Source organism: Diceros bicornis, chromosome 3, assembly GCF_020826845.1.
Source record: "Diceros bicornis minor isolate mBicDic1 chromosome 3, mDicBic1.mat.cur, whole genome shotgun sequence".
NCBI classification, from domain to species: Eukaryota; Metazoa; Chordata; class Mammalia; order Perissodactyla; family Rhinocerotidae; genus Diceros; species Diceros bicornis.
In genome coordinates this window covers 45,583,795-45,655,883 of record NC_080742.1, presented here as the reverse complement: position 1 = coordinate 45,655,883, position 72,089 = coordinate 45,583,795, and the positions used below count along the sequence as shown (strand labels likewise).

The 72,089-nt window shown below is 35.7% G+C and overlaps 1 protein-coding gene across 2 annotated transcripts; it reads left to right on the top strand.

Annotated features, from left to right (window-relative positions):
• The first annotated feature begins 19,181 nt into the window (after positions 1–19,181).
• TMEM196 (transmembrane protein 196) lies at positions 19,182–70,417 on the top strand. 2 transcript variants are annotated; one of them, XM_058568838.1, is made up of 4 exons: positions 19,182–19,328; positions 61,666–61,722; positions 66,167–66,421; positions 70,358–70,417. In XM_058568838.1, the coding sequence occupies exons 1-4, from the start codon at positions 19,182–19,184 to the stop codon at positions 70,415–70,417; spliced, it is 519 nt and encodes a 172-aa protein (XP_058424821.1). The 2 variants fall into 2 exon arrangements, with proteins under 2 accessions (XP_058424821.1, XP_058424818.1); XM_058568835.1 differs by having other exon boundaries at positions 19,182–19,346.
• The last annotated feature ends 1,672 nt before the right edge of the window (positions 70,418–72,089 follow it).

Below are 72,089 nucleotides of genomic sequence, written 5' to 3'. Positions count from 1 at the left end.
AGCTCAGGGCCAGTCTTCCTCAGCAAAAGGAGGGGGATTGGCATGGATGTTAGCTCAGGGCTAATCTTCCTCACCAAAAAAAAAAAAAAATGGGCAAAAGACCTGAACAGATATTTCTCCAAAGAAAGTTACAGATGGTCAACAGGCACATGAAAAGATGTTTAACATCATTAACGATCAGGGAAATGCAAATCAAAACTACAATGAGATATCACCTCACGCCCATCAGAATGGCTATAATTAACAAGACAGGAAACAACAAGTGTTGGAGAGGATGTGGAGAGAAGGGAACTCTCATACACTGCTGGTGGGAGTGCCAACTGGTGCAGCCACTATGGAAAACACTATGGAGATTCCTCAAAAAGTTAAGAATAGAACTACTATACAATATAGCTGTTCCACTGCTGGGTATTTATCCAAAGAACATGAAAACAAGAATGTGTAAAGATACATGCACTCCTATGTTCATTGCAGCATTATTCACAAAAGCCAAGACTTGGAAGCAACCTAGGTGCCCATCAGGGGATGAATGGATAAAGAAGATATGGTATATATACACAATGGAATACTACTCAGCCATAAGAAACGATGAAATCCAGCCATTCGTGACAACACGGATGGACCTTAGGAGTATTATGCTAAGCAAAATAAGTCAGAGGGAGAAAGTCAAATACCATAAGATCTCACTCATAAGTAGAAGATAAAAACAACAACAAACAATCACATAGAGACAGAGATTGGATTGGTGGCTACCAGAGGGGAAGGGGGGAGCGAAGGGGGTGAAAGGAATGATTAGGCACATGTGTGTGGGGATGGATTGTAATTAGTCTTTGAGTGGTGAACACGGTATAATTCATACAGAAATCAAAATATAATGATGTACGCCTGAAATTTACATAATGTTATAAACCAATGTTACTGCAATAAAAATAAATAAATAAATTGTGGTATATTTACAATTTATGGAAAACCAAACAATAATAGAGTAATGACATAAAACTATATACAACATTATGGATGAATTTCACAAACATAAGGTTAAGTTACAGAAGCCAAATATAAAAGACAGTATACCTAATGATTCCACTGATATAAAGTACAGAAACAGGCAAAAATGTATTGTTAGAAGTCAGGATTCTGGTTCCTCTTGGAGCGTGGTGGGGTGGATAGATACTAGAAGTGGGCGTGGGGGAGCTTCTGAGGCTCTTGGTGTGGGTGCTGGTTACATGGGTGTGTTCAGTTTGTAACACCCCACCAATCTGTACACTTATGTGCACTTTTCTGTTTGTATATTATACTTCAAGAAAAAGATTAAAAATATAGAGGGGCACTATGATGTCACTGCATTTATGGAAGCTTGTCAGTAATAAGCTATAAGAGCCTGAGCTACTTACCTTCTGAAATTGAGTTTCCCCACTTACAACATATCACAGGGTTACTGTGAGAATTACATAAAATCAGAGTATGTGAAAGCATCACAAAAAACTCAACCAGTGTTAACTACGCTTACTTATGTAATGGGTTTCAGATTGCTGTATTGTCAGTATCACTCACGTAGAGAAATGAGTGGCATTTAAAATTATTTTCTATATTCTTTATCCAGAGAATGATTATCTCAAGCTCAGTCATCAAGGGGGTCCTATATTTATGAGTTTTTGTAACATAGCATGACTCTCAAGTGGATATAAATTGAAACAAGACAAAATAAAATTTGCTTCCTCATGGTGTCAAAGGATGCCAATGCTATTTTGGGGAGTATGTCATGGTGAGAGGATTATTGTCAATTTCAACATGACTGTGTTAAAACTTCACCTGGAAAAAAAAATTTTTTTTTTTTGATGGCTCAGGAGCCTCCAGCAGTAGACCAAATGGTGGGAGGCCTAGGAAGTGGTACAAAGAATCTATGAAATTCTATGCCTGTAAGAAAAAAAGAAAGAGAAAAAAAGATGATGGGTTAAAAATGCATCTGGTTTTGCTTTGTCAGTGAGAATGAACATAATGGCTCACAAACATGGGAAAGGTATAAATTCTAAAATAAGAGGATAAATAATTACAGTGAAGTGTAAGAAGGTATACCTACGAGTAGTAGGATATCATTTTTAAGTAGAACAATTTAGGTTAAACATCAAAAAGAAAACACTTTCTGAGGGTAGAAACTACTCAACTATAGAATACTCATTCAAGAGAGGAAACGCGGAGCCGACCTGCTGGCACAGTGGTTAAGTTTGCACGCTCTGCTTTGGTGGCCTGAGGTTTGCAGGTTCGGATCCCAGGCGCAGACTTATGCACTGCTCATCAAGCCATGCTGTGGCAGGCATCCCACATATAAAGTAGAGGAAGATGGGCACGGAAATTAGCCCAGAGCCAATCCTCCTCAGCAAAAAGAAAAGGATTAGCTAACAGATGTTAGCTCAGAGCTAATCTTCCTCACCAAAAAAAGAAAAAAAAAAAGAGAGAGGAAATGTGAGTTCCATTTCTCAAGATAGTGCAAGCAAAAACAGATTAAGCAGTCAGAGGGTAGTTACAGGGAATAATACTTCGCTGATGAGATGTTGGTTTGGTTTAGCATCCAAAATACTGAAATTGGTCTCATTTAAATATATATTGAGAAATATTTAATTTCAGATAATTTTTTTTGTCTTTAGCTTGTCTTATTATCAATTGTTTGTCTCTGAGTGAGCAGATTAGAAAGAGGAAAGATCTGTTTTATGGAATATGTTAAGGTGTCTCTGTAGTGTCATTAAAACTAATAATATTTTTCAAGTTTTGACCAAAAAAACCCCAGGTTTTTCTGTTCTATTCTCAGCTCATAAAACAATGCCTGGCATCTTGCAGGTAGGCAGTAAATACTTTTTGGGTAAATGATGAAAATGTTAAATTTAGAGGAAAATACACATGCCTAAATTATGCTCAGTATTTAAATGTAAAATGGAGAAATTATTATGCCATGCCAAATCCAAATTCACCATATTGAATCCCAGATTCTGTTAGGGTATTTAAGTGCTGTGGAATAAGTTTAATCACAATATATTTGGAAATCAATTATTTCGACTTTTCTTGTTCCTTAAAGCTTTTTGAAGTTCTAACAGTAACACAGTGTTAGAGTTCCTACATAGACATGAAATTACAATAAGAATTTCTGATTCTACCAACCTCTACTTACAAAATCTTTTGTAGATATCATTGACAGTATAGAACAATAAACAAAACCATTCTAGATGAAATGGACAAGTTACCATTTTGCTGGGATATCACTTTTCCTCATGGAGGAAACCTGTTTTGCCAGGTTCTTCTCAATCTTCTTCTGTAAACGAATGTTATACGTATAATACAAAGTATGATGGTAAGAACCTAAGACCAATTTATACCTTTTGGGACAATTAAATTCTCACAAAAGCAGCATTTGTTCACTCTTTTGCTGCCTTCTGGTTTATAAATTGTCTATTACATAAAATTGGTATAATCGTTCTCCTCAAAACCTATATATAAGAAACACCACATTGCTTTTTTAATTTAAATACTTGGACTTAAATCACCATTTCCAGAGTTTCTAATAAAAGTCATTATGACGGGAGGCTGGGGAGACCTTTTTTTCTGTCCAAGAGTTGTTGTATATGAGTTCAAGAGAGCATACACATTCCAAAAAATTGGAAAATGATTTTGTCCTTGATCCATCATGGTCCACCCTGAGAAGGTCATTGTCCAGATCAGTCCTTCTCAACCAAGGGTTTCGAAAGAGTTAAGCTCTAAAGCCTAAGGCATTCATTTTATGTAAGGAATTAACTTTTCTCCTATGCTCCTAGAATGGTACTACCTATGAAACATCCCTGGGAGAATTGACAAAATATTCGTTTCCTGTGGAGCTGAATTCTCCTGTAGAACCTTGATTGGGAAAGAGTGGTCTAAATCCAGGTAGTCCGTTTTAAGCCTATTCCTTGACTACTCACAGCATCCATTCATCTCCTCTCAGCCACAGGGACCGTTCTGCATTTCCAAGGCCCCTGTTACAGCAGTCATTTATACAACTCCATCAGATGTCTTTCCACCTTCCAGGGCCCTGCATGAGCACAGGGACCAGATTTCATCACTCACAGGGAAATTATCTCCTCCACTGTCCCTTAATCTTGGGAAATCTAGTCTTCCGCCACCTCTCTTTCAATCCTTCCAAGAGCCCTCCAATTCTTCTCTTCTACCAAAACAAAGTTTCTTGATTCTACTGGAGCAAAGGAAGTCTCAAGCACAACTTTTTCTTTTGAAAGAGGAAAAAGAAATTACCTCTTATTCTTTCTTGAAGAGCATAAGAAACAACAGGGCAAGATACTTTCTCAGTCTATTTAGACATTAGTATCTCAACTGGCTCCATGCTCTTAACTGTTTCTCCCTGAGGGACAGTATTTCCTGAGCTTCCTGACCTTCAAATCATGGCATATAGAGAAAATGATGAGAGATGTATGGCCTGTTGAGAAAAACTGGAGGGGATTTGGGGACATCACTATCGGATCGGATCAAAAATAAATCATTACATTTCCTTTATATGGCATAATTATGATTAAAAACCATATAAAAGGGGCCAGCCCAGTGGAGTAGTGGTTGTTGGTGTGCTCTGCTTTGGCAGCGTGGCGTTCACGGGTTCGGATCCCAGGCGCGGATTTGTGCACCACTTACCAAGCCATGCTGTGGCAGGTGTCCCACATAAAATAGAGGAAGATGGGCACAGATGTTAGCCCAAGGCCAATCTTCCTCAGCAAGAAGAGGAGGATTGGCAATGGATGTTAGCTCAGGGCTTTTTTTACCTCACCAAATAGAGAAAAAAAGAAAAAAAACAGCCATATAAAGTATTAGAGAAAATATTGCATTTTGAATTTGCATAAAATTTCCAAATATAATCTAACAAGAATTTTTATAGAAAATAAGATTATATCAAGTTTTTTTTCCATGAAATTGGTACATAATTTCTCATTGAAACTTTTCTAAAATGATCTTTTCAAGTTCTTAACAAGAAACTATATTTGGATCAGTAGTTGATAATTTTAAATCATTGCTATGAATCATTACAGATGATAACATTTGAAATGTAAAAATTCTAACAGCTATTTCTTTTCTGTAATTTACAAACATACTTTTGAAATTTCTTGTAGTGATGTGAATGCTCTTCAAATTTAAAGTAGATTTTTTTACATCAGGTGTTTCCTAATAACCATCTACAATCACAAAACTCCCCGCAACTAGCTTGCATGGCACTAAAAGAGCACAGGAGCCACAAAAAAGAATTTTTCATTAAACATGAAGACACTACTACCTAAAGCTGCACCCTCTAGAAGCTTCCACTTGGCTTCTCATTCCCCCTTCCCTGACTCTAACACCTTGTGCTGCTTCAGTGATACTTAGGCACTTGGAGCAAGGGTTCCTCCATGGGCCACTTTATCCATGGAGTATGTTTGCACCTGGCTACTAAAATAGAAGCCCAAAAGATACAGCGCCTCCTTGGCAATGCTCGGTATCACATACCATAGCAGTAAGAACTGGAGGATACTGAATACTCTGCTGCCTGCGACAACTGCAGATTCAACCAGCGGTGAGAAGTATCAGCAGTGGGTATGGGAAAGGTGATGGAGGATGGAGCAAGGGCTCCATCTACCCTACACCCTACCTCACCAACCACTCTAAAAACTGAGAAGACAAATATTTCCTGTCACATGTGTAACACATTTACTGTTTTACAAAGTGGTAAAATACCAGTACCAATCTCTGCCATAGGCAATTTTGTGGAGCCACATTTCTCAATCCAACACTATAAAATAATATTGCATTTGAGTGCTCTACTTATTTGTTTTAATTCAGATTATTTCCTTGCATGATACTGTCAAAATGGACTTCTCACTACCTCCAACACTACCTCTCTTATCCAAGCCTTTATTTATAATTGTAATAGACTCCTGTTGCTTCCATCCCCACCCCATCCCTCAGAGGATTGTGTCTTGGGCCAGCAGATTAGGAGATTGATTTTATTAAAATATTAATCATATCATGTCACTCTCCTTCTCAAACCCTCTAATATATCCACTTAGAATTAAATACAAAACATTACCATGGTTGTATGACCTTAAATAATCTAGTCCCTGGCTACCACTTCAACCTCATTTCCAGCTACTTTCCCCCTAACTCACTAGAAACACTCAATGCTCCTTTCTGCCCTTTGCCTGCTGTGCTCTTTCCCCAGTTCTTCCTCAGGTTCACATGCTCACTTCTTTATTCAAGTCTCTCTGATCATGTGTCACCTATTGGACTTTCTATCTTAGATATATATTAGCTATTACTCATCTTCAATATTATCTCATAAATAAGTATTGCCCTGTCTTCCTGCTCAGAAAATGTTTCCAGGGTCTGAGCCCATGTAGAGTACCTCAAGTCAAGATCTTGTGTGTGAGTGAAGGTAAACTAATTAGAATAATTCAGAAGAAAGATTAATCTAATTAAATTTATTTTTGATATTATATGATGTCTCGCTTCCTAGCCCAAGCCCCTCAAAATAAAATTTGACCTACTTTAAATCTTCTTCTGTTATAGACAATGCAGTTGTCCAGTCAATCAGTAAACTTAAAATTTTTAGTTGCTATGAACAGAGTTCTCAACTAAGAGTTCTGAACTAAGAACCATTCCTAAGTTACCAAGAAAATGTGGAAGCTACTTTTATTCCTCAAGACTTGACTAATTGAAGATGCAGGAAGCGAAATAAAATACTAGTTTTATTTGTATTTCAATGGCCCGAAAAAGTGAACAGAACTTCTGGTGTTTCTTATTTATTCCCAGCAATTGACATATGTGCTGAGAGAATATACTGTTGGCTGAGCAGAAAGGGTTTCCTTTGAAATCTCAGAAACTTTATGCCTATTCAACCCCTGTGGCATATGATCTACTACAGTTACAGCCTATCACTGGAGGAATAAACCCTTTCATATTATTGGATTTTCCATATTCCCTTACCATTCCTCAAGGCAGAAGAATATATTTTTTTAAAGCTTAAAGATTTCTGATAAAAAAATCTTTTCAAAACTTATGATTTATTCTGCTGGCTTCTTAAGCTGGGAATATTTAACATAATATAACTTCAATTTCCAAATATCATTATTAACTGAAATTTTTAAATTAAATTTTAATATAATGATGTTCTCTGGAGGAATTGAGATTCATAGGCATTTTCCCACCCACGTTAAGTGACCCCAGACTGCTGTGCACTTTAGTTTCTTTTTCTCATTGTATGACTTTTTCTGATTAAAATTTAATACAAGTTTTTAATTCACAAATTGAAAAGTACAGAAAGTATAAAGGAGAAAATAAAAAACATCCATAATCACCACCTAGAGCACTAACAAAATGATTGTGTAATTCGTTACAGAGTGTTCTTTATATTCATACTTTTAAAGAAAATTAGGATTGTTTTGTTTACTTATATGATTTTTAAAGTATATTTCAAGTCATATTTATAGCTAGAAAATACACATATAATTTTAATGCCTATTAATTATTTTATCTTATAACTTGAGTATTCTTTATTTCACCATTAGCCTTTAATTAGAAAATTAGGCTGATTTTAGCTTTTTTCCTAAAATAATACTGTTATGAACACTCTTATGTGTAAATCCTTTTGATCATCATTGAGTATTTTATTAGAGTAAAAATGAAAAAGTGAAATTACTGAGTCAAAGTATATTTTTAATACTCTTGATACATATTGCTAAATATCTTTTAAAAATATTCTACCCTTTCATATTTCCATAGTATTTATGAGAATAACCATTTAAATTCACCCCAACAACACTAATTATCATTTTAAAATAAATATTTGTCAGTCCAATAGGAGAATTAATGACCAATTGCACTTTTTGTTTACTATTGAGTCTGAATGTTTTTTAACGTTAACTAGCCATTTGTAACATTTTGTTTCATATGAAAATTGCCTGTTCATATATTGTGACCTTTTCAATCAGGTTGTTTTCTTTTTGGTTTGAAATAGCTATTTGTATGTGAAGAATAAAACTTTGTCATAAATGTTTCACATTTTTCCAGGTTACTATTTGCCTTTTTTACTTTATTTTTAAATGAATTAGTGAAGGAAGCAAGGAGAGGGGTCGCCATGCTGTTTAATTTCTTATAATTAAGTATAAGTAGTTGAAGAAGCTGATGTGGATAAAGTCTTGGAAAAATAACATCTTATCTCTCAGTTTTACGTCAATTATTTTTTCTTTTAATTTTTCATGTATTTGTTCAACAAATATTTGTTCAGTGAGTTTTTAAGTTAGTGTCAACTCAAAATATGGGAAATAAGCATTGACACAGTGAGATATATACCTGAGTCTCTAGAATATGTAAGATGAGCCACGGACCAGATACTTCAGTTGTAAGATAGCTGAACTGGACAGTAATCTCTTGAAACCAAAATTCTAATTATAACTACAAAGTACCCATTTGAGGGAAAATAGAAGAATAAAAACTATTAAATCTTTTGCCTGCTAAGGAACTACTCATATAAGCACATATTCTGAAGGATATATGGAAAGCTGAAAAGTGGAGCATATATGTGAGGATAAACCCTAGTGTGACAGGAATCTGGAAATGCAGAGACAGAAAAGCAAGAGGCATAAATGAGCAGAGGCTTGTTAAAAATGCCAAAGACAATAAAAATGACATTTTTAGAAATGTTCAGAACAAGAAGAATGAGGCCAGAATAAGGCCACTGCTTGGGGGCATATGACATAATCCTGGAAGGAATAGCTACAGCATGGGATAACAGAAAGAGGATTCACAAAGATTTCAACAGGAAAGAATGAAGGGCCAAAGTTAACAAGATGAAATTAGATACTGATAAACGAATCAACTTGCCCTTAGGTCAAAAAAAATCAACTGTACAAGTACAAGTTTGGAGAAATAGGACAGTCCACAGGAAAAATACTGTGGAGTTTTCATTTGATTGAAAACTCAGTATGAATCAGAGGTTCAGTGTGTGGCCAAAAATGGCCACAATCATTATAGGGCACATTTCCAAAAATATAAAATTACAGAGATAATTATCTCCCAGTACTTGGTCCTTATCAGAACACACCTGTTGAACTTTACAGAGTTATAGGTGTTTTTACCTTAGAGAAACAGGACTAGTTAAGACTTAGTATCAGTGGTCATCCCTGGCGGCCTAGTGGTTAAGATTTGGCAACATGGCCCTGGTTCATTTCATGGTCAAGGAACCACACCATTCATCCGCTGGTTGTCACACTGTGATGGCTGCATATTGCTATGATGCTGGAAGATATGCCACCAGTATTTCAAACATCATCAGAGTCACCCAAGGTGGACAGTTTTCACAGAAGCTTCCAGACTAAGACAGACTAGGAAGAAGGAACTGGCCACCCACTTCTGAAAAAGTTGGCCATGAAAATCGTATAAATAGCAGCAGAGCATTGTCTGATTTAGTGCCAGAAGGTGAAAGCATGGTGCAAAAAGACCAGATAGGGTTCCTCTCTGTTGTACACAGGGTCACTAGGAGTTGAATCAACTCAGTGGCACTAAGAACAAAAAGTCGCAATGACCTGTATCATTTTATATGATCTCTAAGGAGCTTGGAAATTTCTCCTGTAAATGTTGGACTCGACACAAGGCATGAAAATTGTAAAATATTTGAACACTATGATAATAGAAGTAGTTTTTACTTGTTCTCTATTGTTCCAGGAGATAGAACTGAGTGCAGTGGATGGAATTCACAAAAATATAGATTCTGTTTTAATATTCAGACTTTTTTTTAATGTAGTGTGTTCCCAGTCACTGGAAGAGTTGAGAAAGAGGTCAGGAATGTGTTAGAAAGGACTTAAATATAGAATAAAATCTAACAAGAGGGATTCTTATTTCCCTATCAACTCACTATTCTATTCTAATCTACTTTTCATGTTTGTTAATGTAACCTAACAGCTTGTGCTCATCAATTTTTTTTGTCTCTTTGAAATAATTATGTAAACAGTTGCTCAGTTAATAAACACATAAAATGACTGTTAAATATCTTAGCACTCATTTTTAAAAGTATACAAGGGAGTATAGGAAATCAGAAACGGGAGTGAAAACTGTCTCTTTCTGACTGCAAGAATTTGGGCAGATTACATTTTATTGAACTTCAATGGCCAGGTAGCTGATTCTTTGTAAGATAGAAAGCAGGTCCCAGCAGATATTATTATCCCTGGTTTATAGATTAGGACAATTAGTTGACAGTGCTGTTTACTTCTTCTATGTCTTTGCCGACTTTTTCCTCTACTTGTTCTATCAGTTGGGTATTAAAAATTTCCAAATGTTATTGTGGAATTTTCCATTTCTCTTTTAAATTCTATCAATTTTTGCCTCCTATGTTTTGACATTCTATTATTGGGAGTTTCCACACTTGTAATTGTTATGTCTTTGTATTAACTAGTCTATTGCTCTGTAAAAAATTATACCAAAACTTAATGGCTTGAAGCAACATTTATTATCTCACAATTTCTGGAGATCAGGAATCTGAGTGCAGCTTAGGTGGGTTGTCTCTGACAATCAAGGTGTTGGCTAGGTCTGCAGTCCTCTCAAGGCTTGTTTGGTCGAGGACCTGCTTCCAAGCTCACTCATGTGGTTGTTGGCAGGATTCAGTCCCTGGGCAGTTGTTGGACTGAGAGTGTCAGTTCCTCATTGACCGTTGGTCTGAGGCCACATTTAATTCCTTATCTCGCGGGCCTCTCAACATATCAGCGTGCTTTCTTAAAAGATACAATCAGGGAAGGCAATAGAAATGACCATAAGACGGCACTCAGAGTCTTTTGTAACCTAATCACAGAGGTGACATTCCATCACTTTTACCAATTTCTATTAGCTGGGGGTAAGTCACTAGGTCTAGTCCACAATCAAGGGGAGGATATTATATAAGGATTTGAATACCAGGAAGCAGAAATCATTGGGAGACATGTCAGAAGCTAACTACCACAATCTATTTGTTGGGTTAACCCTTTTATCCTTTTATTATGTCCATTTATATCTCTGGTAATAATTTTGTTTTAATGTATATTTTATCTTTTATTAATATAGATACTTTGCACGGAATATCCTTTTTCTTCCATTCACTTTCAATCTATCTGTATTTTTATTTAAAGTGTGTATCTTGTATGCTACATATAGTTGAGTCTTGTTTTCCTTCTATTGATTGCTGCCTTTTAGTTATAGTGTTTATTTCATTAATGATTAATACATTTAATTTAGTTATTAATATTGTTGGTTATTGGTGTGCCATTTTATTTTTTGTGCCATTTTTTCTACTTGTCTCCTCTATGTTTTGTTTCTGTATTTCTCCTTTCTTGCGTTTTATTTGGATTTTAAAATATTTTTTAGGATATCATTTTAGTTTTTCATTTGGCTTCTTTGCCATATTTCTGCGCTTAGTCATATATTTTGCATTTTCTTTTTGTTACTTCAGGAATTACAATACATTCTTAAATTTTCATAGTCCACGAATAGTCAATTATGTATAGTCATGTGTCACTTGAAGGGGAATACATTCTGAGAAATGTGTCATTAGGCTATTTTATGTGAACATCATAGAGTGTACTTGCACGAACCTAGATGGTATAGACTACCACACACCTAGGCTACATGGTACTAATCTTATGGGACCACTGTGGTATATGAGACCCAACGTTGTCTGAAACATTGTTATGTGGCACATGACTATAACACTTCATATAAATATAAAAATCTTGTAAACATGAGACCATATTTCCCATCCTTTAAATTATAGTTTGTTATATTACTATATCTATGTACATTATAAACCCCACAAGACAATGTTATGATTTTTGCTTTAAGCAGTTATATGCTTTATAAAGATATTCAGAGGAAAAAGGCAAAAAGAAAAAAAATAACCTTTTGTATTAACCCAGACATTGACAGTTTCTGATGTTCTCCATTCCTTTCTCAGGATATGAGTGTCATTTTCCCCAATTTGAAGAACTTGTGATTTCTTGTAGTTTGTGTCTAAAGAACATGACTTAGTCTTCTTTTATCTGAAAATATCTTTATTTTGACTGTATTTTTTAAAGATATTTTAGCTGTGTATAAAATTCTGGGTTGATTTTTTTCTTTAAGCACTTAAAATATGTTATTGCTCTGTCTTCTGGTTTCCATGGTTTCTCATGAGAAGTCATTGATTCTGACACATAATATGCTCTTTTTCTCTTGTTGCTTTTAAGAGATTTTCCTTATCTTTGGATTTCCACAATTTGACTCTGCCTTGTTATGCCTTGTTGTTAGCTTCTTTATGTTTTCTCTGCTTGGTGTTAATTGAAGATCTTAAATATGTGAATGTCTCTCTTCATAAATTTGTAAAATTTTGACCATTATATTCTCAAATATTTTTCTGTCCAATTCTCTTTCCCCTTTTTCTTCTAATTCAATTATACTTATATTTGACCATCTGATATCATGGAAACTCAGGTCCCTGAGTTTCCATTCATTTTTTAAGTCTTTATCTTTTTATTAGAATTATTAATTTTTATTGATCTATCTTCAAATTAACTTACTCTCTTCTCTGTCATGTCCATTCAGCTAAATCCTTTCAATATTTTTTTATTTCAAAAATGGTATTTTTTACTTCTAGAATTTCCTTTTTTTAATTGATTTTTATCCTCACTGAAATTTCCCATTTCTCCATTGAAATAGTCATTAGTTGAAAAAATGTTCTCTTTTAGTTCACTGAGGATAATTATAATTCTTGCTTTAAAATCCTTATCTGTTAGTTTCAACATCTGGTTTATTTTGTCATCAGACTTGTTGGATTTATTTTCTTTCTTGAGAGTATTCTTTAGTTTTTGGTTCTTTATATACTGGGCAATTTTTTATTACATCCAGTTTACTATGAATATTAATTTGTAAAGATTCTGAATTCTGTTATTTTTTTCCAGTAAGCATTATTCTCTTTGCTTTAGAAGCAAATTTTCTTGGCTGCGGTGGAACTGCAAACTTTTTGTTTCCTGCATGGCAGCTCTGGTCTCAGTGCATGTCTTTGAGTCTCTTTGAGGCTAAAACTGAGGAAAAATATTGTTTACAGTTACCTATATATATGTATCATTAGGATGCTCAGCATTCCTTTGTGTGGACCCAATTTCCTTTTGGCATCCTTTAATTCTGCTTGAAAAATATTTCTTTTAATATTTTTTATGGTGAAGATCACATGTCTTTACCAAGTAAGTTTATTAAGTAAATTCTCTCAGCTTTTGTTGATCTGAAAGAATTTGTTTCTCTTCATTTTTTAAAATATTTTTGCTGGGTATATAATTCTAGGTTAATAGGTTTTTTTGTTTGTTTTCAAATTTCAGTACTTTAAAATGTCATTCACTTGTCCTCTGGATTGAGTAACTTTAGATAAGTCTGAAATTCTTGCCTCTTTTCCTCTGTACATGATGTGCCCTTTTTCCTCAGCTGCTTTAAATTTTTGATCCTTATCACTGGTTTCCAGCAATTTGATTGTGATATGCCTTGTTATATTTCTCCTACTTGCAGTTTATTGATCTTCTTGGACATGTAGGTTTGCACTTTTCACCAAATTTGGAAAATAATTGGCCATTATTACTTCAAATATTTTTACCCACCTCTTCTTCTAGCACTCATACTATATCTATGTCTCACTTCTTGAATTGTCCTACAGGTCTCTGAGTCTCTGTTCTTTTTTTCAGTCTTTTTTTCTCTCTGTGATTTATTTGTATTGTGATTTTCCTGTCTGTAATTTTAATTATTGTTGTTGTATCTTAATGTTCTCTGATCTTTTTTCCTTCAGTGTTTCACCTGCTATTAATCTCAGATGTACTATTTTTCATTTCAGATACACACTTTTTCATCTATAGAAATTATACTTTGTTCTTTGTTATATTTTCAATTTATATTCTTATTACATTAATATTTTTCTCTTCAATTTTGAACATATTTCTAATATTTAAAATAGAAGTTTTAAAGTGTTAGCTAATTCTGTCATCTCTGATATCCTAGTTATGGATCACATTTTCCTGCTTCTTCATTATTTCAGATATAAACTGGATAGTGTATATTGTGAATTTTATATTGTTGAGTGATGTTTTTTTATCACCTTCTTTAAGATGTGTTAGACTTTGTTAAGCTACTTACAGAACAAATTGATACTTTAGAGGCCTGTTTTAAAGCATTATTAGTTCAGATATAGAGTTGCCTTTACTCCAGGCATAGTTTAGCCCCACTACTTATGTGTGCCCTGCCTGTGTTCTCTACTGAAGGCTAAGTGTTCTACAGGACTCTCATTGGCTATTAGGAACGTGAACATTTCCCAGACCTCTTGTAAGCTTCAGATTTTGGTTCTCTAGTCATTCCGTTTCTAGCCTTGTGGAGTTGCATCCCATGATTGTGTGGCTTAGAATTTAACAACAGACTCAAGGGATCCCTATGGAGATTTATGTATCTCTTGCTCCATGAAACATCCTTCTCTTTGGTACTCTGCTCTGAAAATGTGGCTACTTCAGCCTCCCAAAATGTCTGCTCTTTGTCCCATAAATTTTATAAGAGCACCATACTCTGCTTGGTACCCCTTTTCTTGTAACATAGTTTGTTAAGTGCCTGAAGTCAAAAGACTAGGACAGAAAACCTTGCTTGTTTCTCTTCTCCCAGGGATTACAATTCTGCACCACCTGTTGTACAGTATCTGAACTCTGTTTATTGAATACGTTACATATAGTAGGCGAGTAAGTCTAGTCCCAATTAGTCCATAATGGCCAGGAGACAAAATACTCACACTCTTTATTAAAAAGTAGAAATCACTATAAAATACATTATTTGTGGGTTTTTTTACATGTTTAAAAGTCATTAATAATTAAAAGATATTTTGGACATAAATGGAAAATTGTGACAAATACAGTACTAAGTACTATATTTCCTCTAATTTTCATAAACACTGATGGTACTATTAGATAATGACTTCTAAGCTATATTATCACCAGAAGACAAAAAAGACAAAAGAGAAACTCAAGTTTAATTATCTCTGCTTCTTGATCTTTAAATAAGAAAAAATCTCCAAGATGTTGTTCACATTTTTTAGCAGAATTACTTTATTAAATCTCAGCTAAGTCTTTAGATACAATCATTTTTAACTACACTGACAAGAGTATTAAAATATTAAATAGACATAGCATTTAAGAACTGCAAAATGGTTTGGAATAATTTTGTGATTTTTCTTTTCCTTAATCTTCCGTACTACATTGGTCATTCAGTCCAGTGCCTAGGATCACCTTACTAATTTAGTTTATAATAGCTTGAACACTTTAAATCAGATCTCAAAATTAATCAATTTAAAATTTTGACCAATTTAGTTACTACCCCTATATTAGTGATCAAATTGATTGTTTCATCAACTTACTTCATTACATTAAGACAGGTGGTATTTATTTATCAACTCCTAGATTTTCTTTTATTTACATGTTAAAAATTCTACAAATCTTATTTGGGTAAATGGGTGCATGAGAATTTCAGAACTCTTAAATATTTATTGGCAGAACTTAGGTCCTTACAGAAAGCAATTATGAAGTATTTTTTTCTGATTAGCTAATAAGTTTACTAAGAATTATTTTGAGGTTACCCATGCATTCATATTCACAGTGTAGTATACAAGCCAGCAGATGGCAAACTTGATATTTTTTATACTATTGCTCTTGTTGAAGATGTACAAGTTTTGAACCGTGTATCCATGGACCTCATGAAGAGCTCTTTTGGTATACCACGGCATAAGAAAAATTAAACCCTCTAATTGTGGAGCCACTGGTATTTGGATAGCACTGTACTTTAGTTAATTTTCTCTTGATTTACTGTTTACTTCTATAATTCTTTCTCTAACAAATAGTTTTGAGAGATATTGGATGCCAATATGAACCCATTTTTTGCCATGATTTCCACCATTAAGAGTAAATTTTAGCTGTCCTTGCGTTTACTCTGGGAGGATCTTTACAGCACTTAAAAGGGTTTGCAAAATATACTTTGTCTCCCAGAACAGGTAATGTAATATACTTTTGAAAGTTCTACAGGGCGAGCCCCGTGGCGCAAGTGAATGTGCACTGCTGCGGCGGCCCGGGGTTCGCCAGCTCGGGTCCCGGGCGCTCACCAACGCACCACTTGGCAAGCCATGCTGTGGTGGCATCCCATATAAAGTGGAGGAAGATGGGCCCAGATGTTAGCCCAGGGCCAGTCTTCCTCAGCAAAAAAAGAGGAGGATTAGCAGATGTTAGCACAGGGCTGATCTTCCTCACACACACACAAAAAAAGTTCTAACAACTTTGATTCTCACGTTTTTAAACACAAAACAAGAATTTCTTTTGTGGATAATGATTGTTTTTATTTTTTTCCTATAAATATGTCTGTTTTAGTGTGACTCATTGGTAGTCGTTTATAAGTGGAGATGGATTTAACTTCTAAGTATATTTGATTTTCAAAAGTTTTGGATTTTGTACCAATGACCCATGATCAATCAAGATTGGTTATAGTCAGGTTTATGATTAGGCTTTGGGATATTTAAGTAAACATATTTCTAGCCATCACTTTCAGAGATGAAAATTCAACCATAATATGTGATTTACACTTTTCTTTCTGTGAAATTCATCTATTGTGAACACTATCTCTATGTTCTCTACAAAATTAATTTCCCTTCCTGTAAATTACACTTCTTCCTATATGTCTGCATTAACCAATCTGTTTTAACAATGACTATAGCTCGCTATTCTGTTCCTAATTAGAAAGAATTTAAAAAAAAAAAAAGCAGTGACTAAAGATAAACCAAAGTTCAGGAAAATAGACACCTCATTATTTCTACCTATAAATTGGATCATTTAGATGACTAGATGACTTCAACAAGATTTAAGTAAAATAAACTATGTTTTGCTAAAGCCAAAAACTGTTTGAAGGATTCTAACAATTGGCTGTGTGGTGGACTGAGTTTTCAAGAAGTGGAAAGTGAATCCACTAATTATTCAACATAAATGTTTGAGTTGTTCCCCAGGTACCACAATAACTGAAGACTCAAGGCCAAATAACTTACAATTCTTCCTTTTCTGCTTTTTTATTTTTAAGAGAGGAGTATTCAAATTTTAAAAAATTATACAATATAGATATATCATAAGGAAGTAAATTACAGTGTAGAATTGAACTTGAACTATGAAAAAGCCCTGAATCACATTTAAGAAAACTGAAACTGGCACTTATGGTATAGATTGTATATCATTCAGCTTAGTGTTCTCAGCACTGGGGCTTTAGAAAAAGAAGCTTCTAATTGGAGCTGCACTAATGCACTGCACTAGTCTGCATGCAATCAGAGGCCAAGATACCCTGGTCTTGTGTAATGGGTACTAACTCAATCCTCCTCTCTTCTAATCCTCCTCCTTCTTCTGGACATCTCTGAATCGGAAACTCAGTTTTTCATAAAGATGACCCACATCCCAAAACACCTTCTCATCCCCCTACTTCTTGGATCTCCCTGATGGAATACCATGTGATTTTTCATGAAGTAAAATCTGGGCTTGTGATTTTTTAGGAGGTAAAATCAGGGATATGAAAATAGGATCTAGGATCAGACACAGTGATTCCCAGACTTCTAGAGTCCACTGTGCATCAGACTACAAAAACAAAAATACCCAAGCCAAGCTTGGTCTCTGTCCTAATGATTCTGACGAGGGCATACTGTCAGAACAGTTGTGCAATGAGTCAGATTTTTGTTTTTAATAATTCTCTTTCCAATGTAGTACTTTAATGTACACATCTCTTGAATTTGAGTGAGAACATACGGTCCCACTCTTGTTCAGTCTGGCGATGCATCCCAGAACGTGCAGCAGCGCTGCTAGGGGAGAGCAAGGGTCTGCCGGCTGGAGAGGAATCCTGGCCACATCCCCACAGAAGTGCGGCTCCAGTCAATTGCGTTTCCCACCCACCCACCTCCAATACTGAAGGTGACAGGTCTTGACAGCAGGGAGTGGACGCTCCTTAAGAGCAGGCTTGAGTCTAGCTCTTCTAGAGATAGGAGCTCCTTGGTGAGGGTCCTTCAGAGTCCTAATGAATTTAGGAGTCTGGCCTTTCTCCATCCCCTGCTCTCTCTCTGCCTTTCTTTGCCCACTGTGCCCCCACCCCACCCGGTGTACATGCAGAAGAAAGTTTTACACAGAACGAGCCCCACGTTGACGTAGGCATCGCCTCCCCTCCCATCTGGATAGAAGCCCAGAAGGGAACGAGTGGGGGAGATGCGGAGGTAGGGATCGCTTGGATTGCTGTGGTTAGGGTCCTGAGGCGAGCAGATCCAGGGCCAGCCAGGATTGCTGGTTCTACACCCACAAATAGATCAAGCTTTTCCCTCCTCCCTCAACCTCTTAAATCCCAATGAGGTCAGTGCAATGAGAGAGAATCAGATCAAGAGAAAGGGGGAGGAAGAGGGCGACGACGAGGGAGAAGAAACCCAGACGGAAAAAGGCCATCAGACAAGGTCGCTTTTTCTGGCGACACGGCAACCGCGAGGAGCGTGGTGCTGAATATCATCCGCCCGCTCAGCCTGGGGACCGAGGGACTCGCAGAAGCACTTTGTGTTATCACGAAAACAAAGGAAAGGAGACGAGAGGGAGAGGAAGAGAGAAGCTCGGGGCAGTTCCGCTTTGGATCTCCGGGAAGCAAAGCTCATTTCCTTGGCAAGGAAAGAAAGCGGAGCCTGAAAGGGTCTGGAAGGCTAAGGAGGGAGCGGGGTTTCCCTGCGGAGACTTGGGACGCGGCAGAACTCTGGACAGCGCCTCGAGAGCGAGGCTGAGAGCTTCCTGCCTCTTCCAGGGTTCAGGCTCCCTCTTGAAAGCCCTTCTACTCGTGTGCTCTCCTCTCCTGGACTCCGACCACCGAACCCAGGGAAATCCTTCTACGATCCCTGTATGAACGTGCCAGGGGCTGGAGCGGCTCTTTTGCCTCTTGTCCGGTCAGGAAAGAAGGTCTCCGGTTCTGGAAATCCGGTCCTTGTGGATAATGCTTCGCTGTTGAAGAAAGAAAAGTTTTGGGGTCTGGTAGGGGCCAGAGGGGTAAGGAGGATAGTGGAAGAAAGAAGGTGGATGGTTGGTTTCCCTCTCTGATCTGGAAGGAATGATGACCGAGGAAGGATGTGCACCAGCGGCCAGATTATTGGGAGCCTCTTGGTGCTCTCTGTGCTGGAGATAGGGCTGGGGGTGTCCAGCGTGGCCGTGGGGGCGGTCAGCTTCAGCCTGGCCCTCCGAGAGCACAAGCCGCAGCTCGGAGACTCGTCCCCGGTATGGAGCGGGGTGTGTGTACGTTGAGCCATTTCACTCTCTCTTTACCTCTTTACGGTGATGGTCAGTGTGCGTGCATTAGTCACTCCTTCTCTGGGGAAGAAAATCATAAATCTCCTCGGGCTTGCTTGTAGGTTTGTGTTGGCAGGCTATGCCTCTTTATATTGTTCTTTTAGTTATCAGTTGGGTTTTTTTTCCTTACCTTGGCTTAAGACCAAATTAAATGGCTTTGTTTACAGTTGGAGGGGGGCATTTCCACTGGCTGAATCTGCAAAATGCTGCCCAGTGATGCTGCTTAGGGGGTCACACCTGTCAAGGGCAGACTCACTTAGCCTCTTGTTTCTTTTACAACGAAAATCAAAATGAAAGTGTTACATCATTTTCTTGTACTAGGAACAAGCAAGGACAGAGTTATGAATTTATTGCTGGGTAACAGCACCCCAAGTACACTAAAGGTAACACAGATAAGACAAAAAGAGAAATGTGATGTGAATGAGGAAGGAGAATTTTATCTCAGAAAACACTGCTCTTAATTTACCCTTGCTAGCTTTCTGATGCCTCACGTCTAAAAACTCTTTTGTAAGTCTAAGCAATAAGTTTAACAACAAATGGTATGATATGTAAGAACATTCTAATTGAAGAATAACTCAGCTTAAAGAGCACCTAATGCTCAGAGAAAATGTCGTAATTTTCACTAGGTCGGACGACAGAGCCAACAAGCTTCTTGTTTATTTACTTTGGATGAATCTCCAGGAAGCCTTAGAGACCCATTCCTTCCACCAAGGATCAATAAAATAACTCAGCACTATTCCTAGTGTGAGCCTAACTGTGAAAATCATATTTTCTTCTCCTTTAAGTTATATAGCTGTTATATCCTTCTGAGTCTCTAGCTTGATCCTGTTTTCCAAGATAATTTAATAGGATGTTATTTTGGCATTGACAATCAATAGGTGTAATTAACAATCATGGCTTAGTTACTTGTGCTTTAAGTCACTGAGAAAAAAATTATCATTTATGAGTTCAAGAAAAATCATTTCAAAGTAACTCATTTTTGAGGGAAGTTCTAGAATTCTTAAAGCTGGTATAATTGTGCTTTGAAAAATTTGTTTTTATATTTTAATTTCTCAAAGTGAAGCGAATGTTTTTAAATTGCAGAAGTTAAGAGAAAAATGGTGTTCAATTTTAACGTTGAAACCCTCCAAGAATCCTTGTTCTGAATTCAATAAGTTACTACCAATCTCCAAATAATTACCTCTTTCTTTATTATGTAATTTTTATCAATTTACATCTGAAATTTAAGTATGAAAGGCTACAAGACAAATCTTAAATCTGATAATTTATATCTTATAGTAGTAGTGATTATTTTGAGAATTGTAGTTATTATTATTACTTAAACAGAAATAGTGAGACTTAAAATTTCTATCAGACAATTGTCAAAATGAAATGTAATGTCAACACTTGGAGCAAGGGGAAGAAAGTGTGATCTTTTGATGGCTTATGAGGGAGAAGCCTCAAATACACTTCAAATCACTTCCCCTCTGAAATTCAAGAAATTGGGTGAGTAAACTTAAGTTGTCTCTAAATAGTACTAAAATATCCAGTTTATCTTCAAGAATTAAACAAATGATTATATTTGCTTGGCATCATGTAAGAAAAATAATTAAATTATTTTTTACTCTTTTCCAGACTATTTACTATTATCTAGATGAGTCAACATATGTGTATGTATAGAAAATGAAAATTTTGAATCAGTTCAGTGAAAAGCAAATAAAACAGTAAAATATATATATATATATATATAATCATTATGATAAAGAATTATTTCCATTTTTATCTGGTTCTTTAGAGTAACCAAAATTTACCTAGGATCCTCGAACAGTAGTTTGGAATTCTATTGTCTGATTCAGTAAAATGAAAAAATACATGTGATTGAATGAATGGATTTGAAACTAGAATGCCCAAACAGTTGGCCACTTTTATAAAATAACGTTAAAATATCAAATTTGTGAAGAAATAAATATCCAGTTGTGATCATTGTTTATCAAATTAGAGGCTTGCTGAATTGAGTTTTTAAATTATTTTTCAGATGTCATTTGTGATACAGTCTGAATTATCTCAATTCTGTCAATGATGAATTCATATAACCAATATTTATAGAGGGCTTATCGTGTGCAAGGAATTTCACTTTTTAACACATATTTAGCACAAAGACTTACTGAGAATGCCAGGTAGAGGAAACAACATGGGTATATCACAAACTTGATCAGCAGTGAGAAAGTAGAGTTGGACCTCAGAGAGACACAGGGGCAAATAAAGAGGAGAGAGGTTGGGTGGTCAATGAAATATCCATATGAGACTATTACTTTTATCTTGATCTTGAAAGTTTATTGGGACTTGGAATTAATGTATCACAGCATTAAATAATGTATCGCAGTACGAAATCTGGAGTCTACCTGGGTGCAAATTCCACATCTGCCATTTGCTATCTGGGTGATTAGCCAATTTACTCATACTCTGTAAAACAGGATGGTTAGAAGGCACAAACGAAATAATGCTCTTCGTAAAATGTGTGGCATGTAGAAAGCACTGAATAAATGTGAGCACATAATACTGGATACACAGACTGGCAGTGAAGGGCATGAGAAAGGAGAACCTTTCAGGCAGCATGGATGAAGGCAAAGAACTGGGATGCAATGGGCTATGTTCCAGGAAGAGTAGGCTCTTCTATTTTCCCGGGGCTTAGGTGTGTGTGGGGAAGATAAGGATGGAAAGAGTAGCTGAGGCCGGATCATGGGAGGCTGCGTGCCAGTTGAAGGCAATAGATTTATTTCCTCATATTTTCAATAATAATGATAATAAAAATAATAACAATTTTTACTCCTCAAAGAGACTCCAGAAAGACGCAGAGGAAAACTAGATAAAAAGTTGTTGGGCCAGCTCCGTGGCGCAGCGGTTAATTGTGCGCACTCCGCTGCTGGCAGCCTGGGTTCCGATCCTGGGCATGCACAGATGTACTGCTTGTCAGTACATGCGTCCCATATAAAGTAGAGGAAGATGGGCACGGATGTGAGCCCAGGGCCAGTCTTCCTCTGCAAAAAGAGGAGGATTGGCATGGATGTTAGTTCAGAGCTGATATTCCTCGCAAAAAAACAAAAAAAAAGTTAATCTCTCTGCTATTTCATGAATTAAAAATCCGTATTATTTATGAACACTAGATGAGATTTTATAAAAATTAACCTGTCAGGATAACTATAGTCTATAATCAGAGTGAGTTTTGATTGGTGCTATGAAGTTTTTCTCAACACATCAATATCATTATTACAAGATTTCTGAATTAAATTTTAGAAGTCAATGGAAATAAAAACTGTACTGTGGAGGGATTACTTCTTATATATGGACCCTGAAATCATAAGCTTTTTATCTAGGTCAAATGTGCTAAGAATTCAGGCAACTATTTTGATTATTTGGACCCAAATATACAAATTTTTAAAAAAGGGGCTTAAAAATAAATTAGTACTAGATAAAGGGCTTAAAATCCATGAGATGTATGCTCATACAGATTATTCCCAGTCACTATTTCATAATCAGGCGAAGGATACTTCCTGTGATCTGTCTAAAAAATATGGACAGTTAGAAGGAAAAAGTCATTTAACTATAATTTCATAGAGAAAGGAAGCTATAAATTCCTTTATAGAATTTTTGCTTCTTCTTGATTCTTTGTTATAGGTGATATAGTCACCTCATTGAAAGTGTAAAAGGAGACGTTACTATTGGGTAACAATGAATGAACCATTGAGTAAACTGCTTTGGAAAAGACATAGTCGTGTGAAATATAATTGATGTGTGAGATGTATTGACAGGGAGTTAAACAGACAGGGCTATGTTTCCATGTTGCTGTGTGAAAGTCACTTTCTCAGTCTCCAGTACATCATCTGTAATGGGAACGGACTGTATTGAATAGTACACAGATTTCTGGATCCAATAGAATTTTATTTTGTTGCTGTAAATTGGCACTTGGAAATCCAGAGATTCAGATGATGGTGTCCAGAACAACATCTGATGCTGAATTGTATTTGATATATACCACGCTAAATTCTATCCATCTATATCTAATAGTCATTCCATAAATTTAATTTATTGAAAGAACTTTTACCCCACATGTAAACATAGTCTTTTAAAATATTCAAAAATTTTCTTATCTAAATCACATAAAGTTTGAGTGATTTTTATTACTTATTTTTCTGGAGCATACTTGATTTGTGTAACACAACTTTATCTGCTTAATAAATCTGATACTTTGGGTGAGTGAAATTTATAGTAGTATAATTAAGGCACATACCTGTTATGTGGGCTCCTGATTCACCATGGCAACAACTCAGCCAATTGTAAGATTGTGTGGAAATTCACCTACTATACCTTCTGATCATATCACAGCAACACAAATGAGGTGTTGTGTATAGATGATAGCTGCTCTAAAGTATTATTTCTAATATTTAAATTTGTCCAATTAATTTAACGAAAAACAAACAAAACAATAAAGTGAAAGCAACCCCACGAACAATTACTTCAAATGTCCAAAATTTGAAGCTAGTGTGTCTCTGACCAGATAATATATCATTTTTCTCCAGAGTCAAAATATATAACATAAGGATACATATGCCTTACCATGAGATGAAAACACTGTCTCTATCCTCAGAAAAAAATTACAAATGTACATTTGTGCCCCATTTAAAAATTAATTTTAATTATATCAATAATTCATAAATAAATTCTCCTTTTTAACAAAGGATCAAAACTGAAGTTCTATTCTCTACCATCTCACCAAAATTAGCCACCATTATAAATTTAGTGCATAATCTCATAAACATTTCTCCACACATAAATAGCACTGTTTGAGCATAGAACAATTTTGATCAAGTTTCTGGATGTAATAAAGCTTGTCCATGCACTCTGTAGACCCCAGGTAAAGAATCTCTTCCTCATGACTTACACACTCATTCTCAAGTGCTACTTGTTATCTACTGCAGTTAGGGAATTAGATAATTGGCAATTAGATAAGTTAGACAAGCTAAACTACTCCGAAGTGTAATTATTCAAGGGACCATACCGTGTGTTAAAAGAAACTTAAATATAACGTCCATTTCTGGTGTTGACTTATAACAGTATGATGAAAGAAAAATGATGTGTTTGACTATTATCTAATGAGATTGTTTTTTAGTGTATATTTCATCCACATATAAGTGACTTATGTTGGAATTTCTATTCAGAGCCCATGACAAATTCTGCTTTGAGATTTTGGCTTTATCCAAGGGTGTAACTGGTCTTGAAGGTTTTGCCATGGAAAGATTAGAGGATAAGAGATTATTAATGCAGCAGTCATCTATTTGTTGACAATTTGTTTGATACACATGATACACACATGATCTGAATAAGTCAAATCCCTTCATTTGGATGCTTTTGCCTAAAATATTCAAGTTGGTTCTCTGGATTGACTTAATCATTAGCCAGATCATTCAATATGTGCTTCAAATATGGCCAACAATTTAACCTTTCTGTATATTCACTCGTCCTCGCATCATATTTAATTTTATTGATAGATAGGAGGCATAACCCAGGCATCCAAACTGAAATGCCTATCTTTAAAATTCAATAAAAACTAGAATAGATTTTGGTGTTTGTGTGCATATACACCTGCCAACGGGGGAAAAAACCAACAATTTTATGTTCAAATGATGTTGGGTCATTCACTTGTGAAGTGAATCAAATTTCATTTTACTACCACATTATTTATAGAATATATATATATAAAATTCATTCAAATGACATTTCTATACCTAAATAACTAAGACCAGAGTTGATCAAAATATTTTACTTTACTGTCTTAGTAATTTGGTCAAATTACCAGGTAGCCACTCTATAGACAGATGTTTCTTTCAACATGCAAAATGGACAATGCTAGAGTAATTAAATGATAGTATATAAAGACTCTCATTGAGCATATTTCTAGGAGAAAGAGAGAGAGAAGAAACTGTGTGACTACTTTTCTCTGAGATGTACAAAGCTATGCAGTCCTTCTCATGAATGCAGATCTAATCTATATATACTTTATTCAAGTTGAACGTTAGATTGGTTCATATCTCTCACTTATAACTGCGGCACTAGATAACTTATGTTTCTTCACTAAGTCAAGGAAAGAAGTACCAGTACCTATTTCATGTAGTTGTGAAGCTAAGAAGACAAGGCTTATAAGTCTATCAGTACCGAGCCTGGACAGAGTAAATGTCAGTGAGCATTCGCTCACTTCTCCTTTCCCCTGCCCTTGTGCTGTTCTTCAACTGCCTAAAACCTAGAGCACATTAGTAGTGCACTGATTCTTGGCATTTTTCCATCACCCTTAATTAACTCTAGTTTGATTCAACCTTTTTTTCCCTACATATAGTGTCTAGTTAACTTTTGATTTAATTCAGGTATATACATTAGCAACTACAAAAATGTACCAAAATATCTACATTAGAAAAGTCATGTAAATAATCAGCTTAAAACTGAATGAGAAAACAGTTGCTGCTATGAGACACCTCTCTCTTTGTTTTTGTTTTGGAGGTGGAGAGGATGGTCGAAACTCTATCGTAAAAATATTTGGTAATCAGATAAATTAGACAATTAGAGAGTTAAGCAAGTCAGAAGCTACTATTTATGCCATAAAACAAAGTCCTCGAAAAACACATAAAACTATATAAGTTCTTGTCATAAACTCAAAATAAAGGTACAATAAATAAATAAATAATAAAGATACTTAATATCTTGACGACTTGTATGGTTTTGCTTGAACCACCCAAATAGCTTTTGAAGCAATGTTTATTACACGTTCTATTATTAACAGATGCATCAATGAAGTACCTACAATTCAACAATGATTCTTATAACATTAATTAGTGCCCATGATTTTTAGCACCAGTATTAACACTTCTGAGAAACAATTCTAAAAGTTCCATTAGTTCATAATCTATCATTAGATATTGGACAAAATTATGTGGTCAAGGCAAAAAAGAAAATATTAATGGTTAAGTAGGTCACCTTGGGAGACAGGGTGCCTTGAGCTATTTATCCTGTAGAAATAATACTAGATATGGTTTATTAATAGTTAACTATGGTCTAAATGCTTTCATATACACTATTATTTCTAATCTTAACAACTTTGTGAACAATGTAGTACTTTATAAAGTTTATGTAGGAAAGAGAACTTACTTAGGGTCCACTATTATTTAATCACCTGAGTTAGTATTTAAAGCCAAGGCAGTCTTATTTTAAAATCTATACTTTTTCTATTGCATTGTGTGGACAATGGGAAGTTTTCGTGAAAAAGTCGTTTACTGAGGCCAGACTTGATTATTTGCTCCCACTCCTGAATATATGAGTCAAGAAGGATGGCATAAAGGCCAGGTCCTGATCACTGTTTGTATCCATTTTCTAGAAGAGATAGCTATAGTCAACTGATTAACAAGCACAACCCCCATGTTCTCAGAAGAGTGTGAGACATTAGACTAAATTGTTCCTATCCTTAAGTTTAGCCTTAAAAAATAAAGCTAAATTATGCATCTCAAATGATCATTAAATATGACAAGGGCAAATCAGGAAGACACAAGACAACATATTTAAACATAGTTGAAAATGAGCGCTAACAGTGAGGGGTCAAGGATGACTTCCTCACAGAGGGAGAACTTTATCCAGGCCTTAGAAATTGGACAGGTTTCCAGTGGGAAGAGGAGAGAAGAAGTTGTGCTAAGCAAAGCTATTAACATGTCTAAGGTTATGGAAGGAGCAGTAAAATGGAGAGTTTTGGGGAGATTGAGGAGACTGAACTTGTTAGAGCAGACATCCTCACATAAAAACTGGTAAGTGAAGATCAACCTCATCTAAATAGGATGGGACCAGCTTTAAAAGCATCCTGAAATAATGGCAAGACCAGTCTGCTTTTGATTCCCAACTAAGCTTGGTGAGCTTTGCAGGGTAGAAGGTGATGATCAGGAGGCCAAGGCAGATGGAGCAGGCATTCCAGCTCAGTTTCAAGGCAAAGCATCAGCACTTGGTTCCAAAATGTGTATCCTGGATCAAAACAAGACTTGAGGGAAATCTTGAGACTTGAAGAAAGTGTAAATCTACTTTCACAAACCTAACCCCAACTTCAAGTGACTTTCCTGTTGACGCTGGATTTGTAAGATCATAAGTTCCTTTTGTTCAATTATGCTTATAGCTGCCTTACATACAAACATAAGGGTCCATTTATTTAATTGGAAGTATCAACATGACACAAAGAAATGAAAATAGCTTTTGGAGGTATTAAGACTTGGGTTCAAATTCTAGCTCTGGCATTTTCTAGTTTAAGTGAATTGTATTAGCCCACTGAGAAATCAGCTAACTCATCTGCAAAATAGCAAGACTGTTACCTATCTCATGGAGTTGTTCTAAAAGCTAATGTTTTATAAAGAGTTTGATACATCTTAGGTATTCAGTAACTATGACTGACCCACAACAATGACTGCATGCTTTTGCCATATTTCTGGAATACCCATTTTCTGTATGTAGTTTCTCCTTGAGTGTTATAGACATTTTATTTTTATACATTTCTGGAGGGGAGCTTATTGTAAGACCATTGATGAAATTGACCTCGGACTCAAGGCTTGGTAACACATTTAGGTCATATACCCTCTCTTAGAAAATATGTACTTTTCATAACTGATTTTGGACATTAATACTCAGTTGTGATTCAGTGCTAGGTCAATATTGGGATACAGAGGTAGAATTTTGTTTGTTCTACTAAATAGAGATGTGTGCTTGATTTTTCTCATTATTTTTGGCTGGGCTGTTGAAATTCTTAGTTCATTCTCTGGTTGTTTCTTGCCAAATTATTTTCCTACATGGATTACTCTGAGGAATTAAAATAATGATAATAATGAAGACTTATTAATAACAGCAATGCAAGCTTATTTTTATAATATACTACATTGCGTAAGAATTCCAACTGCTTTCGTTATACCACTTATCTCAGCAGATGAGTTTCTTTACTTAGAGGATGAGAACCCAAAGGATTTAGGATTTAGTGATTTAAGACCAGAAAGTGAAATCAGTAATAGGAGTAGGATAAAAACCTAAATCATCTGAAGAAAGAATGTATGTGTGGGTGTGGATGTGTGCACAATAGCAGGCATGCACTCATACACATGTGCAGGGGAGATGGAGAGATAAGTAATTCTTGGGAGGAAAGTGATAATTGTCACTGATATGCAATATTAGCTGCATTTAGGCTGCTAGTGCCATGATTTGGGGTCAAGTTCACAACACTGTGCCCCTTATTTCCATAACTGGCTGGTTTTCAGTAACTGCCAGGCATGTTGGATGGACATGCATTTGTGGTGTTGACAATTCTTGGGAAGAACATAACTTCTATCTTCTAGTCCCCTGAGATCACTGGCTATCTTCAACTCTGTGGGGATAGGTGGCAACTCAAGGACTCAAAGCTGACATGTACACAAGGGAGTATTTTTTTTTTCTTTTCTCTTTACCAAATCTATCTTCTACATTTTAAACTCTGTTATGTTTTACACATGTATCAAGTTGTGAGCATTATATTTGAATGTTGCCCAAATAATACTACAGCATCTAAGTTAATTTTACTCATATATGACATGAGGGAATCTTAAAGAAAAAAATATAAGCAAAAATCATGCAAATTGGGATAACCCACATTAATGTTAAACTACCTTAAGTTATATAAAAATACTTATTAAATTGTTATTATGAAATATATCATACAAATGTCCTGTATAATGTATATAAAAAATTTAATCTCCTTTAATAAGTGAAATGTTATCGACAACATTATCTATACCTAGATGTTCAATATTGACTGCATCTTCCTTTAATTTCCTCCAGAAGTAATCATTCTTAAATTTTTATGTAAGTTTGAAGTTTAAAATTTATTTATTTTTTGTATTTAGCTAAAACAACAAAAATTTGGACTCAGGAGATAAACTCTTCTGACTTGGTTACTGCTATCTATGGGATAGTTTTATTTTGTTCCATTTTAAGGATTAACATGAATAATGACTATACTTAAGATTTATTTGGACAATTAACACTTTATACTGCAAATTCAAAGTCCCTCTTACCCAAAATTCTCAAGTTTAGTTATAATTTTTCTTGGTACTTTTGGAGCAGAAATGGCTCTAACATCAAAAAGCCTTGTTTACTTAGCACACTGAAAATATTCAACAGATTATTTTTAAAAAAGAAAAATTAACACAAAGCAGAATTGGATCAGAGCACAATGCGTAATGCATTAAATACAAGAATGATTTCATTATGTGAACACTGAGGGAGAGATGTGAAGGAATGGCATTCTGAGAATCAAAGCTGATTCTTTTTTGTACACTGAAGGGTTTAGGTCCAGACCAGTCGGAAGTTTCTGAGATTTTTGGACTTGGATTCATTTAGAAGAGCTTGGCAGGCCAAACAGCTACATGCTATGTCTGAAAATTTCTTCTGAAACTCATTCTTGCGTATCGTTGGTTTCATTCAGTTACTTTACAGTCTCTGAAAAGGTTTCTCTCACTACTCACTGTTCACCCCCATTTACCACTGTGGGACTTTTCTTTCCAGCTCTCCTTTAAGTGCTTTTGGTTTAACTTCTTTATTTGCTGTGGCTGCCTCTTGTCCCATGCTGTCTGCTAAGCCACCAAAATGGCCCAGTGCTAACAGAGGACTCCTTATCACAGCAACATAGCTGTTGTACATTTTATCCTCTTGGTATTTTATTTTTCTGTGAAGTTGATTATATTTGTGAGAGATCATGGCTCTGTTACAAAGTTGTACATTTACCCTTTTCCAGTTGAACTGATTTTGAAATTTTCTAGAGTGGAAGAAACATAATATATGGATCTATGTGCTTTATTTTATTTCAGTGCTTTGTTCTGAGGTGGAAAATAAGAAATTAGTTAGAGCTTAAGGGAAAAAAGAACACTGCATAATTAGCAGGGTTTTCCATAGACTAAGAAAAGAAAGAAATATAAATAGGAAAGTGGAAAAGTGGCTTCTTTTCAAGATGAACACTATGCAAAAATGCATAACTGGGAGAAGGGAAAGCAAAGGCCATTGAGGAGATCTGTACATCTAATAAAGGCAGAGAAAGCTCAGGGAACTGGGTTGTGAGATAGCACAACTCAGGGCCAGGGACCCCCGGGGGTTAGGCTTATGGAGATGGGGCCAAATCAATGTGGAGGTCAAGGGCAATGACACTTAAGGGGCCTGAGCTCCGTGGTCTGCACTGGGTTGGGATCAGTCAAGAAGAGGAATGACAGCATAGAGTGGAGAAGGAGCTGTGGAAAGTCAGAGGGGTCAGGTTCCCGTTCCCATTCTCATGAGTTAGTTGTTCACTCTCTTTAGTTCTCTTTCCTATTAGATTTAGTCAACAAATATTGATTCCACAGCTGTGACATTCTATGCTCTGAGTTAAGTTCTGAGGATCTAGCAGTGAACAAAATAAACATGATCCCCGATCATCTGAAGCTTAATTTTAAAAAATGCATAGACAATGAAAAAATAATGCATAAATTAACAATTACAGGTTGTGACATGTTAAACAGGAACAAAAGAGCTTAGGAAGAATATAAGATAACTTTTATTAATAATGGGGTGAATCAGTAAAAGCATCTCTAAGGAAGCAATATTTTCTGACAATGGTGAGGCATTATCCAGATAAAGAGGAGGGAGAGCATTGTTCCAAGCAGAGTTAACAGCGTGGGTTAAGTCCTTGAGATAGGAAAAGTTTGGTGTATCTGAGAAACTGGAATAAGGCCAGGGTAACTGGAGTATGGCAAGTGAGGAGGAGGAGGTAGAAGGTACCGGTTGAGGTAGAGAGGCAAAAAGGGGTAAAAATAACTTAAGGTTTTATACACATGATGCAATAGTTTTTTTTTCCCTAATTATAATAGGACCCATTGAAAGATTTTAAGCAGGAAAGTGACAAGGTTATATTTGCATTTTAAAAAGCTCTTTTGGGGCTGCAGTGGAGAAAACATTTTGGAGGCAGACAAGTTAAGTCAGAAGTCTAGTTAAGAGGCTACTGGGATGTATGATATAATGGTTACTTGGATGAGAGTGGAGGTGGTAAAAATAGAAGCAGCGTCGATATTTGAGATACAGAGTTGACAAGACTGTGTTTGATTAGATGCCACTATAAAGTATTAAGAATGACTCTCAGATTTTGAGATCTAGCAAATGATAGGGTAGAGTTCCCATTTACTCTTTTGAGAAGTAGATGGTTAGAAAAGGAAAAGTGGTGTGTGTGTATGTGTGGTGTAGGGTGGGGAGAGATCAGGAATTTATTTGTGATCTGTTAAATTAGAGGTGCCTGTGAGATATCCAAATGGAGAGATGCTGTGGACTGTTAGATGGGTCTAGAGTTCAGAAGACAAGACTGTGCTGAAATCTAAATGTTGGAATAGTCTGTAAATAAAAGGTATTTAAAGCTACACCACTATTTAAAACTACCCAAAACAAAGCCTTTAGTTACTATAGTGTTCAGAAGCTGGATAGTGATGAGGAGGTAGAAAAAAGAGACTGAGAAGTTGTGACAAGAGAAATAGGCTGAGGACCAGGGGCATGTGGTGTCAGAAAAGAACAAAGGAGAGAGCTTCCTTGCAAGGACTGAAATGTGAAGGTCATCGCTTACCTTAGTAAAAGCAGTCCAAGTAAAACAATGGGAGTATAAGCCAGTCTGAAGTCTGCTTATAGTCTGTCTGCTAACTAAAGCCAGTCTGAAGTCTCTAAAGGCAGAATGAGAAGTAAGAATATGGAAATAATGGGTGTAGAAGATGGTGGTAACGGGAGAGAGAGCAACTGATGTAAAAGTATTTGGAGTCAAGGAAGGGTTTGGCTTTTAAGGGAGATTTTGGAACACTTTTGCATGCTGATGTGAATAATGGAGTAGAAAGGGAGAGTATAAATATGTAGAGAGAAAGTCTTTGGATAAGTGAAGGGTGATTGAATTTAGAGCTAGAGTGGGAGGTTTCATGTTGATGAGTTTTATCTTTGTCTACTGTAAAAAAAAAAAAGAGAAAAAGAGAGAGCAAGACAAATATGAGTGGTGATGCAGAGAGTTTGTCACACTTCTTGGTGAGTGGGGAGAGGAGTCTGGTGGCTTCTGTGTTTTCTACCTAATCCAAGCCCTTTTGAAAGCTAAGGGTAAAGAAGGGATAGAAGTATGGTTTGAGGAGTACAGAGAATGTCACTAAAATGTTTTCTCTCCCCGTTGGTTGAGAATTATAATTAAGTTACACAATATAAACTGGATAGAGATATAGAAATAATTTATTCCAGATTTATCATTTTACAGATAAGTAAACTGAAGCCCAGAGATTTAGCTGGCTAACTATAGAACCAGGGCAGAGTCCAAGTCATCTAATTCTTAGTCTAACATTATTTCCACAGATGCCTCAAAATATTAAGTATCCTTAAAATAAGCAGTCAACCAAAAAGAAAATGCAGCTGTCTGGCTATTGCCCCAAACTGATTAGAAATGATCTCAAATTATTAGCACTACTAAACTATCATGGAAATGTAATAAGTATTTTAACAGATTTCAGGAGTTTCCTCCCAGATGGGAGTTTCAAGGAAACAGCTTTCTACAAAACTTACGGCATGTTCTCTATGGTGCTTTTCCAGAACAACTGGGAAATGGAAGCTAACTTTCAGAAGTCAGCTAATATTTCCAAACCCACAAGAGCTATTGATCAATTTAGGTAAGTAAGCGAATTGCTTTCAAGAAGCCTTTAAAAACAGATTCCAAAGTTCATTTATCAAGCTGTACACATTGAAAGAGCTTGGACAGGGAATGTTAAAGTTCTGTACTTCAGAATATTTTCTCTTTTCTTTTTAATTCAAACATATAGTAATCAAAGTTAATAGATTTAGTACACAATTCTACTAAAGTGGTTAGGAACAAATATATGTATACGTATTGTGCCTTCATCCAACACCGCTTTAAAAATTGTCAAATATTTTATAAAGATAGATACCTTTAAAAGGGCCACATTAAAAATGGTGCTCTTTTCCATAAATGTATCCTTGAACATGGATATAGTAGAGTGCACTTACTAATGATAGGATGAGCTGAGTTTTTAGTGTGATGTTAAGAAATTAAATATCATCATGAAAGATAAGCAATGTCCACCACCTGTATACCCCAATCACTTGTAATTAAAATAAAGGATTTTCTCAAAGGAACGGTTCTTTTGGAGAAAGAAGCGTAACTTTAATTCATGATTTTACTAATGTCTTTTCAGCTATAGCTAAGGAATATCATCAAATATCTTAGGCCTATAGACTTTCAGAATAGTCTTTTAGAGGGAGACATGAGGAGTTTATGAAATATCAAGTTGAAAGCATCTGCTTTGTTTAAAAGTTGCAAGTTTGGGAGACATTCTGCAATAGGTTATCAGGAAACTTAGGCCATCAGAGAGCAAATTGCCTCTAGAGCTCTCACATAACTGAAATTAACTAATTTAGGGAAGCATTAGGTCTCCTGGTGATAAGATATTGGGTGGGAAAGCTGTTTTTCTTTGACTTTTGACCACAACCAGAATTAGATATAGTCTAGATTTGCACAATCAGATAGAATAGCCACTAGTCACACATGGCTATTAAGTACTTTAAATATGGCTAGTCTGAATTAAGATGTGTGTAAGTATAAAATGCACACTGGATTTCAAGGACTGAGTATGGAAAAAAAGAATATAAAATATCTTGAGTTTTTAAACGTCGATTATGCAGAGAAATGATAACTTGAATATATCGAGTTAAATAAAATATATTATTAAAGTTTTCACCTTTTTCTTTTTTCTTTTTTATTTGTGAGGAAAATCAGCCCTGAGCTAACATCTACTGCCAATCCTCCTCTTTTTTGCTGAGGGAGGTTGGCCCTGGGCTAACATCCATGCCCATTATCCTCTACTTGATATGTGGGACGCTGCCACAGCGTGGCTTGATAAGCAGTGTGTAAGTCTCCGCCCAGGATCTGAACCTGTGAACCGTGGGCCACTGAAGCAGAGCATGTGAACTTAACCACTACACCACTGGGCCAGCCCCCACCTTTTTCTTTTTTAATGTGACTACCGGAAAATGAGAAGTTATGTATGTGGCTCCTATTTGTGGCTTATGTTAGATTTCTTTTGGGCAGCTCTTGTCTAGATACTTTTTTTTTAATAAAAAGAAGTAATTAGCTGGTCAGGAAAATCTTCATGCTTTGCCTACTCAAGACATGAACTATAGATGAGGAAAGGCTGTAAGACAATTTGAGTTATTACTGAACTGGGAAGGCTGAATTGGCTTAGTAGGTCAGTAGAGATACCAGAAGCATCTGAGTATTACAGTGCAGCGTTTCCCAAAGTGGACACTAAGTTACCTGCTCCCATGACACAAGCCTTGCAAACTTTCTTTTTTAAGTGGTGAAATCAAAGACTCTGTGTGACTTTTCATTAAAGGGATTTGGCAAGTACCAAAAGTGTTTGGGAGATGGGATGCTTTTTTCCTACTCCTCCTACTAATCTGAACTTCCTTCATTCATTTATCCATTCATCAACAAATACTCACTGAAATTTTTGTATGTGTGAGGTCCTGTGTAAGTGCTAAAGTTTTTGTTTATTTATTTATTTACTTATTTATTTTTGGTGAGGAAGATTGGCCCTAAGCTAACATCTGTTGCCAATCTTCCTATTTTTGCTTGAGGCAGAGTGGCCCTGAGCCAACATCTGTGCCAATCTTCCTCTATTTTATGTATGTTGGATGCCACCACAGCATGGCTTGATGAGTGGTGTAGGTCTGTGCCCGGGATCCAAACTCCTGAATCTGGACTGCCAAAGCGGAGTGCAGGAACTTAACCACTATGCCACCAGGCTGGCCCCAAGTACTGAAGTTTTAAAGCTTAAAAATATATAACCCCTGACTAGGAGGATTTCAAAACTTTTGGGATGACGGATATATAATTAATAATTACCATAAAATATGATGAAGTGCATCAGTGTTATAATAGACATGAATATAACATATTTTGTTAAGTTCTGACTGAGATTGCGTAGAGGGGTTGAAAAAGCCTTCATAAACAAACTTAATATTTACAGTGGATCTTGATGTTTAAGAAAGAATTTTCCAAATAGAGGGAGAAAATATATTTTATTGGCACCTGCCATGTCCCATAGCCAAGGCTAAGCACTCTCACATGGATTGTCTCTTTTAATTCTATAATCATGTGATATCAGTATTAGTCTCTTCATTCTTATAAAAGGAATGGAGAATATCATTTCATTATAAATGATATGTTCAGTGTCAGAGAACTGTGATATATATAGTAGATACTTGAGAAATATCTGACACATATGGTAAATACTGGAGAAATGTCTGCCAAAATGAGTGGACAAAAAAATAGAGCCACTTAGGTTAGTGATCAGAGAATGTCAGAGCAGGGAGGCACTCACAAATACCATGCAATCCAACTCCCTCCTTTTAAAGGTGAAGCCTAGAGAATTCAATTGACTTGCCTAATATAATTAAATGATAAAGGAAGACTGAATGGGAACCTAGACACTCTGCTCTAAAGTGCAGAACTTTTTTCTCAGTAGTGCATGGCCACAGCCTCTTAGCCCATGACACAGAAAACAATTCCATCAGAAGCTGCACTTTGGTAACAATACATGTCAAACTCTACTCATCATTTACTGTAAGCTTCCAGCTTGTTTGTACAAGATTCCTTTCTGTATTCTATTTAGAGTTGCAATTATAATATTATTGACAATTTTTTCACATAATTTCCCCTTTTTTGAAATTATGATGATTTTCCCTCCTCTTTCCTTACTTTCCTAAATATTTGTTCCTTTGACAGGACTGATCTTATTGAGGTAGTTATGTTAATATAAAGCCTCAAAATATACAGGACCCTAGAGCTTCCCAATAAATCAATTTGACAAGTAATTACTGGGCTCACTTTAATGAAACACTTTGCTGAGAATTTAAAGATAGATAATTATTTGGATGGACACTGGATTCAAGGGCTTTATAGCTGGTGGGGGAAATGTATGCAAACCATAACAGATATTGAGCACTTAAATTCTTCTAAGTGCTTTACACCTATTATTTTATCTAATATTTACAGCAATTCTATGAAATATGTTCTCTTATGCATCTAGTTAAAGAGAAAACTGTGGCAAAATAATTTAAGTAACTTTCTCAAAGTCACATAGCTGGAAAATGATGGAGCCATGATCTAAACCTATCCAATTTGTCTCTAGAGCAATCGCTCCATCACTAAACGTTATTGCCTCCTACTAAATCCAAATAAATATAGTTAAATACACAATACAGTGTATGAAAATCTTGTGGATGCACAAAGAAAAATGAAAAAGGAGACAGATGACTCCATGGAGGATGTGCCTTTGGTGGCAAGTCTGGGAAAAAGACATAGGGAGGGCTTGATGGGAGGTGAGGAGAGAAAGGCATTCCAGGTTGGTGGAGACATGATCCATGGAAAGCTGGAGAATGGTAAAGAGAGTCTTGGTTTCAGAGCATAGAATGTGCAGAAAGAAGAGGGTCTGAAGAGGAAAGCTTGACCTAACTGTGAGGAACTTGAGTACTATACTATAGAATTTGAATTATACACTTTTTAAGAAATAGACAGGTACTAAAAATGTTTTAAAGGTTTTGAGGGTAGGAGTAACATGAGTCAATATATTTTAGGAATAATCACCTGGGTAGCTGTGTGAAGAATTAGAGCCAGGGAGATTATGCGCATCTTTTATATTGAAATTTAGAATCAGGATGACGGTCACTTCAGTGGGAATAGAAATAAAAAGGGCATATGTGAAAAACTATATGGAGGCAGATTCAACAAGACTTGATGGGAAACAGGCTATGAAAAATGAGGGTGTAAGAGACTGGAAGTTAAAGTTGACTTTCTGCCTGGGTTAAAGAGAAGGAGAGCATATACTGAGATCAGAAAAACAAAAATGGAGGTGTGTTTACGGAGGAATGGAGAAATTTGATGAGTTCCAAGAAGTTAAGAGAGAGATTAGTGAAGGCTGAGGCTATAGAAGAAGGCAGATTGTGAAATACTTCACAGACCAGATAAAGATTTTGGACTTTTTCTAAAAGGAAATGGGGTAACATTGAAATATTTGAAACGTGGAAGTGACAGTTAAGAGAAGAGTGGATTTGATGGAAGGCAAGGGTGGAAAGAACAATTTGGAAGCTTTTGCTGTAACACTGATGAGATGATAGTGGTTTGGAATAGAGTGTAAGCAATGGAAGTGAACAGAAGCAGATATATTTCAGTTATATTCTGGAGACAAAAAGAATACTGTGTGGTTCAGTGACTGTGGTGCATGAGCGTATGAAGGAGGGATCACTGAGGAGTCTCAAATGTCAAGAATGAGAACTGAGTGGATGGTTGTGCCATTTCCAGAAGTGAGAAATATGGGAGGAGGATAATATTTTCAGGGGGAAGATGGCAGTATTTTCAGAAGAATATTTTCACAATATTTTCAGGGGAGATGATTTGGACATTCTGAGGGTGAAGTATTTTTGTGAGGTACCTCAGTGCCCGGTTCTTCGTTCTTAGTTTTCACATTGTGGCCCCCAACAGTTCTCAGGTTATATTATCGCCACACCTAGGCCAGTAGAAAAGACAATCTCCTTTCCTGACTGATGAAACAAAATTTGTGGAATTTATTCTCTTTTCCTCTGTTTGACCTTACTTGTACCTTGTGGTCATATCTGAAGTAATCACTGTGACAAGGGGGACAGAACATCCTAATTCACTAAATGTGGTTCACAGTGCTGTGGGAGACGGAAGCACATGACTAAGAGTGAGGGAGAGATGGTTTCCTCAGCAGAAAAGTGAGGTAAAATTGCCAGAAGATGGATAAATAAATTCTGAAGAGCAAAATAACATATCTCTATCACCACACATAATAATCGATAGCATAGAAGTGAATGAAAGAGAGATAAAAATGTATAGTTTGAAATTTGGGGAGGGCATTGTTGTCAAAAAGACAGCTGAAACTCTATTTCTGAATTCAGATAGAGATCGGTACTCAATATAAAGATATGAGAAGTTGTTGGCAGAGAAGTAATAGTTTCAGCCACAAAGAGCATAGAGTGATAAGAGAACTGAAACTTCAGGAATATCAGCTTATAGCAAAAGTAGGAAAGAAAGAATCCAACAATAGAGATTGAGGAGTGATGGGCAGAAAAGTAGGTGGGCAATGAGGAGAGTTCAGTGTCATGGAATCTGGTGAACAGACTATTTCAAAAGTAAAGGAATGGTCAATAGTGTGTCATCGACAATCTTTGAGCAATTTTAGTGAAGTGTGGAAATAAAAACTATATATATTACTTTATTTATTCAACAAATAATTATTGAGAACCTACTGATTGTTAAGTACTGTGGCCAAGGACCTTACTCTTCCATTCCAACAATTTAATAAGTATGTACTATAAACCAGGGACCAAGTATTCTAGGTGAGAGTAGAGTTCTGGTGGGAGCTATAAACATGAATAAAAAATAGTCTTTTCCTTAAAGAGCTTAATGTCTAGTGATATAGATAATAAACATGTAAATAAGTATAATATGAATCAAAATGTCATAAGGTCCATAAAAATACGCACTTAAGGTTCTATGAGAATTCAGAAAAAAAGGTGAAATCACATCAGGTCAGAAAATTCTAGACGGATCATGGAGAACAGGTAAGAATAAGAACAAAATTTTGCAAGTAGATAAGTGGATGTAAACAAAGATGATAAACCGAGAGTGTACAGAGATTATTAAGTCCACTTTGGCTGTAGGATACAAGCACAAGACCAGTTCACAAACTGGGTTGGAACTATCCATCTGGGCCCTGATCACAGGCCAAGAAGTTTGTTGAGCCATTGAAAAAATTGTATGAAGGAGTGAGGTACTAAAAATCACGCTTAGAATGACATTGGAGAAACAGAAGGCAGAGAGACTCTCTAGAAATCTTTCATATAATCCAGGTGAGGACTGGTGAGGGCCTGAATGAAATAGGAGTTGCATTGTGAATGTAGAATTAATGGCACACAGTAATTGATTTGATGGGAATGATATGGAAAGGGGAGAAAAATCAAAAGTGCCTCTGAGTTATGAGAGAATAGTAGTAAGAGTGATAGAAATAAAAAAGTGATGAGCGGAAGCAGATTTGAAATTCATCTTGTGTGTATCCCCACTGGATCTCTTTCTTTGACTTCTATACATCTGGCTGTGAGCACACTGAATTGAAGAATGATTGTGGGCTGAGCTAAAAATAGACGAAGATTTTATGATGACCAACATCCTGTGTTATTCTCTGGTGTCTTGGAACATGGACCCACTTTAGACATGACATTTTGCTTTGAAATATCACATTCTGAGGCCAGTATTATTGGCAACACTTAGAAGACTTCCTTTACATCAAATAGAAATTAATACATTTGATAATTACTTTCTAGGAGGTAGTCCACTTATAAGCCTTGACGTCTTGTTAATTGCAGCTCAGCATATCAGGCCTAGAAGCTGGAGAGAAAAATAGTGCCCAAATCCCTGAGTATATTGATTTGATGTGGGACAACCCACCTCCATGAAGGCAGGAACATGAGCAAACGTACACATAGTTGTGGCATAAGACAAGATTCTGTGAATGAGACAAAAAATCAAAGAATAAAGGTATAAAATGTTTTTTATAATTCTTATCAGGAATTCAGACACTGGTCTGTACTAATCAGATACTCAAAAATATTATGTAATTTTAATAATTATTAATAGCTCCATTTATTTATGGTTTATTGGGTATTACAAGTTATAACAAGCACATCATACGCGTTATCTCATTAATCCTTTTAATACACTGTAAGATAAGTGTTAGGATACTTGTAGTAATATATCCATTTTACAGATGGGGAAGTTGAGATTCAGAGAGTTTAAGTAGCTGCTGTAAGTCACACTAATACGTGGCATAGCAAAATTTAAAGCCTGTTTTCCTGACTCCAAAGTCTTCACTCTTAACCATTATGCTATACTTCATCCATTTCTTTTAAGTCCTGGTTGTAAAGAGCAGTGCTGGTTCTATATCCCAGACCTTAGTGGACAACACCCATCACCTTTTCTCAGAGTGAGAAATGTCCTGGAGCATAAATGTGACTCCTTTAATGCTTCAGAGTACCCAGAAGCTCAACATGAAAAGTCATTGCAGATACCTTTCTTCTGCTTGTAATTTCATTCTGCTAGCTGATACACAACCATCGTGCTATCTATCTTGCCAGGGGAAAGGGATTATTTTCTCTCCCAAGATTTGTGTTTCCTTTTCAGATCGTTTAGCAGAAAAACCATGCTAACCTGCTGCTGCTTAGTTCTACACTAGAAACCAAAACAACCATGATGTCCTTTTCCTCTAATCAGATGCTCTCTTTATTTTTTTCACTCAGAAATCAAGATAAAACTTAAAATTGCATTACATTTTTAAGCGTCCCCCTTACCTTGTCCAAGTATTACAGTTATTCCTCACAGACAGCTTTGGGAACAAAATTTTATTCAAAGAAATGAGCACTGGAAAACAGTAACCTTTAAAACAAATATTTGAAAAGAAATAACACACCATTTTTCCTCCTTCAGAGATTCTGAAACTGTGTCTTGGTTACATATTATGCAAACCTCACTTTATTTCTGAGGCAATGCTGTTATTTTTATTGAGTTCTGTAAAGTATAGAACTATCCATAAAGGAAAGGAATTGGATAATGGATGGTGTTTGTTTATAGACTTCTAAACCTTGTAGACCCCATGTATTTTCATCTCTGTTGTCCTGTTTGAGTAGAAAATGGCCTGGAATAGACAACACCAGAGGACCACTGCTTAAAATTATCTACCACCAGACAGCAAATTTCCACCAGTTTAAGACTGACGTGTTAATTCTTCTGAAATACAAGTACCTGTAAGGAGGGTAAATGTTATGGGCCAGACATGATGATGATTAGGGACGTCAATGATCTGGAAATTTGCTAGAAGGAAATCTCCTGACTAAAAGAAGAAGGTCTGCCAATTTATTGATTTGCTTTCCAGGCAATTCCATTGCTGACACTTTTTTCTTAAAGAGAGAGAGAAAGACAACAGAACATTCAGGAGAGAATGATCATGAAGATGGCTGAGAAGCCAGAGCATACTTGCTCTAGAGAAAACACAAGGTTAATGGTGTACTTGTCTTAAAATGTGGACAATGTATAGACACCACAGGGATAAAGGCTTCAGGCTTAATGAAAGAAGGAACTTTCTGACAACCAAGGTTACTTAACAATGAAAAAACTACCTCTCTTAATGGAAGATATTGATCCTAAACTGTAAAGACTCTTGTCAGGCACGGAATGCAAATACTATAGTGATGTTGGGCATGTTATGATTGTACGATTCACTAATATCCTAGTTTCCACTGCAACAGGCTGAGTTTAGCCCCAGCAAGTATGAGAATTGTTTGTGAATGTTGTTTATTTGGAAGCAGGAGGATAAATGGAAGAGAGGAATCTGGAGGGGCTGTTAATGAATACAAGGCTAACTCACAAAAAGCCCTGATCTCTTTCACTGAAAACTGAACTCTCCAGGATATTTAGCACTGCTCTGGATTATTACCAAGAGTTCCGACACACACATAATGCAAGAAAATGGTGTTTTCCCCATACGGATACTAATTTTTTTGTGTGTAAAATGCACCCAAGTTATACATTGGATTTTAAATGGATGCCCTTTGGGAATTCTATGACTTAATTCAAATATATCATTCACATGGGGGAACTTAAATCCAGTGACAGAAATATTTTGATTAACTCTTTCCATGTTACACTTTATAAGTAGGTCCTCTGTTTTAAAGATGGGTTGCCTCTGCTGGCTTATTTTCCATCTTATTCATATTCATTAACTCCTGTAAATGCTGAAGCCGTAGACCAAAGTCTTATATGATATGGTCAGAACAAAGTTATGGAAATATGAAATGAAATATCCTATTATTTTACATAAGTTTACTGTAGAGAATTAGGAAAATACAAAAGAGTAAAAACAACATTGAAGTCACCAATGATCCCACACCACTGACTATATTGTGATATATTGCCTTAGTTTTGTATGCATGAAAATAAAACTTTTTGCAGCATAAAAAGAAAATGTGCATAAAGTTTTGTATTCCGTTGTTTTGTTAAACTTAAAATTCTGGTATAAGCATTTCCTCATGGCCTTATATATTCTAAATAAATCATGATTTTAAGGACTAAATTTTAGTTATTTAGTCCAGGCTTCTGCTTTCAGATAGCTCTATACAATTATTAAAGATTAATATTATCTATACCTCTTTAAAAAGATTTGCCTTAGCTTATTTTAGTAGACCACTCCAACCTTCTGCCTGACTTCAAAGCTAAACAAAATGTATTATTTATCACAATAAATTCATTTCTTCTTGTCTCTAAATCAGAATTGAGCATCCTTAGAATTTTGATATTCCCGTTTGAGCTTAAAAATTAGAAGTCTTTCATAACTGTTTCTTTCCTTAGACATGATAATACCTTTATCAGAGAATCAGCATGAGACAGTGGAGAGTGCACATGTAGAGTCAGACAGTTCTGAATTCGAATCCTGATTCTGCCATTTATTAACTGTATATGCCAAACAAGAATATCTTGGATAAGATCACTTACATTTTTCTGAACCTCAGTTTCTTCTTCTGTAAAATGGACTGGTTTTGTGAATTGAGACAACATGCTTGAAGTTCCTTGATTATTGTAAACCAATATTAATAAGTTAACACTCAGTGATTTAACCAATATTAATAAGTTAACTCAGTGATTGCAACTTCCCTTCCATTTATGGTTTGATAAGCCCTCCTATCCATTCTTACCAATCTCTGCCATCACTCTATTTTGGTCATCCACACAACTATAAGGCTGAATGGAGTAAGCTTTTCTATTGTCATTACCTATGGTCTTTATTCTAAAAGGAAATCAAAGGACTTTAACTTAGGAGAGGCAGGAGGGCGTTACCTCAGTGATGTCCAAGACGTCATTATCATCATCATAAATATACATGGGAGAGGAACTAGTAGAAGTAAATATATTACATGAAAAGAGAGAAATCTTTTAAAAAATCACTCCCAGTTAGAGATAAAGACGAGTATTTTAGCTGTAAAATGAAAAACAATCCTGTAAATTAATTAGTAACTACTGCCACCAAGTGGTAGAAAAAAACTTCTTCAGAGACTACTAGCCAATAGACTAAAAAGCTCCTTTATCAATAACTTAGTATTTCCCTGCGGACTCAAATTTATTCCATCCCTTCCCACTGCATCATAACCACCCAAGACCTGATCTTCGCTAAATGGAAACTGTCTTTGATTTCTATTACCACGCTCCCAAAATATTTTCCTGTCAAAAGGGAAAACTTACGGCTTATTGTGATCTCTGCCCCAGGAGCTTCCTGTAATACAGAAAGAAAAGAGAAACATAACTGCAATAAATGCTGAGAGAGTTGGGGTAAAATCATGATTGGAAAACCCTAATTTAGTTCAGCCTCTGGAGTTAGAAAGGCTGATGTTTGAATACCACTTTTGCCTCTTCCCAGCTGTATGATGTAAAAAAACTGGTCTAGGGATCAGTTTTCTCAATTGAATATGAAGATTAAATTAGATGATGTATGTGAAATGTTTAGCCCAGAGCCTAGTGTTTAGCAAGTGCTCAATAAATGTTAGCCCATTCTCTGTATTACTATTACTATTATACTACATTTCCTTTCCCTAAACCTAAATAAATATTTATTGTCATTACAATTATTGCTAATATAATGCAACCCAACCCTAAAGAGGTACAAGCTAAGAGGGTAAAATCGCTGTAACAATAAACTTTGTCAACCATGGTAGAGATGATCTATGATTTCTCTAGTTCCAAAGAGAGAACTAGGGTGAGAAGACAGGAATGAAGAAACTCTCTAAATTCTAAATTTAAACCTGGCAGCAACTCTTTCCTGCTGAGGTTCTGGGCAAAGCAATCAAGTCCCCTCTTAGCTCCTCTAACTCACACAGTACTATAAAGAATATGAGTTAATTAATTCTTTGGAAAGTGGCCTAAAATACAAAATCTGTATATGGATGCCAATTATAATTTTATATACTAGGAACCATAAAGAGTCATCTATTATTAACCTTAAATAAAAAGACAGGGTAAAAATAGCATGATTGTTTCTGCAGTTACAGTCAACTCTTATCTGGCATTCTGTATTCAGTAGCCTCAACTAACCAGCAGGTCCATATATTTAGGCATCGTCTCCACTAATTTATGGTCATAACAATAATAGCCCAGGAGACTGAGGAGCCTAAAATATCTTGTTTCAGCAGAGATAGATTGCACAGTACCACAAGTTTGTCACTGAACTCCAATTCTTTGAAAATTGATCAACTAACCATGTGGTAAATTTGCTCTCAACCAGAATGTCGATATATTTCATAGGATCCTACCTCAACCTCCTGTCAGAATTGTACCACCCTGTCCTCTGTACCCCAAGAGGTAGTCATTCAGTCACTCCCCAACCACTTCCAAAGGGACCTCATTAATACTGTGAGGAAGCCCAGGCTACTTTGTGGAGAGGTCTATTCATTAGAAAAATTTTTCTGGTAATGAGTGGAAATCTCACTCCATGTAATTCCTGTTCATTATTCTTGGTTCTAACATTCAAATCCAAAAATAATAGGCAAAGTTTTAGACTACCTCATTTCCCAGACAGGCCAAAGCACAGAATTTTTGGTAGTACTACCTTCATCCTGTGAATATACACATCCTACAGCACAAAATGTACCTGTTCTATATAGCTTATCTTTCAGCAATCATGTAGTCTCATGGACAGCTATTTTTATGATCTCAGGACTTTAAAATAAATAAAAAGAAAGATCCTCTGTGTTATTTGATTTTTAAAAATCTGGATAGAAATTAGATGAAATGCAAAAGTGTCACCATTTTTATTAAATCAACTCACAGAATACTCCAAAGGATGATTTCAATTGGGAGCAGATGACCACGGAAGTGGCCTCTGGCCCTTTGTCTCCTAAGGTTTGATACCCCCTTGGAATCATCAGTACTGGGGCCCTCAGATAGGACGTGAGATGGAACACAGCCTGCGTATTAGATGAGTTACGCACCAGAAAGGGAATCATTGCCATACATCTTACACTTTCTTTGTTAATTTTGCTCTTGTACCCCTTTGTTTTCTTATCAAGTTCCTTTGAAAATATCAGCTTATTTTAGTTGTGTTGAGGGGATAAATAGAAAGGATTTTATTTCACGTTATGTTTTATCCACAACTGGACTAGAGATAGAGCCAGGAACCTGAGGCTAAGTATGATAGTGACTGTGAGGAAAAAGAGAAAAGAATTTCAGGGGGAAGGTTAAAACTAAGTTGATAGGCATACCTGTATAGCTGTCCTTCTCACCAGAGAGATTTCCCTCAAAAGGTTTTCATGGGAACATTTTATGATTGTCTATTGAAAAGAATGTTTTTTGACCCGGTGTTTCTACTATACTTAGAGCTAACTTGAAACAGGGTATAGCATGCAATAAGCAATGATTTGGGAACCCCAATCTTCAGTTCTCATTGAACTACTGCCATTGACTTGTTGCGTGATTTTTTTGGCATCTTAATCTTTCTATCCACAAAATGGAAATACTAAAGAGTTTTTTCAGCCTTCCCAGAAATACTTGGAGAGAGAAACCAAAGAATAAGTGTCGCAAATTTTTGAAAAAGTAAAGTACAGAAATTTGAGAATTTATCCCAACAGAATACTTGAGAAAGTGTTCCCATTTGGTGTCCTTAAACAGGAATCAAAATAAAGGAATTGGATGATGAGGGTAAAGGTCCATCTGCTAAGATATCTTGTAAACTTTCTTCCAGTAAGGCAAATAACCTTTGTGCTGAAGGATATTGAAGGAGAGTGCAGTGTTTAATATTTTCTCCAAAGCCCATAACCCAAGTGTTTTTTAATGCTCCAAAATTATTTCCTTTCACCACATTATTATTTCTTCCTGCAATCTTTGTGGATTTTTCAGTAAAAGTGCACCTTAACTCCAGGAAATAGAAAATCTGTCAGGCTTGATCTTTTAGCTTCCTTAAGGGCCAGCGCCTATTGTCTGGCTCTGTTGAGAGTATAAGTTACTTTTTATTCACTATAATGTCATCTTATAATACTACAAAGACATGTAAATGTTTATGCAACTATACTGGCATAATACAGTTGCTGAGTGATGAAGAAATGAATCAGTGGAAGGCTGAAATTATTTTATGATGATCCTCTTTATCCAGAGAAAGCGGAAAGCCATCGCATTAATAACACAAATCAATGAGGCTCAGAAACCACCATTCAGAGCTATTCTGAAACAATTCAGAAACTCAGCATCTTCCCTGAGTCCTTTATTAGCCTAAGTTTATAAATTTTTTGCACCATTATTGCATTATTCAATTACAATGATTCCTTCCAAAATGTAGTCCTCAAAAACCTCACTCTCCAGATTCATTTCCCATAATCTGCTAGTTTTAACAGCCTGATTCGTGTTCTTGTAAAAGATTATTTAAAAATTTTTTAAGGCAATGAGAAATTTATAATCAATTTTCAATTTTTTAAGTTTTCCAATGACCTCTTTGGAGAATTGACTTATAAATCTCCTTCTTTACCTTGTCAAGGTTTTAGGGCTCTCTGGCAGTCAAATTGAACCAGGTATGGGAAAGCTGTAATGCACATTTGCCGTTGTTTAAAATCAGTTTGAAGTTAACTAAATAGGTATGTAGAGAGAAAGAATGCTTCACCCTTAGGAAATTTCAGGCGAGTTATAAATACTGCTCTGTAACTCACTGGTTACCCAAGGAGTTTGGAAACACTTTATTCTCTTTTACTGTTTCCAACCTCTTGGTTTTCATATCCAGTTATGTATACTGACAGGCTCTGGCATAAATATACTCAGGAAGGAAAGTATAATTTCCTACTTGATCCAAAATATTCATTATAAGAACTTTAGCAAACAGAGAAAGCCTTGCTAAATAATATAAACTATAATGCTGAACCACAGAATGGAAGTAAGGTTCTTCTCTGTGTTTATTTTGCAAGACTCTAATCAACTGCTCCAGACTCTCTTAGAGAGGGAGACAGATAAAGAGAAGAACAGAAAAAGTTGGGCAAGAAAACTTCCCCTTTGTTAATGCCCTTTAAAGAAGCAATTCTCTCATTCCTTAGAGGCTTTATGTGGAATACTGATAGCCCCACCTTCGCTTCAATCTTTGTGTCCTGATCACCAGAAAGGATTCATCATCATGGAAAACAGAGAAAAAAATAAAGCTTAGAAGACCTTAAAAGCCCAGATATGCCACCAGTTCTTTGATGGAGGAAATGAATCTGTCAAAGATAAACCACTTAAACTTGCCATGCAAAGACGTCTGCAATGGGACCCAGAGAAAACACCATCAACTTCCTTCCCCCTGTGGTTGATGGAGATATGTATGAACGAAACTCTTACTTTTGCTAGACTGCTTCTGACAACTGGCTTAACACCTGGGAATGGAGAGAGAAATGTTCTCTATGAAAGTCTAAACCCTTCAGGAGAGAGAAGCTTAGTTCATCATATAAGCCTAAGGAGTCTTTGGGGTCTGATATTAGACATCCATTGCTCCTCCCTTCAGGGCTACTACTCCCATGGTAGGTCCCACATCCAGCCAGCTCCTGGTAGGGTCAGCTCATCTAAGCCAAACTAGAAAATTAAATAGGTCCTATGATTCTACAGCTAAGGTTCTCAAACTATAAGCAGCATAATGGTTACCTTAGAATTTATCCAAGATGCAGATTCTTGGACCCCACCCTACCAAAATTTGATTCAATTGGAGCCCCCCATGACTGTGCATTTGTAACAAGTATCCCCATGTCATTCTGATAAAAATGGTTTATGGATGTCATCCTTTGAAAAATTCTTGTCAATGCTTTCTAACTCAGGTCATTTGGGCTGAAGTGTGTTCAACTGTTAAGAGCCAAAATCGTATTCTCAAAGACTATCCTTGAAGAAGAAAAAGGGACATAGCATGGGCAGCTTTTGTACACTGCCTAAATCCCATGAGTGTTGGGGGAAATCTTGTTACTTGAAACTGGATGGATGCACATTCAGATGGGATCATTGTGTGAAACATATGTCCTCAAATGGGGAGGGATCCCTTCGCTTTGAGTGAGATCTTACAAAAGATTTCAAGTAGGGTGCATAAAGTCAGGATTGTTGTAATTGTGACATAAGGCTTAAGGTTTGATGAAGTTGTTTTTAGGGACCCAACTCTGCCTGCCATAGTATTCTCCTTTTTCCCCAGAAGGAACACATAAAGATAGTAATTACCTACCTTTAGTCTTAGCCCTTCCAGGACAGACCATTGCTTATAATCAGGAAATGAGGTACTCCTCTCCTACTTTTAGAATCTCTACCTTCAGGCAGGCTTGGCTTGCCAGGTACGGTACCTGATGCCTTAAAAGAACCACAAAGTAACATAGCAATTGACCCTATGTTTTAAAAAATTGTATTCTGATATTTTAATGTCCTGAAGCTTTTTGTGACATCATTTGATTGGTTTTACATTATTTGATCTTGACAGAATGAAAAGTATCTGAATTTCTTCCATGAGCAAATTTCTGAATGGGATTAGGATAGTGTGTACGTTAAAGTTAAAGGGCGGTTAAAGGAGAGATTGAACTACAATTACTCAATACAGTTTACTACAGAACAGACCAGCCACGAGTAGATAATAGCATTCAGATGCGAGTGCTGAGACGCTGCCCAACTTCTAGGTTCGCCAGGAGGGAGAAAGATATTCTGTGTCTATTCTGAAGCCAAGACTGGTGTTTTGAGAGAAAATGAATCAACATCTGGAATATAGACTGACCCAAATCATTTTCTGTCTCACATAATTAAGAACACAAACTAATATAACATGTCAACTATACCTCAATAAAAAATTAATTTAAAAAAACACAACCTTTTCTACTTTGGAAAGTCACTTCACCTTTAAAAAGAACCTTCTGACAATTATCACTCAGTGCCAAAGTAATATCTATTTCAGTGATTTTGTGTAGAAAGGTCTACTTATGCTGACATCTTAAGAACATCCCTGGTTTGAGAAGGAAACTTTTGAAACCCACAAAGCTATGATTGTGATACTTAAAAGGTCAACATCATCTAAATTATTTTCAAATGCTTCCATTGAGAAGAGAATTAACCTAATCTGATCAATCATGAGTGTTTCAGAAAAACAAAAAAGAAGTTAATTGAATTTTGTTCAGTGAAAAGACTAATTGCACCCAGTTATGTGCTTTGGAATTGCCTAAATTTGATTAATTTCTGCCCCTCCTCGTGCATACTGTAAATACATTCATCCACCCATCTACTAATTCATTCAGTTTGAAATTCCATTATGTCATCTAGAAACTTTATTTCAACAGCACAGCTTTGTCTGAGGAGCTATGGCAAAGTTGGTTATAAAAATAGATGGTCTCTCACCCTAACAGTACCAGTAATGGCAAATGAAATAACACATTCAATTCCATTTTTGTATAATATGAGGTTCAAAATTGTTTCTTTGCTTTGTAATTTCTTTTCTTCATTGACTTGCCCATCATGGAGCAAAATTCACTTTTTCAATTTATTTTTTTCTGGAGGGTTGAGACTATCAAAATGCTTTGCAAAAAACAAAAGCTTTATTTCAGCTACTATTATGAATGTGTAGAACCACAAAATCTTTTCTAAATAAAGATGAAGTAAAGTGGTCATTGAAGATGAAGCTGCATCTACTTTAATATGTAGTGGTTTATGATTCATTATGCTTAACTGAGAATAAAACCACAGTCAGCCTTCAATCTCAATTCTCCATAATAGGCTCCATTTATTTCAAAAGAACTGAACTCAATTTTCGTAAACTACTCTGTGGCACTTTTGGGTTTGTGCCTGAAAGATCTGACCATAGCAGGTTCCAAATTTAATTCAATTAAACATGCAAAACCAGCCTTGTGTAAAAGCAGGCAAGACGATGGCCTTAGTATTGTGATTGAAGAAACGCTAGCAAAGCTCCTTGACTCCCAAGTACTGGCTGCCATTCTTTTCAAACATGCATTCTGAAAACATAGATTGGGGAGTTTTTATTAGTTTTTTTTTTTTAAATACCCGCAAGGAGCACAGAACTTTGAGTCATTCACCAATCTATGTGTTTGAGCCAATAGGAGGCTACTCATTTAACTTTTTGAATAGGTAACATCTGCACGTCTCAAAACTAAATAATTAAGCATTCAACGAAAAGTCTAGTCTCCTTCATCCAGCCACCATCACTCCTTCAACCCAGGTAATCTCAGCTATTTGTTTCTTATATGTTTTCCCCGAATTAGTTTATATATGTAAGAGCAAATATGTATATAGATTATGATATATTTCTTGCCTTTTTACACAAAAAGTAGTTTATTACATACACAATTCTGTGCCTTGTTTTTTTCATTTAACTATATATGTTGGAGAACTTTCCCTATCAGTGTATAGAGAATTTTCTCGCATTTTTTAAATAAATGCAGAGAAGTCCATTGAATTTAATCAATTCCCTACTGACTGACATTTGGGATCACTCCTCTTGTGTTGTTACTAACAATGCTAAAATAAATAATTTGACACATACATCACTTTGCACACTTGCAGCTATATCTGTTGGATAAATTCTCAAATGCAGGATTGCTGAGGCAAAGGAAATATACATATATGTGTATATTTGTGTGTGCGTGTGTATAAATAATTTTGATAATTGTTGCCCAATTCCTCTCAGTGGAGGTTGTATCGATTTATCTTCCCAAAGCAATGTATGATGATCTGGTTCCCCATATCTTTGCCAAGATTATCAAATTTATTATCAAACTTTAGGATTACTGCTAGTAATCTGATAGGTGAAAAAATGCGTCTGAGTTAGTTTGAAATTGTATTTCTCTCGTTATAGATGAAGTTGAGTATTTTCATGTTTAGGAGTCATCTGTATTTCAGAGAAGTATCTGATCATATCTTTTCGTATTTTTCCATCAAATTGTTAGTCTTTTCCTTATTGATTTCTAGGAGTTTATTTTACTTTAGGAAGATTAGTCTTTTGTTTATAAACTGCAAATATTTTCCCAAGTTTTTCATTTTGTACCTGCTCGCAGTAATATTCTGCTATGCAGAAATTTTCTTGCTTTTAGTTTTTGAATAAATCAGTCTTTTATTTCATGGAGTTGACGTTTTAATTAAAAGGTCTTTGCCACTCCAAAATAATAAAAAATTCCACTTTCTTCTAGTAGTTTTATGGTTTATTTTTAAATTTTATTTATTAGTACATTAGGGTATTACTTTGTCATATGGTGTAGCATGTAGAGCTAATTTCATTTTTTTCCAGATGGATATACAGATATCCAAACACCACTTATGGAATGGTCTATCTTTTCATAACTGTTTAGAGATACCATTTTATTATATACTAAATTTCATGTACATTTGTCTATTTCTAGACTTTATAATTCTATTCTTTTGTTCAATTTTTCTATTCATGCGCAAATGCCATTCTGTTTTAATTATTGAGGTTTTAGAATATATTTTGATAACTGATGTTAACATTCATCCTCATCCTCATCTTTACCAGAGTTTTTCTGACAACATTTAGATAATTATTTTTTTATGCTAATTTTAGGATCATCTTTCTAGTTAAAAAATGGATCCTTTTGGTGTTTTTATTGAAGTACATTAAATTAACAAATTAGATTAAAAAGTATTAGCACATATTTTGTGTCAAATCTTTTTTATCCAAGGTGATGTTATATTTTTCCATTTGTACAAATCTTCTATTATGTTCTTTATGAATGTTTCTAGGTTTTACTTTTATTGGTTTACACTTGTGTTATATATTTACTTTTATGAAATCTATTACTTTTTATTGAAAATGGGGTTTCTTCCATTACAGCTTCCAATAGGATGTTATTTGTATACATGAATCTTATTAGTTTCCATATATTAATTTGTATCTTGTTACCTTACTAAATTATCTTAATTTTGTAGTAAAGTTTAGAGTTGATTCTTTCGGGAATTTCGTGTGTCGATCATATTGTCCACAATCAGTGACAGTTTTACCTCCTCTTTTCCAATTTTAATGCTTTTAATTTCTTTCTATTATCTAATTGTGTTGTCTAATTGTGTAGTAGCTCCATTCCAATGTTCCAGAAAAGTGGTGATAGTGAGCATTCTTGCCATTTTCATGACATCATATCAAGAATACATACTATCAACACGAATACCACTGTTCGTGGTGACATTGATCACTTGGCTGAGGTAAGGTTTGTTCAATCTCTTCCTCTCTAGTTACTCTTTTCCCCCCCTTTCCATATGGTACTCTTTGGAAGGAAGTCCTTACGTGTGGCCCACACTTAGGGAGTGGGGAATTATGTTTCACCTCTTTGAGAGCAAAGTATCTACATAAACTATTTGGAATTTTTCTGAATAGATTTGTCTCTTCTTTCCATTTATTTATTTATTTATTCATCCAATCATTTATTTATATCAGTATGGCACCATGAATATTTATTACACACATTGGGTCATAATCCAATACTACTTTATTTACTTTGTTGCTCAAATTGTTCCAGCTTTAGTCACTGGGAGCTCTTTCAGTTGGCTCCTGTGTCCCTCTGACAAACCTCAATTGATGTGTGGGGTTTTGTTTGTTGTTTGAGCACCTGTTTATTTTCTGACATTATAATATGCTCCAAGCTCGTCTTATACATTTCCTGCTGCAGCCCAAGGAACAGCCATTTCTCCAAGGATTCATGATTCCTTTTACTGGAGAATGGTATTAGAAACCAAGATCTGGGTGATAGTTGTGTTCTTTGCTGTTGGAGTATCATTGCTTCTAGACCCTCTCAGGTGACAGAGCAAGAAAACATGTGCATATACTAACGTGGATATGCACAGATCTATAAATAGTTCTACTTTGTTGGACTATATTTATAAATACTAAGCTAAAAATTAGTTTATATTGTTATCTACAATTCTAACCCATTACCATATGGATCATTCTAGCTTGTTTCCCTTGCTTATCTACTCTCATTCCAACAGTAAGAAACCTGGCTCCCACCCTCCACCGTCCATTTAATTTAATTATTCAGTTTCAGTATACATATATAGTACTATCAGAATTGTTAACCAGTAATCCTGTAAGAAACAACTTTGTCAAATAGAGGACAGTGCTACATACAGTTTCTTTTGCCTTTAGTTTTACAGACTCCACTCATTTCCAAAGTTACTTAGGTCAGTATCTTTTCCCCCACCTCCTTCAGTGAAAACATTTCATACGTCTGTTATACAGTTAGATTGTTTTTTCACATTATGCATTCTATCCTGGGATTCCCTTGACCTAAATTATTTTTTAAATTTGCATACAGTAAGGTTAGTTCCTCATGCTGTAAAGTTCCATGAGTTTTGACAAATGCATATTATCATGTATCCACAATTACGGTATAATACAGAATAGTTTCACTGCCTTAAAAATAACCCCTATTCATCTATTCAACTCCCTCTATCTTCTCCCTTCCTACAAACCCTGGAAACTACTGATCTTTTCATTGTCTCTATTGCTTACTTTTTTCGTAATGTCATATATTTGGAATCATATAGTATGCAGCCTTTTTAGACTCGCTTTTTTCATTTCTCAATATACATTTAAATTGCATCTATGCCTTTGAATATCTTGGTATCTCATTTCTTTTTATCACTGAGTAGTGTATCATTGTATGGATGTACCATTGTTTATCCTTTCACCTATTGAAGGACATCTTGGTGGCTTCCAGTTTTCGTCAATGATGAATAACACTGCTAAAACATTTCAAATTAGTTGAGTAAATACCTAAAAGCACAGTTGTTGAATCATATGAGAAGACTGTGCACAGCTTTGTAAGAAACTGCCGCTCTGTCTTCCAAGGTAGCTGTACCATTTTCCACTCCTGCAAACAATGAATGAAAATTCCTGTGGCTCCACACCTCCCGTAATCGGTATCACCAGATTTTTGGATTTTAGTCGTTCTAATAAGTGTGTAGTATTTCATTGTTGTTTAGATTCATAATTTTTTAAGGACAAATGATGGTGAATATCATTTCATACTTTTACTTGCCATCTGTGGATCTTCTTTGGTCAGGTGTCTGCTCAGATCTTTTGCTCATATTTTAATTCGGTTGTTTGTTTTCTTATTATTGATCTTGTTTTATTTCAATCTATTTCCCTCCAATATTTTTTTACAAAGATGATTATTTGTATTGGTGTCTTTCTTAGGCCTGTTTTCTCAATTCCCAATACAAAATTAGACAGATTCTTTCAGATAATAGTGTATCATGTCCAATTCTAGATCTAGTTAACTAAAGCAATACCTAGAAAATTTAGAAAAGATTAGAGGTTTAGGGGGAAAATCCGTTAGCAATGATGAAAGGCACTGGGTAGAATAGGTTAAAAGATGATGAAATAATGATCTCTATTTCTAAGATCAATTAGAAACCAAACAGCTCTGACACTTTGACCCTATGTTATAAACAAGGACTTCATGTTTCTTCCTTGAAGAACACTTTATTTGGCTTCATGTTTGTTCATATCTCACTGAGAGTAATTAAAGGGAACATCAGTGCTTCAGAGGAAGGCTCTAAGGTGAGTAGGTCGGCTGGTAAAGCTCTGGCGAAAGTCCTGTGTGCAATTCTGGACTTTCAGGGCACATTGGAATCACCGGGGAAGATTTAAAAGCACTGATGCCTGAGTCCCAACCTGGAGATTCTGATTTTTAATTGGTCAAGGAACCAGGAATTTTAAAAGTAAATACACAGCCAAGTTTGAGAATCACTGCCTTCTGGCAGGCTTTCCAACTTGATAAACTTTCCCTGTTTTACAGATAATTTATACTGGAATCGCTATGGAAATGGGATCCCAAAAGAAAGGAAGCCCATGACAGAGAGGGAACATCCTTATGAGTCTAGCCAGGGTATCACGTAAGAAAATCACAGTCATATCAACACGGTATCAGGAAAAATATAGCATTTTGTGGGCAAACCACAAAATAATCCTCTAAGAGACTCTGGTTGTCATTCTTTAATAGGTGATTGAAGTAGAATAAAAGTATTCAAGAACTGGTGGTAGCAAAGCAAATTGTCAAACTTTTTATCCAGGTACAGGGAGAAATACACTATTTAACCAGAGATGAATCAATATCTCAACATTTAATATTTGTCTGTTTTCCTGATAATTTTTCTATACATTTTAAAGCAACTTACTAATTTTGATGAATTGTATAAATCATTAAAGATTATCAGAGTAACAAGTTCAATTTATGGTTCAGCTCATTATCTTGAGGGGAAAAAAAAGCCAGTGCTATTTCTATTTTCTAGTGTATTTATCTTCTGTAATGGCTAGTGGATTTCAGTGAAAATTATTTCATCTGAGGTTGTTTAAATATTATGTGGCAAAATTTTTAATAAGCTGTCTTTAAGCACGGTTGGCCCACCATCTTTCATAATCTGATCTGCTGAACACTCGCTTGTTCTCCTGGCCAGCTGATAGAACCACTTCTTTTATTTGCTTCCATTACAACCAGTGTTTCAAAATTTTCCATTACATAATTTAAACAGAAATTCTACAATAACCTATTTTACTCTTCGTCCTTTCCCGAAATAAACTTTCTTGGACAGAAAGGGATAATCATAAGGAACTCATTAACTAGCATCTAGGTTAATGCTGAGAGAGAGAGAGAGAGAGAGAGAGAGAGAGAGAGAACAGGTAAGGAAAGAAAAGGTTTTTATTAATTTTAGGGAAGTTTTAGCAAATCTCTTTTCTTTTTAATCTAGCAGAGTGTCTCTCCCTCTCTCTATTTTCCCTCTTATTAGGAAAATTGAATATATTCACATTTAGTCTGATCGCTTACATTATTGAAGTTATTTATACCAACTTATTTTATAGTTTCACTTCCGTTTGTTTTTTAAACTTTTCTGAGATATGTTGGTTCAATCTTTATTGTCATTATTGTATTTTTCTCTTTATTTTCTGGTCTTCTATATTTTAATGCACAAATTTAAAGTTCTACTTTCCTATCAATATCTAGAAGTAGTTAGCTCCTCTTTTACTCTGCTAAATGAAGTAAGAATCTTTGAGCATGTTACGTATATCTTCTTTACCCCCAACCCACCATCTCTCATGCCAAAATCACCTGGGATATTCATTCTAAACAGACATTAATTTTCCTCATCAATACTTTTTGATTAAAAAGATTTACTGTTTTTTTTTTTATTTTGTACTTTTGCTACTTCGTTCCTTTCGTATCTCAAGTCTTCCCCTATTTGTTTTCCTGAAGAGCCTGAATTCATTCTAGTAATTCCTTCAAAGAGTCTAATGCGAAATAATGGTTTGGAGACTGTATTGGTTTCCTATTGCTGCTGGAACAAGTGACCACAAACTTAGCAGTTTAAAACAACAGAAATGTATTCCCTCACAGTTCTGGAGGCCAGAAGTCTAAAATGGGTCTGCAGGGCTGCATTCCTTCTGGAGGCTCAAGGGGAGAGTTCCATTATTTTTGTCCTTTCCAGTTTATAGAGGCCACCTACAGTCTTTGCCTCATGGCTCTCTTTCCTCATCTTCAAAGCCAACAGTGTAGCCTCTTCAAATCTCTTTCTCTCTGTCTCTTTGTGTCTTCACATAGCCTTCTGTCTCTTTTGACCTTCTTGTCTTCCTCTTAAAGGACCCCTGTGATTACATTTAGGGCCTACCTGGTTAATCCATGATCATCTCGCATCTCAAGATTCTTAATTTAATCACACCAGCAACGGGTTTTTTTTGCTCTATAGGGTCACATTCCTGGAGTCTGGAGGTTAGGAAATGTATATCTTTGGAGAGCTATAATTCAGCCTACCACACTGCTTTTGCCCAAATGATCATGTCTTTCCTGTAATCTCTTGTGGGAATGAGAGTTTGGCTGGATGTACAGCTCAAAGTTTAAAAGTCCTTTTTTCAGAACCTTGTAAGTATTTTATCTAAATATCTCCTTTTAGGCTGTTGGTGTGAAAGGTGAAGTCATTCTAGTGAAGAACTGATTTTACTGCCACAGTGATTATCTTTGGTGCACCGTATTCTTCAAATTCCATTAATGGTGGGCTGTGGTTGCCATAAATTTTTTCCATGTCAGTGGCTCACCCTCAGCTTCCCATTGTCCCTGCTCACTTCCATCAAAGAGGGGGTCTCCTTCCATGCTCTTGCCTCTCCCACAGTTTAGACTGCTGTTGCTTATTACTCCCACTTGTTAGACTCATGGTGTAGGGCAGGTGCAGGTGGAAGGGAAGGTTCTTTCTTCTTCTAGGCCAGTCTCAGCTTAGGAAGGCCTTATGCATCTGACCTCATGGGTAGGACTTTCTCAGTATTCTGTACCCTCCTCAACAGCCAAACTTGGCCTTGTATTTGTGGTTAGTCTTAAGTAGGAGGTTCCTGCCTCTCCCCCAGTGGTTGATGACTCCCCTTTAGTATAGGCATTTGGTATTAGGCCCAAGATGAATTTTTGTTCCTTCCCCTATACAAAGAATTTTTTCTTCTACTTTTCCTCCAGTTACAGCAGCAATCCATATTTGCATGTGCCCTAGAAATGATAGGCTTTACTACCTCTCTGCTAGGGGCTTAAAGCGTTTGATTCACAAGGGAGAAGGCCTAAAGAAGGAGCAGGGCTTTGCACCCTCCCTCCACACCCACTTGTATGGCAACCAGCAACTCCTCCTCCCATCTCTGCAGCAGGTGACATAGTTTGTGTATCCAGACCACCCTTGGAGGGGCTTGTCCCTCCTTGATTTGCAGTTATTCCACTGCCTTGGAACATCAGCTCTTTGATGGGCTCTAGAAAAGTTATCTGTCTGTAGTTTATCTGCTTTTTCTTATTGTTAAGGTGGGAATGGCATCCTAGCTCTTTCTAATCCTAAGGAAAAGAAGAAGGCTCCATGGACCTTTCGTTAAGAAAATCCACTCAAAATATAGAATGCTATATTAATAATAGCTCCATTTCATCTTACAATGAGCCACAACCTTAGTTATCTATTAAATTTAGTCTAAATTGGAATCAAATGAATTCTACTTGAAGACTGACTAGTTTTATTACATAGTTGCCCTTGATGCCCTATAATTAGATTGCTCCATTTATAAAACTTTATAGTAAGAGCAAAGCAAATAACTCTCCCTGGACAGCCCATCTTCTCAGAAATAAAATTATATTTTATCATGTTCCCATGTAAAATTGTATATCAAAATCAGGCTATATATATATAGACACACATATATATCTCTCTCCATCAGTTTTACTTTTTTTAACTAATTTGGTTTTCACTTGTTTCATAATTTCCATGATGTAGCTAACTGCTTTGCATCCTGAATAAAGTTATGGTGAGCAAAAAAAGTATCTTAAAATATTATAACAAATTCCCTATATAATAAGGTACACTTAATTTTAGACTGTAATACAATGGACTAATCTTATAATTATTTTTATTACAACAAAAATTAACAATGGCAGTTACAGATGATCAGGTGTTCATTGAACACTTCTGGTTCGATTTACTGGTATAACAAACACTGCACCAGCCCTGAAAAATCCTTTTGAAAAACATTTCCATTACATTATTAGAAATAAATTAACTTAGACACTTAATAAAGCCTTAGATTATACATGTGATTGGTGACCTTGATGTGTGACCTTGAGCAAGTCACTAAACCTGTCTGGATCTCTAGTTCCACACCTGCAAACTGGGAGGGGTGAATTAAGTCATCTTTTAAGATCCCTTCCAGTGCTATGACTTGGGGTAAAGATAGCCAGTGGAATAAAAGATCACTTACTGCTCTTCTATGCTTCTTTTATTCTTGTCTATAAACTGTGATGGCTAAACTTCAGCCAAGATCCCTTAAAGCCTCCTCAGAAATTCCATGATTTTATATACTTCCCATTACGTGGGTCTATGTTTTCTCAGATGAAAGATTTCCTCTAAGGAATGTGGATTTGGGACACCCTAACAGAAGTAACTATGGGGAGTATTTACACTGCAGGCCTGACTGAGAGTGGAAAAATAGTTTGATTTGCCTCCTACTCTACCTTCCCCCTCCCAAGCCCTGAATTTCCTTTTCCTAGTGGGACAATAGAAAGAAGCAATTTTATTGCCACCTAGATGTTCCAACGGAGGAGCTGGGATGGAGAACTCTGTTTATGCTCCTGAAGTCCCCGGGGCTTTGTTGTGAATAAATAATGGCAATGTTTATAGATTTCAAAAGAGATCCAAGGAACACAAAACTACACTACTTCCAAATTATTTCAAGAATGAGTTCTGGGTGAATGGACTTTCAGGGTGAATAATGGCTTAGTCAGGGAAGCAGGGAGAAGGACATGCTGAGGCTTTGATCTGAAGCTTGGAAGCACTGAGAGGTACAGAATTGGTTCAAACTGGAATGTCTTGAGCACAGCCTTGAAAGATATGGGATAGGATCAGCAGGAATGAGTCCATATGAGGACAAGATTATCTAGACCTAGGACACAAAGGTGGTTGAGAAGTGGTCACTCAGAAGCAGCTTTTTAAGGCTTCTAAAAACTATGCTAGCATTCAAACTTTATAAAATTCTGAAATATGGTTTTACGGTATTAAAATTATTTTGTTAGATCTATCTATATAGTATGTTAACCCTATGTCTGTCATATGCTTTCTGAATATAATCTCAATTTATTTTTTGCCTTTTAGAATTAGGATATTTTTAACTATTGGAATTACAATTTTGTGTATTTTCCATTTAGGTCAATGACTTGACTGCTATGTTTAGAAAATCCTTCCCACTCCTCTAAAATTATATAAATATTTAACTTTATTATCTCCTACTACATTTATTTTTTTTATACCTTTAAATATTCAAACTGTTTCATAGATACTTTGGTATATGATATTAGAGAAGGTTAACAAATTGTATTAATTCCATTTATTGAGTAAATGATCCTGATCTTTTCCCCATTAATTTGAAAGTTTATCTACATTTTATAGCAAATTCTTATGTATCCTCGTCTTTGCTGATCTGTCTTGCAGCTTCATTGCCTGCTTTATAATCATTTTGTTCTCTTATACAGAAAGTTCCTGCAAAGTGAAACTTCCCTTATCAAATTTATCAAAATTTTTTGGTACTTCTCACAAGCCTGTTATTTTTTTCAGATAATCCTTAGAATATTTTGATGTGTATATTTAAAAAGACATCCATATGTGAAGTAGTCAATAAAAATCATTTATATTACTAGTTCTGACTTGAGATAGGATTATGTAAAAGAAAAATCAAATGGAAACAAGCTTAACCACATTCAAACTTTTCTTTGTTAATCTGAAAGCCCTTAGTGGGCTTATTATTTATTAATGAATGTATTATTTTATTTATATGGTTTACTTCCAGCCAGAAGTATCTACAAACGTGCACTCAAATGGCCCTAAATGTTTCTATACAAGTTAAACAATTTACCATTTTCTGATAACCAAAATGTCTAATAGGCTGTCATTGGTAGGTGATTCAATGGAGCTACTTTTCTAATTATATCACCAATGTGCTTATTTACAAGAAATTAGATGACATCAATAAATTCATCCCCTTGTGTTCTTCCGACATAGCCACAAGGGCAGTATTTCTGGTAGAAAGAGGAGGTAGCCGTTTTACCTGACGTAGTTTCAAAGGTACAAAAATTGTCTCTATAGAAAAATATCTCCCTCTCTGATGTCTTATCTTTTTATTTGTGCTCGATTCCCTACCTGTAGAATAGCCCATCAATTTCTAATTGCTTAGTATGAATGAATGTATCCACCACAAAGTAAAAAGGGATGAGAAGACAGTGAAAGAAAATAGGAGGAGAAAACTCTAAATTCATTTACTTCATTATTTTCCCTGGTGGTAAAACTGATTCAAGTTTTGCTTAAATCCCACGATTAGCTATATCAACTTTGCAAAAAACAAATTTTCATTAGCATTTGCATTTTTATCTCTTACTATTCTAAAATGAGGCATTTTTCTTTCCAGCTTTTGATGGGAATGTAAAATTTTCAAGATTCCCTAGAGCAAGTGTCATGAGTGAACTATAAGCTAAAAACTGGGAGTTCTCTGATCTTTGGATATGAAATAATTGTTATTCTTTTCCTTTTCAGTTTCTTCTTTGTGGCATATGTGGAATACTGTGCGCCAAAAAAAAATCTGGACTCGTCGTAAGTTTCTGCCTTGTTTGTATTGTGCATTGCAGTATTTAAAATGTTAGAACTCAAAAATGGAAATGATGACTAGCCAACTTTCATATGCTGAATGTTACTTATTTAGGATAAAAAGAAGACTAACAAATAAACTCTGGCTCTTTTATTTTCAATGAAAACCGTCAAGATTAGTAGAGACTATGGCAAAAGAAAAAGAAAGAAAAGCTTTGATATACTTTTTAAACTAATGAGTTTGCAACCCTTAGCGATTTCTGTGGATGACAGTCTACACTTTTCCCGTTTATAGACTCCCAGACACTCACATGAATACTTCAGTAAGTTGAAAAAGACGTAGCTTGATTTCATGGGAAATTTAACTGTTTAAATATGGAACTGAGCCTAAGGATTACTGGCTTTGACTGTGAAGTTAATTTTGCAAAGCAGCAAAACAGCTGTGTTGTTATAGTTACAGTTAATTCCTGAGATTTTTTATTTAATTTTATTTTATTACTGTGAATGCAAATGTAAGTGCTTTCAGATGTTTTATGGTACTGTCGTGGTTTTCAGGGGGTGTGGAACATGCTCCCAGTTCACTCTGATATTGGCTGGAGGAGAACGTATGCATGCTGAAGTGTGGATTCCCCATTATTTTCCATAACACTTTTTGAGAATTGGAAAGAAGGAAAAAGCAAGCTTTTTTTTTTTTTTATTGAGTACAATGGGAAAGATCATAGACTTTTATAAATTGGCAAAATTAATACTATACATGGACCCGAGAAAGTGGTCTTTGAACCTAAAAAGAGTTTTCCAAGGGGACTTATCTGAGGAGGCAAGGAATAAGCGGTGTTGCAGTTATTTTTGTTTAACTCTTTTTTCTAATCACATCTTTCTTTGTGACAATATCTATTGCAACAAAGGATGAAGCCCCCATTGCTTTAGACATGAGAGATGTAATTTTTAAAAATTACATAAAGGGAAACATTTGGATAAAAAATTTTTTGGAAGCTTTTAATTTGCGTTTATGATTCTCCCATCATTCTTTAGATGTAGCCTTCATTCTTTCTACCCTTTTCTTCTACCAAGACTCTTTATGGCTATATAGTAACAATTTCTTGGAACTTGCATGAAAGAAAGAAAGAGAGAAAGAGAGAGAGAGGGAGAGAGAAAGGAAGGGAGAATGGAAAGAAGGAAAGAGAGAAGAAAGAGGAGAGGAGGACGAGGAGAGCAAGGGGAGGGCTGCTATAACAAAGCACCATAGAGTAGGTGGCTTATAAACAACAGAAATTTATTTCTTACAGTTCTGGAGACTGAAAGTCCCAGAACAGGGTGCCAGCATAGTTAGGTTCTGACAAGGCTCTCTTCCGGGTTGCAGATTTCTGGCTGTGTCCTCACATGGAAAAAGGGAGAAGAGAGCTCTCTGGAATCTCTTTTATATGGGCACTGACCCCATTCATGCCTGCTACACCCTCATGACCTAATTATCTCCCAGAGGTCCCACCTCCAAATACCATCATATTGGGGATTCGGCTTCAACATAGAATTTTGGAGGGACACAAACATTCAGTTCATAGCAGAAGGAAGGGAAGGGATTTTTTAAGAGACACTAGTCTCTTTTTTCTGTCTTTCTAATTTTCTTATAAATTAGAAAAGAAAAAAATTGTAAGATCTGAACTTTTTAGAAACCATCATCCTCTTTATCCTCCTGTACCACCTGAGGTTCCAATAGACGACATTTAGCTATCAAGGATTTTCTACCTTTCAATCAAACTGTGTGAAGATTTCTCCACTCCCAATATCTTTGGAGTCTAGAATATCCAGTCTGGTGAGATTTGAAAACAGTGTATGGTTATAAACTTGGGTACAAATTTTAACGTTTTAATTCCTAGGTGAGAATATTCTGTCTGCACGTGTTAGAAAAATGTCATGCCTTTAAAGAATAAATGAGAGTAACATCAAGAGAGATACCTGTTTTCCTGTAATAGTGAATTAAATTTGTCATTTATTTTCTTAATTAACAGTAATTCATTATCTGAAGACTAGAATGTAACATCTTTCCATATTTTCTGAGAATGAGTAAATACCAAAATATATTGCCAAGAAACTGCATGCCATGTGAATATACTTTAAAAAGAAATATAACTGGGGCCAGCCCCAGTGGCCTAGTGGTTAAGTTGGCGCACTCTGCTTCTGCTGCCTGAGAACCGTGCCAGTTCTCAGACAAGGACCTACACCACTCATCTGTCAGTGGCCATTATGTGGCAGTGCTTCACATACAAAAAAAGAGGAATGAGAAGATTGGCATCAGATGTTAGCTCAGGGTGAGTCTTCCTCAGCAAAAAAAAAAAAAAAGAAAAGAAATATAACTGGTGGATTCTATTTGAAATTGGGAGCTACATGTTCCTACTTGGGATGATTCAATTATTTGGTAATTGATATTCAGTATTATATTTAATCAACTATAAAAAGACTATACTCATCCTTCACTGGGTTTTCAGTCATGGTGATAAGTATTATGAGACATTCACAGTAAGGAATGCTAAATTAAGTTAGAGAAACAAAACAAACTACTTGTACTTCTTTCTGCTCATCATGCCATTTCACTGTGCTATTTCATACATCCATGGCCTTAGTCTTTTCTGAGAACTGCACGCACTTAGCTGAGATGACACGTTGTCAAGGAAGCCTTGTCTGAAACCCGTGGTTGGGCTAAATTCCCCTCCTCCCTTCTCTGAGGGCATCCATTTATCACTCTTTTTTAATATTTGCCATGCCATGCTGGAATGTTGGATCTTCTCTCACACAAGACAACAATGTACTCCAGGGGAATAACTATGAGCTATTCTTTTTTGTAATGGCAACTGCTGCCTCACTCAGGGCCTAACAGATGCTAAGTCTCAATAAGCACTTGCTGAACTCAGCTAACTATAAACAGCAAATAATACCTGATAATGTAAAATTAAATGCTAAGTTATACAACTGCTTGCCCTGTGGAATTATGCCAAAGGAGGAGATCAGTTAAGTCCAGGAAGGCTTTCTAAGGAAGTCAGGACTAGATTTGGGCCTTCCATCTAGGAGTCCAAGAAACAAGCAAAATAGTTTCCAAGAAATGAAAAATATCATTGAGGTGAGAATGAACAAGCTATACTGAGGGACAAGAGAGGTGATTGGAGTAGAGACTTGTTCCAGAGAAAAATGGAAATCAGTTTGGATAATTAAGTTAGTATCACACTACAGAGTATTATGAGAGCCCATAGGAGAATTTAGACTAGATACAAATACAAAATAAATTATTAAAGCTATTAGAATATTCAATTAAATTTATTAAATATTCCACAGAATATTAACTATACAGAAGGCATTGTGCTTGGTTCTGCCCAGGATCTTACGATACTTAGGTTGAATAAAAACCCCTGCTCGGGGCAAGCCCAGTGGCATAGTGGTTAAGTTCGCTAACTCTGCTTCAGCGGCCTGGGGTTCACAGGTTCGGATCCCAGGCGCAGACTTACACATCACTCATCAAGCAGTGCTGTGGCAGTGTCCCATATACACAATGGAGGAAGATAGGCACAGATGTTAGTTCATGGCCAATCTCCCTCCCCCCAAAAAAACCCCAGAAATAACAAAAAAACCTTGCTCTATTGATAAAGACCCAGATCAAACCAATAGTAGAATCAAAAGCAAAGCAACATCCAGTGTTTCTCCAAAACAATAAATCAGTGTTTTTAGAATATCTATTGTGTATTCTTCATTGTGGTGCCACACACTAACAAAAGATTTGGAAGATAAAGGGCCAGTTCGTAGGGAGTCCCTAAACTACCTCTTGAGGAAATAGATACACACACAATAAAATTCTTATGAATGAAAAAAAGGAGTTAACTAATTCCCTAAGCTCACATAGCCAGAGAAGTATAAAGATTTGAGGTTGGGTGGAACTAATGACAATTCAATGAGAAGCTATTTAGGTGTTTTGGAGGGATTAGCATAGTGAACTGGATTTGGAGTCAGAAAATCTGGGTTCAATCCCTAAATTTAAGTGCTACCTGCTCACCATTCATTTTCCAAAGTGTATATTACTATCTCTCTCAGACGATTGCTGGGTGGGTTAATTGAGATGAAATCTGTTCAAGTTGCTAGCATAGTAGCACACAATAGATATTAAATAAATATTATTTAAATCTGAATCTACCTAGAAGACAAATTTTTCTTAGAGTTTTCATAAAATGTATCTCTGGCCTTTATATAGTTAGCTATTGATTCCTGAAACACTATGGTCTATGCCCTCTCCATTGAGTCAGATTGCATAGAATCTTGGTGAAAGGATAGCTCCTGTTCTCTAGGACACACCAAATGCATCTTCTCTTTCTTGTCATTCAGCCGTCCTTGACATGCAGCAGGACAATGCACTGTGTGGGGGTCAACTTTGCTTTCTCAACTTTAATACCTCCTTTCTTTTTCTTATCAGATGATCCTCTTTTCCGCCTGCTGCATCTGTGGACTCATTGGAGGGATCCTGAATTTTCAATTCCTTCGGGCAGTAACAAAGAAGACCTCTTCCCTCTATCCTCTGCATCTTGCCTCCATGTCGCTTGCGTGCATCGGGATTGGGGGCTGCACCCTCTCTTCATGGCTCACTTGTCGACTAGCAAGCTATGAACAGAGGAGGATGTTCTCAGAAAGGGAGCATTCACTGCATCACTCTCACGAAATGGCTGAGAAAGTGAGTTTTGTACCTTTTCCTCTCACTGCTCTCCTGTGACGAAGACTGCAGTCACATCTAGGTGAATCAACTTGCAGCTTTAGATGAGAATTTGAGGAACTGGATTTTATAAAAGTTTGATCCTATTGGACTAAGAATAGGAATTTTCTTATTATTTTTTTCTCTCCAATTCCGGGTATACCTATTTTCAACATGATTTTGTAATCTCTCTATACAAAAACACAGTTCCTAAAATAGCATTTCATAAAGTATTGAATGCCTTACAAGTATGGATTTTATGTATTATGCTGAGGAAAAAGGCATGAACTAAATACACACTCAATTCAATAATGCCAGTTTTAGAAATCGGATGAATTCCCCTTTCTAGCTCACCCTTTATGCTTGTAAGTAGATGCATTTGATTATGTAAATTAGATTTTCAGGCATAAAGGGGCCTTTTAATAAGGCAACGAAAAGACTTGCCTATCAGTGCAGATATTACAATCCACATAAAGCTTCATTTAATTCTCATCTAAACTTCATGCATATTTGGGTAGCTTTGCCTGTATTTTAAACAATGTTCCTTGCATAATTGTTTCATGAAACCCATTCAAACAGGAAGTTACATTTTTTGCATAAAAGCACAAATGATATAGTGGGTTGTCTGTGTTTCTACTACATTTTGCACATATTTCTTAATTCAGTTCCTGCTTCTGGACCTATTAAGGAAAAGATAAAATATTAAGGAAAAGATAAAATAAGCTCACTAAGATAAGGGCCATGTCATATTTTACTTGATATCATGGAAATAGAACTGCATAACCACAGAATAGAAGAAAGAGTAGCAGGAGTTACTATTGAGTATTTCTTTGTTATTTTGAAGAAAAAATATTCTATAGTTTTATGTATTTCCATTTCATATACGACACACATTCAAATAAGGAGAGTAGATGCTCTTAAATTGTTCCAAGGAAGCAATTTTAAACAGATCTACACGTGTCCTTCAAAAAAGAGTTAACAGTACAAAAAGCAAGACTGGTAATTTAAAGAAATGGGTTGTTAAAAATAGATTATCATTGTATATTTGGGTAGTGGCTCTTTTGTGCTCTGTTTTTATACTAGTGTAATTTAGTTTTTTGTGTGTATGTTTGTGCAATATTTATTGTATGATTGTTATATTTATATTAGAGATTGAGGGCTATTGAAATAACCGACTTGCCCAGCTGCCCGGTGGTTCCCCCGACACCAGAGTTACCTACAAGGTACGCTGATTTCTAGGCAGTTACCATGTTGTAATGTCACTGCAGGAAGCACTGCCTCTTGTAGGAAGCCATGATGTCAGCAGATCAGTCTAGACTGATGCTGTGATCTTGTTCCTCCAAGTAGCACTTTCATGAGAACTACTTTGAGGACCTGAGATAAACCTCCATGGCAGAGTCTTGCAGCTTGAAAGTTGGTTGAATATTTAAAATATTCAACCTCCCTATAAGCATCCAAACACACTTATGCTTGGATGATTCATGACTCCTTTATTCTCTGCTACATCATGATTCTGACTCAATATCATCATTCACGGACCAGAGTTTTGTTTTTAATAATAGATGAGTCTGACAAAGAGAAACTGTGTATCACCCTCATGCCAAAATTGCATGAGCAGGTGACCTAAGTTTGACACTAATACAGTAAAAATTCTGTATGAAAGCTTTCTCGTTGTAAAACATCTGATGTGATACATTCAAATTTATTTCCCATATTTTGGATTGCTGAAAATAAACAGTTGCCATTCTTGCTTTAGGTAAACAATATAACTGGAAATACAGAAAGTCACATAGATACTATGGCCCAATTGCAGAAAGTATATCCATTTGCAAATAGTCATATTTAGTCCTGCCCAAATTTAAAGTATAATCTTCTTGTTAAAGTAGACATGCCTATTTGCAAATAAACTGAAGATACTCATCTATTTAAACACTAATTTTCACTGTTTTTCCTATCCCTGATTTTACTGTATCCATATTAGAGTGCATTTAGTTAAGAAAATTCTTTTGTAAGATTTTTAAAAACGGAATTTTTTCTTAATCCTGCAATAAAAGATTATACATTAGATTAGTTTTCTATGTTTTTTAAGCTACTTTTGAATGCAAAGTCATTTTAGGAGAAGAAAAGGTACCTAAGAATCTTACTTTTATAAATTCATTAGGAAAATGTGTTTTTGTCCTAGTAGAAGGAATAGAAAAATATGTATGAGTAAATTTTGTTAAAGATCACTTTGGAAGGATCATTTCTATTTATCTTGCCACCAACAGTGAGTTCTTGAATGAAGCCTCAAATCAGGTTCTTCTCCATAAACTTAACCACAGCCCAATAACCCCAATGTTCTCAGACCAACTTTCACCATGTATATCTCTAGGAGACCCAGCCTCTTAATTAGACTGAACCATCACCAGACCATAGAGGCAGACCGCTGGCTCCAAATGATCTTTCTCACCTTCTGTCAGAGCCTTTACCCTAAAGGGGTTTGAGTTTTAAGTCTTTCTTTCTGGTCATTCCTTAGCATCTTACTAAGGGAGATATAATGGATACCCAGGTACAAGACAATCCCCTAGGGCCTGGAAGGGGCCAGGCACTTTGTATGGAAAGACAGGTCTGAATGTGAGAGGAGGAGAGGTTTCCAATGCATATTACCTCCTTTCTTAGAATTTTCTTGAAAGAAATTCTACCCCATCTTCTAAAAGACAGCAAAGTTTTCAAAAGAAAAGTTCAAAAACCAGGCCAATTCCTACCTTCTAGTCCCTCATTGATCCTCCTAAGCAACTTTCAAAAACACCCAACACAAGAAGCAAGTATCTTTATTCTATTCCAAGGAGAAGAGACTGAAAATGAAGCGTGGATACCTTTTCATCTTTCAAATAAATATTTGGAAGAATTTCTAAAGTTTGCAAAAGCAAACACATTACTTTTTAATTTTTAATTCATCCAAACAGACACTAGATATAAACTGATAGGCTTGAGACAATTGAGAAAAATAACTTCCATTTGAATTTTCTTTACTACATTTTTGCAAATAGGCTTGTTCAAGTGTGGAAAGATGTTGTCATCTATTTTTTAGATAGTTTTGCCTAAATATTATTTATAATGTAGTACGCTAACCATTATAAATGTGAATGGGCCTCACATCTCATTACCTTTTATCATCTAGGGAAGAGGTTAATGTTTAATAAAACATATGAACTCAAAGCATCTAAATTGTTCCTAAATTAACATATTTTCTAAAATTGCAAAGGCAATTTTTTCTGTTAGTTCATCCTTTATATCCTAAATTTTCGTTGCCTTCCTACGTAGTTTTCCTTATCAACTTCTTAATAATTGATACCTTAAAAAACATGTTAAAAGGTTTTACTATTGATGTTTTTACTGTATGAGTGAGAATGTCATGAAAAACAATCTTCCCGCTCTGATTTATTAGTGATCCACAGTTATAAACAAACAATGAGCCCCTTGTGGTCCTTTTTCAGTTCTTCGCAAAAAGGCCACACATTTTTCTGTAGAATAAAAGTAACGCCTAGAATCTGTTGGCACTTTGTTGACATGTTCAGCAGAGAAGCCTACGCCATGGGAAAAATGCGAGGATTTAATCATCTTCTTCTTTCTAGGTAAGGTCTTTCCGAAATAGAGTTGAGGAATGAAAAGGGAGACTTGGGGGACTGGGGAGAGACTGAACTGTTTCTGTGGGTAGAAGACTTCGGTCTAACAGACTGTCACTTCAGCCTTTACATGTGCTCCAAGATGCCAGGAATTTCATTTCCTCAAATGAAACAGCAATATCAATCCTCGTCCTTCCCCAAAACACAGCAAGTTTTTCAATGGCTTGAAATTTCTGTTTTGTAAACCCATTAACCAAATCAATGTCTTACTCTGACAGTGAATTTTAATTAACTCATGTTATTTTCCTAACAGGAAATGACAGACAACATGAGCAATGGAGGACCACAACTGATATTTAATGGAAGAGTATAATCAATGTTTTAAAGAATTGAACATTTTTTAGGACTTTGATGAGGCAAGGAAATACCAAAGGATTAGGAGATAAAATTAAAACAGTTCTTGCATTTGCTGTTATCTCTCCTGAGCACCCACTAAAATTATTCTTCCTCAATTTGCCTCACTTACTTCTTCAGCTTTTTTTTATTGGGCGAAGAACTTTCCAGAAATGTTCTAGTACAGTAATTTCAACAGACTTTCCAGATTGTTTTAATGAAGACTTTTCAGGAAAAAAAAGAGAGGAATAGATAAAACAGAAAGATTCATATTTTACATAAACACTATTTGACTAGCATGAGTGTTAGATTTGTAATGATATATTTCATATAAGTAATTAAAAAGTGCAAACATCAAGAAATAACAATAATTTACTGATGCCTTTGTTTTGAAAGACAATGGCTTCAAGAATGCCACAATTCAAAACCTCAGCAATGCCTTGTTGTAAAAACATTGTAATTATTTTCAATTTGTGAATGAACTATATTTCATAATTTATTTGTAAACAACAAAAAACCTAAAGCATAAAAAAGAAGTTTTTTTAGAGAGAGATAATACCAATCTGTATGATATTTTTGCATTTTTGCACAAGAGTGAAAAGTTGTAAATGAATATCATTTAAGGAAAATAAATATGTTTTGATCATGCTGTGCAGATTGATCTGCATGCTCACGAATGAGCCTAAGAATAAAATAAAGTATGCGTGTGTGTATGTGTGTGTATATATACTGTAAATATAGAAAATATATACAACATATGTTTGTAGCATTCATCAATGTAAATAGGTAGTAGAAAAGAAACTGTGATGCCGTGGAGTATTATCAAGATTCTATTCCCACAGAGATGAGAAAGCAATTGTTCAAGGTTTTTCTATGCCTACAAAATCACGTATTTAATTTCTACTAAATTTGTTCATTTTTATTCTTTTTATTATGTCTGCTGTGTGTAAATATCATTGTGGTTGACATTCATGGAGTTGAGTGACCTGAATAACATAGTATAAAGATAGATTACTTAATTATTTGGCTATTTTACTATTATTATGGTAGTTATGTAATAACAATTATTAAGATTGATTTATAAACATAACAACTTTAAATCACATTTATAAATATATACATAATGAGTTGTGATTATTCACGATACTTATATTTCAAACACTTTGCAGCCCAATTAAATTATATAAAAGGACAGATGATATATGCTCAAAAGATGAAGTTACAATTAGCTTTGCTAGAATTTAATTTAGGTTTTTTGTTTTGTTTTAATTTAGGTTTTTTGTTTGTTTTTTACTTTGTTTATAATACAGACAGACCATTTTTAAGAATGCATATATCCAAAGAACCTGAAAGAGTTCGCTGTAGAAGAAAATAAAAAGATATGCTTACTTTTATATAGCTAGATTCAATCTTTTTCTTCCGTAATGAAATGTTAAAATAGCAACCTACAACAATACATATAGGCAAGAAAATAGCATGGTCATTGAAAATATTTATGAGACTATAACTTCTGGAAACAGATACAGAACTCTAATATTTTAAAATATATAACTCTCACTGTATTGTATATTTTTATTTTTTCCCAAAGCTAATCAATTTTCAAGTCTTTTTTTTATGAGTTACTTATTGAACCATATGTAAATTAACACCTT

What these genes read in the sequence shown, in the direction of transcription:
- TMEM196 (XM_058568835.1), top strand. Translation starts at nt 19,182, where the DNA reads ATGTGCACCAGCGGCCAGATTATTGGGAGCCTCTTGGTGCTCTCTGTG. An exon ending in AAAAAAAATCTGGACTCGTC is followed by an intron (nt 61,723 to 66,166) that starts GTAAGTTTCTGC and finishes TTTTCTTATCAG; the next exon opens with ATGATCCTCTTTTCCGCCTG. An exon ending in CTCACGAAATGGCTGAGAAA is followed by an intron (nt 66,422 to 70,357) that starts GTGAGTTTTGTA and finishes TTTTCCTAACAG; the next exon opens with GAAATGACAGACAACATGAG.